Below are 72089 nucleotides of genomic sequence, written 5' to 3' on the forward strand. Positions count from 1 at the left end.
GCGGCCGGCAGTTAAGTAGTAAATCGGTCTATAACTGACTAGATACGTACGTTCGAAGGTCGAAAGAAGTCATCGATTAGCACCTCCAGTAATACCATATCCACTATAACACCTTGGTTTTAAGTCAGTATTAGGTTTGTTGACAGTTTTAATCTTTTTTTTTTCATTTTAATTGCACCAAACCGAGTTAAGCAATAGGTTTTGTAACCGTATTGTCACATGCTCATTTGCTTGTCCCGCATTAGCCAATCAAATCAGCAAGGTTAATTACAAGCAGAGGCATGTTTCTCCCAACCGGTGGTCACCGAGTGACTACGTGACGCCTCCAAAGAACGAACCGTACCGAGAGCCGAGTCACCAGCTGCAAATGAGCCAAAGGCGTTCGCTGCTCAGACAAGCCCACACGTATTGTCCCCGGACGTTTCGTTCTTTGTTATAGCTTCAGCTGTTACTTTCTAATGACGATGTCATCAGAGTTCAAGATAATGCCACAGATTTTCAACAACTTTACTACCTCAACGCCACCAAGAGGCTGGCATGTATAAACAGACTGCGAAACGATTTTGTATATGCAGTGGAGAAGAATATTAACAAAGCAAATGAGGTCATATTTCGGAGTTGATTGTCGCGCTACAAAATGTAGCAGGTTCAGTTCGATGCATGAATGACAGTCATTTTTATGAAAGACAGATGTATGGTATAATAAGATTAAGTGATTATAGAGCAGTGGCAGTCGAAAGTGAAAAGGGACTGCATTTTCTGCTGAATATAAAGGAACAGGTGCCATTTGTAGCTATGCTCATAAATTAGTAGAATGCGTCATAGGTTGATATGCTACAGGGCCAAATGTCAAAGCCACAAAAGAGAATCTTGAAGATACACACTGTGCCCCAGGAAGAACGTTCTATACCCGGGGATATGAACGGACCATTATTCGAAGCAAAAACGTGCAGTATACATGGGTTCTAAAATGCATACTTTAGGGGCTATGAGCACTTGTTCATCTTCACTACAGCGAAACACATCACCTCTACTTAGTCTGTGCTCATGGCTCTTAAGGCACGATCTTAGAGCCCTTGAATACTTGAAAGTTATTTCTTGTTTTGGTTCCTACTGTCTTCCTCAAAATATGGAAAGCAAAGAGCATTTAATACAAGAGCCGGCCGAAGTGACCTAGCGGTTCTAGGCGCTTCAGTCTGAAACCGCATGACCGCTACGGTCGCAGGTTCTAATCCTGCCTCGGGCATGGATGTGTGTGATGTCCTTAGGTTAGTTAGGTTTAAGTAGTTGTAAGTTCTAGGGGACTGATGACTTCAGATGTTAAGTCCCATAGTGCTCAGAGCCATTTGAGCCATTTAATACAATATATTTGTTTCGCAATATGGAAGACGAGTAAGTGCTCGTAGATCTGAAGGTATGCTTTTTAGGGCCCATGCATACTATACTTTTTAGCTGTGAATGATCGTTCATGTCGTGTCCCAGAACATTGACCATTCCTCCTGAGGCACCCAGTATGGGCTACACATTTTGGTACCTGGAAAGCAGAACTGGTAACATGATAGTTACACGCAGGGGATATAAGAAAGGACAATGCCAAAAGAGCGTCTATAAGGAGAAGTAACAGCTTATCTCCAAAAATGTAGAAACAGTGTCTAGTTTTGAATGTATTAAAATGGGTCTGAAATTCGCAAAGAAACTCGGGGAAACGAACTACAGTCGGTGCAAAGTTTCAGAAAGTAGGTTGTGTGTCAAGTACCAGTACATATACTCGTAATTAGTTCCTCGTTGAACTTAAAGAAAAACGGCTTTCAAATCCTTTCTCGTCTTCAAGGATTTTGAATTATACCATTATGACTCCTCTTCTATGAACTACATATACTAAATTGCACTGACATTTTACTATTCTATGTTGACGTCAACAGGGTATGGGATATTATTTTAATTACATTTTCCTTTTTGCATTAGGATAATCGCTGCCACGTATAGTGACTGAGAAATAGCGAAGCAAGAGCAATAAAAATAGGAACTTCTCTCCTTAAATCATGGAATTCTTCTATTGCTACATGCTAGCCTTTTGGAGCATTAACATCGCTTGAGCTGTACAAAAAGGTTATATTTACATTTTTTTGCTATGTAGATTTTTGCAACTGTTTGCCGTAGACTGCGACGTTACACGCATTTGAATACTCTGTGATGGGGGAAGGATATTGAGTTATTACTGTGATCTGCGTGAGTTTCTAATCAGATTTAATTCGAGCTGAACAAAAAACATATGGTGATACTTATATCCGTGCAGTTAGAGAATGAGATATGCTGACAGATTCATTAATAATACGAAGAATTTTTTCAAAAGAGGAGAGGATTTTACTACGGGGAATTTGTGGAAATTATTACGTGTATTCTTTGTCTTCTTATCTTAGCCACATAATTGAGTTAACTGACTGCAGCATATGCTGAAGATTTTAAACACTGACTTTATCCCTACTTTTCTCTCACCAGTTTTTCTCTCTTGCGGTGACAAAGGAACCTGCAGTAACATCTTAGTAACAAGTTAATTTAGAAAATAGCTCGGATAGAAGCACAGTCAATAGCATAATGAAATTAATGGGTTACCTTGACAAGCAGTGACGATTTTTATGTGGATTACAAAACGTGGCAAAACAGCAATTAAAGTAATTGAGTAAGACGTAACGCCACATAAGGAAGATTGAATTATACATTCTAATTCAGCGCAAAGTTCTGAAGTGGATGTGTGTAAGAAGTATTGCTCACTACAGTGCTCTCTTAAAAATAAATATAAATTCAGTAACTACTGAATAAAAACAGAATAATAGGTTCACGACGACAGACATTACGGAGCAAGTAACACACTGAAAGTAACATTTATTTCCCAAGAACTGGCCCCAACTGTTTTCAGTTATAATCACGTTTTCAACAATCAAAAGTAGCTATTTATGTACATAGAGCCCTATGACGTTCGTTCCTATCTACTGATTCTAATGAAAATTCTAATAACAAAGAAATACATATTTCCAGAAGGTACAGTGTTCACGGCATCAATTCCATTTAGATCTTATTTAACTAATTTAACTGAATATTGAACTCAGTCCTCGACAATCAACGTGTTAACCGCTTTGGTGAACGTTCTAGAGCATCAGTGGGTGTCGTATTTTAATTTTCCGTTCAAATTTTTTTTTTTTTTTTTTTTTTTTTTTTTTTTTTTTTTTTTTTTTTTTTTTTTGGAGAGCAGTGATAATTACCTGGATTGCGCAAACCTAGTTACGTCGATCTCTTTTACCTATTGTATGAGAAACAGTAGCAAATAGAAGCAGAAATCAACGACAAGGTTTCAAAATATTGTCTGACTGTATATTTTAAGCGAACGCCGCTAGCAGCAGCCGCGGAACTGTTTAATCGTAATGGCCTCCCTGGAGCCAGGAAGAGCAATTTGCATAATGGAATTCGCATCAACAACAGCAGTCGTTAAAACACCAAGTAACTTCCGGAAAACTTCCACAATTGCTTCTGCTCTTTAGATGCTACAGCTAAAATCAACAGCATGTTTCATTTCTTAAATGAGCCAGAGAAGACACGAGTAAAATACAAAAGAGGTTTGAAACAAAAACAAAGTTGGGTATTGCTGAAATCTAGACTTAGAAGCAGTCTGTCTACCAATAGATAGAAATTCGTCTAATATTTTAAACGGAAATGTTTTTTAATTTAACTAGACATTTTATGTCATTGTTTCTGTTTTAGGTAAAACGTCGTACAGTTATACAGCAGAAAATGGGTAGTGCGTGAACGATATACGTAGAAGGGTTGAACATAAATATGGAATCATTAAAAACACAACATATTACCATGTCTAATAGGTTATAGGAAACACGCTGGCCTCCAAAATAGCTTTCAGGCCTCTCCAAATGGATAAATACCGGGTGATTGAAAAGTCTGTATAAATTTGAAAACTTAATAAACCTCGGAATAATGTAGACAGAGAGGTAAAAATTGACACACATGCTTGGAATGACATGGGGTTTTATTAGAACAAAAAAAAAAAAACAACAAAGTATTGCTAGACTCGTGAAAGATCTCTTGCGCGCGTCGTTAGGTGATGATCGTGTGCTCAGCCGCCACTTTCGTCATGCTTGGCCTCCCAGGCCCCAAGATCTCAGTCCGTGCGATTATTGGCTTTGGGGTTACCTGAAGTCGCAAGTGTATCGTGGTCGACCGACATCTCTAGGGATGCTGAAAGACAACATCCGACGCCAATGTCACACCATAACTCCGGACTTGCTTTACAGTGCTGTTCACAACATTATTCCTTGACGTCAGCTATTGTTAAGGAATGATGGTGGACATATTGAGCATTTCCTGGAAAGAACATCAACTATGCTTTGTCTTACTTTGTTATGCAAATTATTGCTATTCTGATCAGATGAAGCGTCATCTGTCGGGCATTTTTTGAACGTTTGTATGTTTTTGGTTCTAATAAAACCCCATGTCATTCCAAGCATGTGTGTCAATTTGTACCTCTACATTATTCCGTGATTTACTTAGTTTTCGAATTTATACTGACTTTTTGACCATCCGGTACATACCCTGTGTGGTTCCAAGGGAGCATATACAATAATTTCACAGATATGTGAGTGACCCGAAGACTTCTTAAGTAACAGAACCCAGTATGTTGCCTTCGACGGCGAGAGTTAAACAGAGACAAGGATATCGTCATGAGTGCCCCAGAGAAGCGTGATAGGACCGCTAGTGTTCTCTATACACATAAATAATTTGGCGGACAGGGTGGGCAGCAATCTGCGGTTGGTTGCTAATGATGCTGTGGTGTGCAGTAAGGCCAAGAAGTTGAGTGACTGTAGGGAGTTACAAGAAGAGGTAGAGAAAATTTCCAGTTGGTGTGATGAATGCCAGCTAGCCCTAAATGAGGAAAAATTTAAGTTAATACGGATGATTAGGAATATCAAGCCTACAATGGTTGGACACAATATTATCAGTGTCCTGATTGATACAGTCAAGTTGTTTACATATTTGGGAATAACGTTGCAAAAGTAATATGAGGTGGAACGAGCATGTAAAACTGTGGTAGGGAAGGTCGACTTCGGTTTATTGAGAGAATTTTAGGAAAGAGTGGTGCACCTGTAAAGGAGACCGCATTTAGGATGCTAATGTGACCTGTTCTTGAGTACTGATAGAGTGTTTGGGATCCGTGACAGGTCGGGTTGGAAGACCTCGAAGCCATTCAGAGGCTGACTGCTAGATTTGTTACCGGTACGTTCAGGCAACACGTAAATGTTACGGAGATGCTTCGGCAACGCAAATGGGAATTCCTGGAGGGAACACGACTATTAGAGAACCGGCTTTTGAAGCTGACTGCCAAACGATTCTACTGCCGCTAACATACAAGGACCGCGAGAAACTAAGGGTCATTCGGAGGCACATAGTCAGTCGTTTGCCTTGCTGTATTTGCGAGTGGAACAGGAAAGGAAATGACAAGCAGTGGTACAGGGACCCACAACCACGCAAGTTACGGTGGCTTCCAGAGTATCTTTGTGGATGTAGCTGTAGATGTAGCTCTTAAACCATTCTTCCTGCAAAGTAGCGGCAGTTCAGCTAACAACGATGGAGACTGATACCGATCACGCACGCTTCTGTCCAAAGTCGATCACAAAGGGTCAATAATATTGAAATCTGGTGACTATTTTGGTCAGAGAAGATGCCACACTTCATCCTCGTGCTCACGAAACCAGTGCTGGGCGACGCGAACTATATGAACAGGGGGCCTGTCCTGTTGGAACACAATATGACCACTGAGGAACAAACGCTGCATCATCTGATGCACCCGACTAGCCTGATCATAATATACTCCTTCGGAGCAATGCGACCTTGCAGAAGAACCATGGGCTCACGAAACACCACGATACGACTGCTCACATCGGCACCGAACCTCGCCATATTTCACTCTTGGGATGTAAACTGGGCCAGAAGTTGGAAATAGTGTGAAATGGGACTCCTCCAACGAGATGAACGCTTTCCACTGCTCCGTCGCGTCGTCCAGGTGTTATGCCTTGGCACCAAGTTTTCCGATTAGACACATTTGTTTCACTGCTGAGTGGTTTTGCAATTCCAGCTCGCCCTACAATGCGTTCGTGTTTTTTGGTACTGACAGAGTTCGTGAGTGCGGCATTCACTTCCGTATTGACTTCTGCAGCTGTCATTCTCTTATTTTTCGTCATAATCCTCTTCAATGACCATCACGATCACTCAATACACACATTCGTCCGCGCTCTGTATGCAGTATGCGGTATAAATCTTCCCTGTATGCGGTATAAAACTTCGACGCGGAGTCTCTTGAAACACTTAAGACTTTGGTTCCCTGGTTACAGAATCACCCATCACAGGAGAAACAACAATTTGTGTACATTCTAAGTCACTGGGGCCAGACATAATGCGCTCGCAACGCTTCTGATCACGACTGACATGTGCTTTCCGTGGTCAAATCAAACTGCGCAATCTGCAATTTTCCCTAGATTCTGCATTTATGTTCAAGCATACGTTTCTAACGGTGTTTCCACATTTTTGCCCAGCCCCTCTATGCTGAAGCTCTGTAATATGATTTGCATTGCCTACGAGACTCTTGTGAAAGCAACAGTTGTAAATAGAAGGAAATTAGGCTGTATCGGAATAAATAAATGTTGCTGACTGGTGACTACCAAAGCTGCTTCACATACATAACACGTGTGACAGACCTATGGTGCGGATTATAGTAGTACCCTGGGAGCTGAACACAGTTTCTCCTGTTCCTAACACACGCTAAAATTCCCCCCCCCCCCCCCCCTCCCCACACACACACATAATTATTATAAGCCATATCGAGCAAGTCAGATTACTGAAATGTTGCATACGGACTGATTCAGCGACGATGAGTTTGATATCACGCATTGATACCACCCAACCGGTGTCTTAAAGTTTGCAGCGGAATTACAGGTTTCCATCAGGCGTGGGATCCGGCGGACCCAATGGTGCGCACCTGCTGCGCCACGCCTTCAGCGCTTCTGGACTACGAGCACCCTCTGCCGCCACAGTATAGGATGGCCTGCGGCAGCCACTCGCCTCACTTACTCTTGGTTCCTCTACGCTCTGTGATGCTATGCAGACGCTTCTGCCTGCTCGCGGCTCGACACCATCATTCACGCTTAGTTCAGAGAGCTTATCCTTCTAGACATTGAGAGCTTGGCTCCGTTTCTTGCTACATTATTTTAATGCGTCTTTGAACACGTGGAGATATACAAGTGAAGTAGATATTCTGTTTACAGTTTACTTGTTCGCTAACCATTTCTACTCCTGTACAACTTTTATGTGACGACAGTTGCCACATCATCTACAGCCCACCTCTCCTTACAACAGTGAGTTATACACCCTATACGTTTCGTGCCACTTAAGGCCGCTCCAGACAGATGCGCTTAGTTAAAGCTGTTACGGTTTTCAGTGGTTTATCATCAAGATGCAGTCAAAGACGAACAAGCCTTTTCGACTATTTATGCTCAATACTTTACGTACTTTTAGGCTGAGTATCAGATGTTAAATCCCGCTTTAGGTGTGGATGCTCCTACGGTCTAGTGTTCTCTGACATGCTAATGGTTCAAATGGCTCTGAGCACTATGGGACTCAACTGCTGAGGTCATTACTCCCCTAGAACTTAGAACTAGTTAAACCTAACTAACATAAGGACATCACAAACATCCATGCCCGAGGCAGGATTCGAACCTGCGACCGTAGCGGTCTTGCGGTTCCAGACTGCAGCGCCTTTAACCGCACGGCCACTTCGGCCGGCCTGACATGCTAACTTTTCCTACATTTTACAGAATCATTCGCAAACAGCTTCACCCATTACATCATTTGTATACAGCTCTGGTCATTAAAATTTAAGGCGTAATGCAAAAATCTTCAGATTGGTTTGACGTATGTACTACATAGCTGAATGTGTTAAGGATTAGTTTGTCAGGGAAACCATACGAAGTGAGCCGGATCAACGCCTTATATATCACATTTAAATGTTTATTGTTTGTCAGTAGAACGTGTTGTGCTTCGTATAAGGATGAGGACATCCTGCCAGCACGTGTCCCAGTTCGACAGTGGCAGCATCGTGGCCCGCCGGAACTCAAGTTTATCTTACCGCGATATATGTAATGATCGCACGCCTGTTTACATCTGCATCTGCATCTACATGGTTACTCAGCAATTCACACTTAAGTGCCTGGCAGAGGGTTCACCGAACCATTTTCATACTACTTCTCTACCGTTCCACTCTCGAATGGCGCGTGGGAAAAAGGAACGCCTAAACTTTCCGTTCGAGCTCTGATTTCTCTTATTTTATTATGATGATCATTTCTCCCTACGTAGGTGGGTGTCAACAAAATACTTTTGTATGGAGAAGAGAAAGTTGGTGACTGAAATTTCGTAAATAGATCTCGCTGCAAGAAAACCGACTTTGTTTCAGTCAATGCCACCCCAACTCGCGTATCATATCAGTGACACCCTCACCCCTATTGTGCGATAACACGAGACGTGCTGCCCTTTGCACTTTCTCGATGTCCTCCGTCAATACCACCTGGTAATAATCCCATATCGCGCAGCAATATTCCAGCAGGGGGTGGAAAAGTGTAATGTAGGCTTTCTCTTTAGTGGGTTTGTCGCATCTTCTAAGTGTTCTGCCATCAAAACTCAGTCTATGATTTGGCTTCCCCACAATACTACCTATGTGGCCTTTCCAATTTAAGTTGCTCATTATTGTAATTCCTAGGTATTTAGTCGAATTGACAGTGATTTGTGCGATTTATCGTATACCCGGAATTTATCGGATTTCCTTTACTAGTGTCCCGCGAATACGGAATCGATGGGTGTAGGAACACCATACTCAAATCCACGCACGACTTCAACGGTCCCGCTCGACTCCTGCCCTTTATGAGAGATACGTTGTTCACGTTGTCGTGTTGCATCGCACAGCCACATCGCGTGCTATGAATTTGGACCAACTGGCTTGATGTCAGCTTGAAAAAAAAAATGAATAAAAGAGTGAAGCAACCAGAAGCGGAGGAAGAAATGAAATGTAACTACATATGTTGAGACGGTGTGTGAAGTTATTTCATATATCACAGAACTGTCAAAGGACTTCTCGATATGAACCCACTTATCAGTATACATCTCTCTGCTCTGAATTCACGCACTGATTTGGTTGGGAAGGTTGTCATCATGCCGTTGTATTCTCTCCTGAGGTGAGCTGACCCACAACTGATGTAAGTGGTCCTTGACATCTAGGACAATGGCGCTGGTCCCACGTTCTGTCGGGGATATTTCTCGGGATCTTGCTGGCCACAAGAGTACCTCAGCGTCACGCAAATAGTTAATAGAGACAAGTGCCATGTGTGTTTGAGCATTTTAGTGTTGAAAAATGGTACCACGATATTGACGCATGAGAGGCAACACATGAAGACGCAGAATTCCAGTGGCGTAGGATTGTGTCATCAGAGCTACCCCAGTCGTGACATGAAATCATATCCGATGGGTCCCAACACCGTGATACCAGAAGTACCATAGCAGAGCCACTCCAAAACACTCGAAGAACAGGACCGATCCCCAAGTTAGGTGGTCATCTGAGGTACTGCAGAAATGTGATTGATCGCTGAACGCAGTGTGACGCCATTTATCTGCAGTCTATGCTTCCCCCTATGTCACCATTCTAACAGCAGCCGGTTGTGTTGTGATGTTAACAGCAGTCAACGCATGCGGCAGTAAGTCTGTAGTAAGGGTGCCCATGTTCTCCAAAAGATGGTGCGGAGTGACATCGCAAGGACTCCATTCAGGGTTGTCAGTTATCATGATTTAAGCGGGATTGTCCCGAATTTCCAGTTGGGAACACGACACCCGATTTAAGCCTCGTCTGGAAAGATAAAACTACTAATCACACAAATATGGACAATATTTCATGTAACTTTATGATCTCCACCTTATATGAAACCTGAGGGGCAATGTTGTAAATATCACTGAAATTTAAAATTCCGCTTTTAGTTCTTGTCAGAGAGCTAAGATGGCAAGCCTGACTCTACAGCTGTTGCTTCTGAGTACCAACTCAGAAGTCGATCATGGCATGCTTAGCCATTCTCTGCAAGAATAGCTAAATACTGTTGTGCAGTTTACTTCGTGAAACACCTTTGCAAATATGGATTCCTCATCTACAGTGAAACTAAAGGAGTGTGAGTTCCGAAAAATAAAGTTGAAGACGAAGTTCAAGTGTGAATGGTGTAAAGTTTACTCATGGCTTCCAAAAGGTTTAGATGATCATCATGCTCACTGAACTGTGTACCCCTCATATTTCAGTGTTTCCCATGGAAGCCAACACTACGTTAAAAACACGCAAACATTGCAACACGCGGAACTCCTATTCAACTATCGATTCCGAAAACGAGGATAGAAGTAAGTTGTTCTTTTTTCATCTCCCGTGGAAGAGTAGAACAAGAAAAACTAGATGGGTTATGTTACTGTGGACTGCTGCAGCATTTTGTTCCCGCAGTTGTTTTCAGATTCAAAAATATCTGAGAGATATTCACGTAGGCGTAGAAAGGCAACGAAAATGGTTTCCTCTGTCCTGGGTCCGTATTCAAAACAGCGTATAATTAAGAAACTATACAATTACGTTTATTATTCTGTTTCTTCGCATGCATTCAACAAATGACACATTAAAACCTCTAATAACACAACAAGACAAGCAACAAATTTATTTAGAATTAATGTAGAAGCCACTGTTATTAAAACATATAATGAATTCCGTCGGTCTACTAAAAGAGTCAGTGAAATAAAGAAATTTTGTGGTTAGATTGACACTGAGTGGCAGGAGATTTTAAAACGCATACCACCACACCGGCATCCCTCACTCCGACCGTAGGACGGTGAAAAACTTTGAACCGGTCAAATCGTATTTCCTCTCGCAGAAGTAATCACCAAAGATGTTCAAATACTTTTTCAAAGGTGATTGTCTTTGGGATATCTGGGTTTTATAATAAATATTGGTGGTTATTTTGTCTCATGAAATACAAAATTTAAGTCTGATGATGCTCTTGAAACAGATTTATTCGACCTTATGAATCAATTTAGAATGTCTCTGAAATAAAGGAATGAAGGAAAATTTGATACATTTCTATTTCGTCCGTCTCAGTTGCATAAATGTGCCATTTATTGCTGCAAAGGTTATCGGTTACGGGTAACTCGCCATTCATAAAACCTCATGCAGTATTGTTAAATGTAACTAGCTATGTGGTTCATGTGAAACAGTAGACACGTGGGCTGCCATATAAATGAGTGTATTTATCGCTCACAGTTTGAATTTCATGTGTGAAGCAGTTCGTGCCTTTTGGAACCAGTTTTGTAGCTAGTTATGGCTAATAACGAGGCGTGTGGCTTGAGAATAGGCGAGTCCACCCGAAACCGTGACCACTGCAACAATAAATTGTATATTCATCAAATTTTCATCATTATTGTACTGTTGCAGAGCTACCATTACGAAACAGCGTGCCTACAATCAGCAAAGAAAGGTAAAAAGTTTTCATGTCTCTGTGGCATCCTCGATTGTCTTTAAGGCAGTAAATGATGATCGTGTCCAATCAATCAATAGAGAAGCGGCGATTACTTGCAGTGTGGTATAATCTTGCCAAGCGATCTGAAGATAACATGTACATAGCTTTCAAAACATTTGCATTAACAGGGAAACAGTGCTCAGTTTTAGAATTCATGAAAGTGACTTCTCAATATGAACTCTGTGTGGGCGAGGATTTGATGTTCAAAGAATGTGTGCAATTACACACCTTTCTCAAGAACGAAGAAAATAATTTTTTTGATCTGAATTCTGACTTTAAACGGGTGAAATTTTTTCGTTGTTATGGAAACTGTGAAAGCATATTCAGATTTGTATGTTTCGTGTTTTCTGTACTTAATGCCAATGCTGCCCCAAAAGAAATTTATCCTAATGAGGAACACTTGGCGAGCTGTAAGAAGCCGTTTGTCAGTAGCTACATTAGAAGGCTCAATTAATGCTGAGGATGAATCACTCATTCATGTGCCTACAATTTCGTCGTTTCCTCGACGGGGAAGAAGAGAACATTTTACTAAGTACTTTGAACAGCAAGCAGAAATATCAAAAAGGTAAATGCAATGTTTCGTTATATATTGTATTTTGAATTTTAGGCTTATGTGTGTTTCGTCTAGGTTCCGTAAAAAACCCTGATTTTGTTCGGAAAAAAAGCTGACAACCCTGAGTCCATTAATTGCTCTCAGATGGCAGACGCAAATGTGAAGTGGTTCAATTGGCTTGGTCCACAACATGGCGATCCTCCCTTGCCATTGTCAGACGCGATCGACTCGCGACTTGATGACACGTATGCCTGCCCTCACGCTCTCATTCAGTCCATCGCTATCACATACGAATGCCCCACAAGTCTGGATACCCCTGGATTCGAGCAGTAGGAATGGAGGTTCACAATAAGGCTGTTGTGAGACTCTGCCAAGTGCTGATAACCCTGTCTCACACGATACACCGCATCTCCATGATTTTCACACTGATCTCTCAACATCTGACACTGTTTACAGTCCGTGTATACCGTACCAGGACTGATAACAATACTAAACACGAACAACACTACTATGTAGCCTGGTGGCCGTTCTATCACTGGCAATTAAGGTTCTGGTAATTTACACACACGTATACGTGTTCAACGTTACACTGACATTCGATTATGCCTTTTGGGTGCTTTATTTTTTTATTGGGCAGTATACACGTTACTGTGCCGAACTTAAGGACGAAAGTAATTTTCAAATGATGTGTACTGGCAAATAACATAGCTCGATGAAACTTGGAACCCACTCGGAATGAACTGCTATAGTATAGTATAGAAGGTTTTTATTCAAAGACAATTGTTACTCTGAAATCACCAAGATTCATGAGGGTCCCTGGATATTAAAGGTGGGGAGATAGTTCTGAGTAAAGTGTTTGACGATGTGCTGCTATGCTGCCCACAAGGTAGGTAAGGAGTTACTTTGGTAGGGTGTTCCATTCATTCACCACTGCGGTTGACAACTCCTGGACGGTCATTGTTGTATGTCGACAAGCTACAATACGCCAAAGCATTCCCACACGTCCTCGAGGACATTTAAATCGGGGCAGCGGTCAGGCCAGGCCAGTAGCCGAAAATCCTATCGTTCCAAGAGCTCTTTCCAAAAAATGGCTCTGAACACTATGGGACTTAACATCTATGGTCATCAGTCCCCTAGAACTTAAAACTACTTAAACCTAACTAACCTAAGGACATCACACACATCCATGCCCGAGGCAGGATTCGAACCTGATACCGTAGCGGTCACGCGGTTCCAGAATGAAGCGCCTAGAACCGTACGGCCACACCGGCCGGCAATGAGCTCTTTCACCTACACTTTTCGATGCGGTAGCGCACTGTCATCCATAGAAATGTAGTAAGCACTGAATGCACTCCTGCAAAGACGCCCATGCGGTGGTACTACAGTGCCAAAAAATTGTTGATTAGTGCGTGCACCTGGTTCAGACATTTCCAAACATTGTGCCTGGACCACTGAAAAGATCATGTTGGACAATGTTCGTGGGTGCCTCACGTGTTTCCATCTCTCGCAAAATGAGGGTACGTCCACCATTTTCGGACATAATCTTTTTGGTGGTCCAGTGTTATGGTGAGGTGAGTAACATAGTACAACCATACTGATAGCCAGGTCATTGAACACGGTTCACTGACTGGTCTACGGTATTGTGACGCTATTCTCAATCACCATCCACGTCTTTTCAGCAATGAATTCGGCCCTGACTTCATTTTTATGAATGGCAGCGCTCGACTACATCGAATAGTATCACTGGAGGAGCTCTTGCAACGAGATAATATTCTGCTAATAGACTGGTCTGACCATTCCCCCTACTTAAATCCCATCGATCTCATGTGGGGTGCATTCAGAAAACTTGTTAGAGCATGACCACAGGCACCAACGAGCAGGCAGTACAAGTTGTACAACTTTGCTTCCACCATTTTTTCCCCAACATCTCATGCTGTAATGAAAGAAATTGGTTACACATGTACCATTCAAAGTATTTTCCATGGCTGGCCACTACTTTCTCCTATATTTCGGGCAGTTTACGAATCCCGCCTCTAAAATATTGTTTTACTTTTGAAGCGATCCACGAATCGATCCAATTTGTGACTTCTTCATGACATCGGAAGTGTTGGCCAGTCACGCCATGAGCCATTGATCTAAACAGGCGATAGTCAGAGGGAGCAATGTCTGGAGAACACGGCGGGTGGGGTAGGACTTCCCATTTTAACGTTTCCAAGTACGTTTTGACCTCTTTTGCAACTTGGGGTCAAGCGTTGTCGTGCTGCACAATCACTTTATCGTACCTCTCGCTGTATTGCGGCCGTTTGCATTTTAATGCTCTGCTCAGAAGCATTTATTGCGTTCGATAACGAGCACCTGTGATTGTTTCATTTGGTTTTAACACACAACTCCGAGCTGGTCCCCTGAAATGCAGAGCATGATATTGGAGCCGTGAATATTCGGTTTGGCCGTCGACGTGGAAGCATGGCCGGGATATTCCCATGATTTTCTGCGTTCAGGTTTATCGTAATGAACCCATTTTTCGTCTCCGGTCACAATGCGATGCAGAAATCCTTTCCGTTTTTGCCTCTGAAGCAACTGTTCACAAACACACAAACGCCGTTCAACGTGTCTGGGTTTCAGCTCACACGAGACCCAAGTTCTTTCCTTATGAATGTTGCCCATAGCCTTGGGACGTTTTGAATTGCCTTTCTGTGTCACTCCCACCAATCGTGCCAATTCTTCTTGAGTGTGACGCGAGTCTTCACTCTGCAATGTCCCCAGTTCTTCATCATCGAAAACATTCCCTCTTCCGCCACTACGCCGGTCTACAACGTTAAAATCACCGTTCTCGAAGCGTTGAAACCACTCACGACACGTTCTTTCACTAATAGCGTCCTTACCGTACGTACTTGAGTGTATTCGATGAGACTCAGCCGCTGTTTTCTTCATACTGAAACAAAACAGTAACACCTCCCGTAAATAACGGGAATTTGTCTCATAAACTGACATTTCCAATCAGGGACAACTTTATGATGCAGACACAAATCGACTGATGTTTGTATGTGGTTATGTTGACCGAGGTCCAAGCTAACTGCCTGACGTCTGCGATTTGTTCCTTTCGACAGCTACTTACCGTTGTCTCCACCTATCGGCAAATGGCGGAAGCAAAGATGTACACCTTGCAGTTACCAACGGTGCTAGAGGGGGAGTGTAACGCCCTGCCATCAGAATTCCTAACCAGCCTTTCGGCACGCGTGGCAGAACGTTTCAGTGCATTCATTGCCATCCGTGGTTGTCACACACCCCTATTGAGAACCATGTCCCGTTTTTTGTAACTTTCATCTGGACACCTTGTATCGCTGTCAAGTTAGTGTATTTATTGTCCTTGAATAAAAGTCCTCTCAGTTCGTATTTCCTTTAGTTAACTTCCGTACTTGACTATAGCAGATCTTTCTGTGTATTGTCCAAGGCTCATCGAGTTATATTACTTCGCTTGACCTCTTGTCAAAGTTACGTTTGCGCACCAGCACGGGGTATCAGGCATAGGAATGGTCAGGCGCATCTTCTATGATGTTTCGGCAGATATTAGCAAATTCATTTTTGCAGTGTGTAGCTGGAGTCATCCCAAGCAAGTACTGCTCATCACGTTTCTCATGCGGTGCCCAGCGCCTACGAAAGCGTCGCTTTGTTTACAAACAATATGAATTTTAAAACGGAATTCTGATTGCCCATTCGATAGAGCGAGCTCAAATTAGTGTAAAGCGATGTTCTTTTTATCGATGTGTGTTAATACCAGCAGTAAAACTCGAAAAATAATCGAACATGCGGAAGCGATTGAGTAGCGCTGCTGCATGACGGTACGACGCAGCACAGAGTGGTATCCGTCTCTGTTGAGGTACTGGTTATTCAAGTTTTACTCTCCCTGATAATGCCTATCGGTAAATCGAATATCGCACTGAACTAATCTGAGACCGCAGTGTCGACTAGGCACTCGAAACTTCATTTTAAAACAGAGGTTCAAAATACCGCTTCAGTTACAAATTACTTTATTTTCACACGACCGGTTTCGGACTGTTATAAGCCCACTCTCAGAACAGACTCCTCTTCTGCGCTCATACGCAGCACATCGAGCCTGGTACACGCGTCGCTCGGGGACCACAGCACAACTACGACACCTGAGGATGGGCTTATAATAGTCCGAAACCCGTCGTTTGACAATAAAGTAATTTACAACCGAAGCGGTATTTTCAACCTCTGCTATAATGCTCAGTTGCGTATGTTCTCGCAACAGGATTGTTTGTTCGTTTTAAAAATCATTTCATTTGTGACGGCAAACAAACAGACTTTTCGTAGACGCTGGACGTCGGGTGAAACTAATGACGAGCAGTTTCTGTTTGGACTGACTCCATCTATGCACCGCAAACACGAAACTGCAAATATGTGCCGAAGTACCAAAGGAACCTCGCTTCACGACTCTTAGATTCAGGGGAACACACCGAATCTCTTCCGTTATGTCTTGGATGAATTCCAAACTCCCTACTGTATTTACCATCCATGGCCCCATCCACCATCGTGGAAGTTGTCATTGGCTGTCTTACCACATGGCTTATCATCTAGTCACTGCTATCGCCTTATCTGTATCCTCAGGTGTTCTCCTGAGAAGCTCCACATTTCTTACCTTATCAGTGCACTCGATCTTCAACATCCTTCTGTTGGTTGGTTGGTTGATTCGGGGGAGGGGAACAAACAGCGAGGTCATCGGTCCCATCGGATTAGGGAAGGACGGGGAAGAATGGCTGCCGTCCCCTTTAGCAGGAACCATCCCAGCGTTTGCTTGAAACGATTTAGGGAAAACCAAGGAAAACCTAAATCAGGATGGCCAGACGCGGGTTTGAACCGTCGTCCTCCCGAACGCGAATCTAGTGCGTTAACCACTGCACCACCTCGCTCGGTACATCCTTCCATAACACTAAATCTCAGACACTTCGATTCCCGTCACTTCTCCTTTTCCGAAATCCACGATTCACTTCGTGTCACATTTACATGTTGATCTAGGTGACGTATGACTCCACGGAAAGAACTTGCTCCAGTATGTTTTTTATTGCTGTCTTCTGTCATTATTCTATGTGTGGCCAAATTCCCGTTATCTTGTGGACTCGTCGAATGGTATTCCACTCTCAGAAAAACAGGCGTCCTAACTTTATCGCAGAGGATCATTGAGAACCCAACGTCCCACAGCCAATGGACGGCGCCGTGCGCGACACGCTATTGGGTTTGCCGGCGCGGCAACCAGAATGCGATCGCAGGAACGGGTCCTTCCGAGAGTTCTCCTTTCTTTACGGCAAATTACACTCACAGAAAGGGGTCGCATCCGGAAGAGCGATAAGGCAGTCCAAACTCGGCAAGTGCATCCGCTTGCGCCGCGAGTCAATTTAACTTTGCGTGAGGACGCTGCACCCCGGGCCAACGTGCTGCCCAGAGCAGTGCGTCGCAGCCGCCTCTGATGGCCTGCTCTGATAATGCTCGCGGAAAGCGGTCGAAACGTCGCGGAGACGTATAGTCCCGGGGTCGTGCAGGAAGCGTTTAAAATAATTGCCGCGCGATAAGACGTAGACTGAGTGCGTGCCCTACAGCGAAAACACGATAGCAGCTTCTACTAGCGCCCGTGAGGCAGTCTGCGTGTGGATATGTCGCATTTAAACACATCGTGTCTTGTGAGCGGTAACCTACTGGCATGGCAAAAAAAAATCTTACTGTCTTGTATTCAGGGGTAAAAGAGAAACTATAGTTGTTGCAAAATTTGCTTCAAGCAAATATCTTTCGTGGTTTTCTAGTTGTGTTGAAGCTCGACGATAGACGATTGAAATGACGTGGCTCGAGGAGATTCTCCACGCACTTGCCTGATTTCTACATTGACTGTCATTCCTTTGATCTTCAAGACATTGCTCTGGAATAAGAATGCGAGTTATGCTCAGTTAATGTCACAACTGGATCATTTAAATGCAATTATTTTGGTTTGATATCACAGAATAAAATGATTTTTCAGCAAATTCTGTGTCCGCATATAGGTGTGTTGGAGTGCAGTTTCGACTTTCACAAATGTTTATATACTTTCCACATGAATCCTGAAGGAAATTGTTGCGGAAACAGGATTTTGGTGCATTTGCACATCTATCAAACCTTGATATTATGTGAACAAAGAACTGTCAACGTAAGTTATTGGAGGTCATCAGGAAGAAAATAAGAATGCAGAGTAAGCAGAGAAAGAAGTACAAGGGACTGTCTGCTGCGAAGAACTGTGGACACTGCGTTAGCGCTGGGCGTTTTTATAAATACCTACGAACTTTGTATACTTTTCTTTTAAGGTGTTTCTTCCACAAGTCACTTTTCTGCTTTTTCTCAAAACCTACTTATGAGAGTTCGTTGTAATTTTCAACTCAACTCGCACCTGTCATCTAACTAACGAGTTTTATAATATTATAAATTCTACTACATAAGTAAAGGGATAATGTAACGTAATTCTAAATTGAAAAATACTCAAGGTTCAGTCCAAAAGTAATACACAATGTTGGTTGAAAATTCAATTTATTTTCCATATTCTTGATATTATTACAGTCTTCTGATACATGTTTGAGGTACAGAACGGCTTTTTTCAGCATATTCTCTTCTGAAAATTATTGGATGGTCATTCTAAAAGAAATACAATATGTTGTTTTAAACATTCAATTTATTTCCCATATCTTTGATTTTATTACAGCATGTAGATATATTTTTGAGGGACTGAATGCCATTTTTCCACATAATCTTTGTCAGTTTCAACTGCCCGACGCCACCGTGAAACTAAGGCTTGTATATCTGCATCGTCCAATACCTCTAAGTCACTGTTTAACAGCCTTCGCAAGAGAGTCAATATCTTCAATCCTCATTCGTAAGGATTCCTTCAGTTTATCTCTGAAGTGTTAATAACATGGCGCCAGAGAGGGCTACATGGTGGGTGTTACATTGTTTTCCATCCGCCCTTTATCATCTGGGCTGTAGTTTCACCACAGAGATGTGGCAGGGCGTTACCGTGCAAGATCAAAACATCGCGTTTCTGCGGGTATTGAAGAACGCCACACATTCGAGCACAAAGTATTTTAAAACTAGCCACATACGTGTCATGGTTAATAGTGATTCCGTGTGGAATTATGTCCACAAACGAGAGACTTATGAATCAACAGCTGTAGTAGCCACAATTTTACTTGCGAAAGGCAGAGATCAGAATTTCTTCTTCGGCGACGTCGCAACGATGGCATTCTATCGATTGCCGTTTCGTCTCCGGTTCAAAATGATGACGCCAAGTTTCATATCCCGCCACAATTCTTGCAAGAAAATCAACTTTATTGTTGCGAAACTTCGCTGCACACTGCCTTCCGTGTTTCTTTGTGGACGTCCGTCAACATACTCCGAACCCACCAGGCACAATCCTTCTTCATCTTCAACTTTCACAACAGTATTCTGCACACCCTCGCCAGTACAACTCGGATCGAGAGTTCGTTCGTGTTAAACGTTTCTGGGCCACTATGGGACTGAATACGCTGCAAATTGTCAGAAGTTTGTTGAGTGCTCGGTCTGCCGATGCGCAAAAGATCCTGAGTTCCGGCGTGCTCACTTTCACCAGTGCTATGCTTGCATAGCGGCTAACTGTGCTACAAATCAAAGTGTCGACCGCATACGCCATCTCGAATCTCCTGTCAGTGTTTGTCCCTATCTCCTACCCTCAAAACACGACTTAGTAACACCACTTGCTTCAGACGAGCACGTGTAGCAGCCATTTTGTGGTAGTGCTAAGACAGTACGACTTGCGGGAACATGTCGAATTAAATTTCAGTACAATCTAGAACAATGTTCGTATGAACAGTAAGGATGTAAAACAAAAGTGAATTAGGAAAAAATGTTGTGTGACCCTATTAAATTAAATAAAAAAATTGTAAAATAAGAACATTAAAGCTATTGGAACGACGACAGCTTTGTTTCATTTATATGTGTTATAGGTAATTTTCTGACTGAATCATTACCTTCACTTCTCCTTTTAGTACTATCTCAGAAGTGCTTTTACAATAAGGGAACCACAGCAGGCATACCGATAACATTTAGAAGCTTTTACACTACCGGCCATTAAAATTGCTACACCAAGAAGAAGTGCAGATGATAAACGGGTATTCATTGGACAAATATATTGTACTAGAACTGACATGTGATAACATTTTCAAACAATTTGGGTGCATAGATCCTGAGAAATCAATACCCAGAACAACCACCTCTGGCCGTAGTAACGGCCTTGATACGCCTGGACATTGAGTCAAACAGAGCTTGTATAGCGTGTACAGGTACAGTTGCCCATGCAGCTTCAATACGATACCACAGTTCATCAAGAGTAGTGACTGGCGTATTGTGACGAGCCAGTTGCTCGGCCACCATTGACCAGACGTTTTCAATTGGTGAGAGTTCTGGAGAATGTGCTGGCCAGGGCAGCAGTCGAACATTTTCTGTATCCAGAAAGGCCCGTACAGGACCTCCAACATGCGGTCGTTAATTATCCTGCTAAAATGTAGGGTTTCGCAGGGATCGAATGAAGGGTATAGCCACGGGTCGTAACACATATGAAATGTAACGTCCACTGTTCAAAGTACCACCAGTGCGACAAAAGATGACCGAGACGTGTAACCAATTGTTGTAACCGCAGGAACAAGCCAAGTCTAAAAAGCAGTACCTTAAAAATAGTACGTGGGACGAAGTTAAAGTTGTAGCGCTGGACGCCAGGCGTGGCCGAGGGGTCAGCCGAGGCGGCACTCGAGCTGCAGGGCAGCTGGGTGTGTTGATAAGAAAGTAAACAGCCGGTAGATACAAACGAGGGTCTGTGCAGGGACTCATGAAAGGCATTCAATTAAGAATATCAACAGTAAGCATTCCTGGCTAGAGAGAGAGGTCTGGGAGTGGAGAGAGAAAGAAAGAGGGCCCCTGGTGGGGACCGCACTACGTCATGAGGAGCCAATGAAGGGCTCAGGACGCAGTGCGTGACCATATAGGGAGAGGCGCCTCTGCCCCTCCACTCAGCCTCTGAAGAACAATAGCAACAACAATGTTTTAACGAGACCAAATAAGGGTAAGTTGCCTTCGACGCTACGTCACGCCAAGCGCTGGCGGGGTCGAAGGGGAAACGCTAACAAAACCCGAGAGCACGCCGCTCTGGGGAGCTAAGTTTTGTCGTGTCTGGTGAGGGCGAAGAGTTAGATAGCAGCAGCCGACTTGGGCTGGGGAACGGGCTGTAGGCAGGCAGCCGGAGATAGTCGCTGGAGTGCGTCAGGGCGTAGCCGCGGGAATTTAACGTAGGGTGTTAGGAAGCTTGACAGAACTTCTAGTAGTCAGTCGGAACGGTGGAGTCAGTCACCGTCTCTGTGTTAGACTTGGCTTTCCTGTGAGTGCAACCACCGTCAGATAGGGCGAGCTGTACTCATATGGAATAAACCGTAAATTGTTAAAGTTATCACGACTTTAATTTCTATCACCTTCCTAGCCTTGTGAAAACCAGGGATTATTACATCTTAGCCAGATCAAAAGTCTCCCTCTCACTACGGTCAACCGGCTAAAATCCCATCCACGAACCGTGTCGCTCAATCCCTCGCAATACCCACGCTTGGGACGCGACATAAATAAAAACTTTTTGGTGCCAGGTGTGGGGTTATCACAACGGCGCATAAGCTTCTACCTACAGAAGACGTTAGATTTTGCTACAGCGACTGTGGCAATTGGCAGGAAGTTGTGGCGACTCGCAACTTTCAGCATTAGTAGCACCAGTACGTTAGAGTCCAGAAAGGTAGTCCTCGCGGGTGCAGGGCAACGCAGGACAGCGGCAGCGCGACACGGAGCGACGAGGCACAGAGGTGCCTAAGCAGCCAGCGATCGAGTCCGGGGGTCCGGGCCGAGCAGCAGCAGAAGCGGCAGCAGCCGTAGCAGCGGCAGCCGAGGAGAGCGACGGGGTCGGCACAGCCCAGCAGAGCGGCGGCCGGCGCATCGCAGCAGCGCGGGACAGTGCGGGCGCAGAGACAGCGCGGAGCAGTGCGGAACAGCGCGGGACAGCGCGGGCACAAAGAGAGCGCGGAGCAGCGCGGGACAGCGCGGGCACAAGGAGAGCGCGAAGCAGCGCAGGACGACGCGAGCCAACAGAGCAGACGGCGCACCACAAAAGAAGCGGTAATTGTAAAACTGTATTAAGAATATTGTATTTTGTTGTGTAAAGTGTTAACTTAGTTAAGATGCCCCTAAATAGTGAAGTTGCGTCATCCTCCACTAGTGGTAAGATGTCAGTGAAAGAGGCCCTATGTATTGTGTCGAAAGTTTTCGAAGGGAACAAGAAGGATTTAAGAGAATTTATCGAAAATGTAGATGCAGCTTTTGAATTAGTAAAGCCTGAGGAACACGAAACGTTATTGAAGTTCGTGAAAGCAAAGATAACCGGTGAAGCTAGGTCGAGATTGCAGGTGCGTGAACGCACAGGTACGTGGCAAGAGGTGAAACGCGTTTTGGAAGAGAATTATGCCAGTAAGCGTACTATAGACTATTACGCTTGTAAAATTTTTCAAGCCAGACAAGGACAAGGGGAACCAATAGCAATGTGGGCAAGCAGAATTGATGAAATGCAGAGAGACTTTCGAGAAGCAGTAAATAGAGTTACGGCCCGAGAAAACTTGAAAGGTGCAATAGAACTAGTTGACTCCCTAGGAAGAGCGTGTTTTATACAGGGTTTAAGTAATGACAGAATACAGACAATAGTGAGAAGCAGAGGCGACGAAATCACGTTGGCAGCAGCAGTGGAATTGGCACTGCAGGAAGAGAGTGCGATATTGTCTATGAGAGAGCGGGGACTAGCCCCGAGGGTCACGTACACTCGAAATAAGGAAGCTGTAAAAAGCGCGAGAGAAGGTAAAGAGTTGAAATGTTTTAATTGTGGGCTGAGAGGTCACATAGCGAGCAAGTGTAGAAAAAACAGGCCAGAGCATAGAGTACGAACCATGACAGGTAGAGAATTTACAAATTTTTGCTATGGGTGTGACAAGCCGGGACACACAGACATGGAATGCAGGGTACGGTTAAGGAAAGTTCACCCGATAGATGTAAGGGAATTCAGAGGGAATCATAGAGAAACCGATGGAGGGTTACGAGAGTGGAGATGTCCACAGTGTAATTTACCAGGGAACTGCGGAGTTCCGTGCACAAGAGTAAAAGATGTTGCGTGCTTTAAGTGTAAGCGGCAGGGCCACTACGCGAAAGACTGCCACGAAGGGCCCTGGCACGCCTGGAGAAAAGGCAGGGTGCCAGTATCGAGCAAAACAGGAAAGGTAGTACAGGGAAACTAAGAGGCGGCAAGGCCGCGCAGTCGGGCCTTGTTGCAATAGGTAAGCCCACAGTGAGGGTAATCGACTGTGCAACAGAAAACGACGTGGTCGTATTGTACTGTGTAGAACTAAAGAAGTATTTAAAGTTATTAATAGATACAGGAGCACAATTGTGTTTGCTAAAGCGGACGAGTATTCCGGTAAAGAGTATGCTTGGGATCAATGAAACAGAAAAACTTCGGTTAAAGGGTGTAACGAGTGAAGCCGTTAGCACTATAGGCACGGTACAAATAAACTTAAGTATAGACGGATCTGAAAAGGTGAGACAGAAATTTCACGTGTACGGTAGAGGGCTAGACATTCCGTACGACGGATTGATAGGGAGAAATTTCTTGACACAGCATAGAGTCAAGCTAGACTATGCGGGTAAAGTGATAAGACTAAAAGGGCGAGATATACCCTTAGTAGTAGAGGAAGAACCAAAGGGACACGAGAAAGAAGCAGATCCAGAAATAGGAGGGGAGATAGGGCCCCGGGAAGAAAGAATAATGTTGTTGAAAGTGGACGGAAAGGTACCACGGGGAATCGAACGAGAAATGGTCATACCAAGGCAGGAGATTGCACAAGGGGTGCATGTACCTGAGTCCTTAGTAAAGGTGCGAAATGGGAAATGCATAGTAAGTGCATTGAACGTGTCAGAGGACAGAGTTCGATTAGGAAGTGTAAGACTAATAACGGAAGAAGTAGAAAGAATAGCGAAAGTTCGCGAAGTAAAATGTAGCACTGAGGCAGTAGGTAAGACGGAAAGTCGTGCTAGCGTGTTGCGAAGGCAGCTCAGAATGGATCATTTGAACGGCGAAGAAAAGAGCGCTCTAGCAGAGGTCTGCACGGAGTACGGAGATGTATTTCATCTGCCGGGGGACAAATTGTCCTATACTTCTGCAGTGAAACATAGAATACCGATTGCGCCGGAACACGCGGGGAAAGTAGTGAACGCTAGACCGTACAGGATCCCTGAAGCGCAAAAGGAAGTGCTAAAAGAGCAAATAGAACAAATGCTGAAGGATGACATAATTGTCGAAAGCAAGAGCGCATGGAACGCACCGTTACTGTTAGTTCCAAAGAAGTTAGATGCCAGCGGCAAGCAGAAATGGAGAATAGTAGTGGACTACCGACAATTAAATGACATCACGGTAGGCGATGCATTTCCACTGCCGAATATCTCCGATATCCTGGATCAATTAGGGCAAGCCAAGTACTTCTCGACGCTTGACCTTGCAAGCGGGTACCATCAAATATTGACGGACGAGAAGGACAGAGAGAAAACGGCATTCAGCTCAAACTATCAACATTACGAATACAAAAGAATGCCGATGGGACTGAAGGGAGCCCCAGGATGTTTCCAGAGACTGATGAACACAGTACTGGCAGGTTTACAGGGTGTTAAATGTTTTGTCTATTTGGACGACATAGTATGTTATGGGAGAAACCTGCAGGAGCATAACGAAAAGCTCCGGGAAATATTTGACAGGTTGCGCGAGCATAATCTGAAGTTGCAACCAGACAAGTGTGAATTTCTGAGGAAGGAGGTAATATTCCTAGGTCATTGTATCACGGACAAGGGAATATCACCGGATATGGCAAAGGTGGAGAAGGTGAAGTTCTTCCCACAGCCGAGAACAACAAAAGAACTAAAAGGGTTTCTGGGATTGATAGGGTACTATCGACGTTTCATTGCCAATTTCAGCAAAATTGCGAAACCTCTCCATGAGCTCCTAAAGAAAGGAGTAGAGTACCAATGGGGAGAACGACAGAAGAATGCGTTCGAGGAACTGAAAGAGAAATTAGTGAATCCTCCGTTACTTCAGTATCCTGACTTCACGAAACCGTTTATAATCACAACGGATGCGAGTAACGCAGCGTTGGGAGCCGTGTTATCGCAAGGGAAAAAGATTGGCGAAGACTTGCCGATTGCATATGCATCCAGAGCACTGAACAAAGCAGAACTGAACTATAGTACAACGGAAAAAGAGTTGTTGGCTATAGTGTACGCGGTAAAACAGTTTAGACCATACGTGTATGGACGAAAATTCACAGTGGTGACAGACCATAAGCCACTAACATGGATTTTCAGTGTAAAGGATCCGAGTTCGAGGCTCTTGAAGTGGAGACTGAAGCTCGAGGAGTACGACTACGAGGTAGTATATAAGCCAGGAAGGCTAAACAGTAATGCAGACGCGTTAAGCCGGATACAGCAGGAAGAAAAGGAAGAGAGAATGTCAAAGCGAAATGTGGAGGCGGAAAGAACCTCCGTAGCACAAGCAAAGGCGGAACAGAGTTCCGTAAATGTGCGGCAAGCGCAAGTGTCAGGTGAAATAAAGCAGGAAACAAATGGTAGCGAGGAAATTAGCCCCGAAGAAAAGGAAAGCATATTAAAGGAGATGCATGATAATCCCTTGGGAGGGCACCAGGGAATGCATAGGACATTCGAGAGGATAAAAGCGTACAAGCAGTGGCGCGGAATGAAGCGAGACATTGAAAATTATATTAGAAAGTGTCCATCATGTCAAAAGAACAAAAACACACAAATGAAAACAAGGATGCCTTTAGAAATTACAGACACAGCTGAGACAATATTTGAAAAATGTGCAATGGATATAGTGGGTCCACTAGATGTATCTAGTACAGGGAAAAGATACATGCTAACGTTCCAAGACGATCTGAGTAAATTCACAGTAGCAGTCCCGATTGATAAGCAAGACGCGGAAACTGTAGCAGAAGCGTTTGTGGAAAATATAGTGCTAAGATATGGGATTCCATCAGTTTTGTTAACTGATCAAGGATCGAATTTTCTGAGTGATGTGTTTAAAAGTGTATGTAAATTGTTGAAGGTAAAACGTATAAATACCACAGCGTACCACCCTGAGTCAAATGGTGCTCTAGAAAGGAGCCATAGAACAATTGTAGAATATCTCAGACATTTTGTAACAGGAGATCAAAGTTCATGGGACAAATGGGTACCGTATGCAATTTTTGTATTCAACACTACACCACACAGCAGCACAGGTTATACACCATTTGAGTTAATGTACGGAAGAAAGGTTAACATACCAGGAGTACTGCAGCAAGAAACACCGCAGGTAAGTTACGATTATGATTCGTATGTAAATAAGCTAAGAGCAAGAATGCAGGAAGCCCATAGAGTGGCTAGGGATTCTATTATAAAAAGTAAGGTAATCAGTAAAGGACAGTATGATTTGAAACAGAACCCAAAAGAATTTAATGTAGGGGACAAGGTATTATTACACGACGAATCAGTGAGACGTGGTAGATCTCGGAAACTAGATTCGCAATGGAGAGGTCCATTTGAAGTATTAAAAGTGGAAGGTCCTAACGTAGTCATAAGAGTTAAAAGAAATAAAGAAACAAAAGTACATGCCAACAGGCTGAAACAGTTCTTTTAAATTTCAGGTATGGCACTCAAGTGGCAAGTGATGCAACTCATCATAGTGATAGCAACATACAACTTCGTTGCATCAGAATACGAAACGAACGATTTTAAAGTGACCTCAATACCAAGCTCATCAGGACTATATTACGATCATGTAGGACAAATAGAGATATACAGTACCACATGGAGGATAGTTACATATGTTAATTTAGATGTAATAACAGAAAGATTCCAAAAAGCCGAGAGGTATGGTAAGGCGGCGGTGCAGCGGTGCCGTGACACATTGAAACAATTAAACATTGGATTAATAGAATGTAGGGTATTAGATCAGCAAGTCACACATCACGTTGAAAAGATTACAGGGCTACAGCAACTCGTACAGCAACTCACAAAACACGAAACCAGAAGGAAGAGAGGAGTGTTCAACTTCGTCGGACAGGTAAGTAAAATACTGTTCGGAACATTGGACGAAGCAGACGCAGCATATTATAAGGAAAGAATAGATGCTATGGAAAAGAATTCGGAAGGGTTGCTGAGGTTAACTAAGGAACAGGTGGCAGTGGTAAGGGCCACGTTAGCAGGAGTAAACAGAACAGTGTATACACTAGAATCAAACGAACACATTTTAAGAACAGGCATGCAGAGACTCGAAAGGTTTATGAAAGAATACGTGAAGGAGACAGATATAGGTTTCAAACGAGTAGCAACTTTTGCCACCGTAACGGAACAAGTATTACAGTTAGCGGCAGTGTTTGGCCAAATCGAGGAAGAGTATGAGCAAATGATAAATGCCATTGTAAATGCTCAAAAGGGAATACTTCAGCCTCACATAATTAACCCAGTGCAAATTGTGAAGTATCTAAGTTTAATCCGAGACGAATTAAAGGACGTGAAGTTTCCTGTTCCTCTCGCGGAGTCATCAGGCTACCTCTTGTTAAGAATAATTGACTTAGATGTGTTCATTTCCGGTAGCATACTAGGGTATGTAATTAATATCCCCCTAATAGATAATAATAATTTCAATATGTACAGAGTTCTCCCATTACCAAAGGAGATCCCAAATATGAAAGGAAGGTACATATACATACAGCCAGAGAAAGAATTTCTACTGATAGATGAATCCAAAAGGCAGTACGCGAAACTTTCCGCGGATGATTTAAAATGTAAAGAATTGAGTAAGAGCAGAAGACTGTGCAGACAGTCATTTGCATTGCTATCGACATTCGACCATGAGGAATGCGAAGCCAAATTATTACAACCGGTAAGAGAAATTCCGGAAGATTGTGTGCGAAAAATAGTCGCACTAAATCAGAGCCTTTGGACCCATCTAAACAGTAATGAGTGGCTATATGTAGCTCCGAAGGAAGAAGGACTAACAGTATTATGTGGAAAAGAACCCCCGAAGGATTTATTAATGAAAGGGGTAGGAAAGATAAGTTTTTATAGCAAATGTAAAGGGTATGGAACGAGAGTGTTCATACAAACAGATAGAGTAATTCATAGTAACGTAACAAAGAAGGATATAATACCTCAAATTAATTTAGAATTTGACTGTTGTGTAGTAAACGAAGAAAAGAAGAATGTATCAATGTTAACGTTAGATTTACCACTAGAACAGGTAGTAACACAATTAGACGACTTGAAAGTCGCTGGGAAAAGGTTGGACGATGTCCAGCGGATGGTCGAAAGGCAGGAGGAGGAACTAAAATACTCCAGATACTTTACCCATTACTCAGTAACTACATACATAGCTATAGCAATAGTCATTGTTATTATAATAACATGTTGTTGTAAAAATTGTAAATGCTGTAAGGAACGCTTCAAAAGTTTATGGAAGTACTTTGACGATAATAACTGTTGTGGAAAAGTATGTATAAGAAACACTATAGTAAATCAATATCCAGAGACTAGCTTAAGCAGAAGGCAAGCTAATAAAGACACTGAAGAGGTAGTAATATACGAAAGATGTGGGAAAAACCACGAAGATTCAGTTCTGTTCAGAAACAGGCGTTAAGTCAAATCAAAAGGTAAAATATATTAGAGGTGTCTTATGAAAAGGTGTAATCAATTTTAGTGTTTTGTCCATTTTGGAAACTATGTATTTGTTGAATGAAAATGGTATTTTGTATCAATGTTTAAAAATGTACCTTGATTGTAATTGTATCAATGAATGGAAAAAAAAAGAGAGAAGAAAAGTGTACCTTGATAAATGTATGTTTGATAAATAATTGTTGTAGCAATGAATTGAAAAAAAAAGAGAGAGAAGAAAAGTGTACCTTGATAAATGTATGTTTGATAAATAATTGTTGTAGCAATGAATTGAAAAAAAAAAAAGAGAGAAGAAAAGTGTATCTTGATAAATGTATGTATAAAATGATTGTGTCTCACAAAGAACTTAATGGAATTAAGTGTATACGAAAGATAAAGAAACATATGAAGTGTTGATGTAACAAAGAAAATGTAATCAAATAAAATGAGAGAATCACAATTGACGGTACTCTGAGGAGTAACGCCAATTTCCCTGGCGGGGGAGGTGTTGTAACCGCAGGAACAAGCCAAGTCTAAAAAGCAGTACCTTAAAAATAGTACGTGGGACGAAGTTAAAGTTGTAGCGCTGGACGCCAGGCGTGGCCGAGGGGTCAGCCGAGGCGGCACTCGAGCTGCAGGGCAGCTGGGTGTGTTGATAAGAAAGTAAACAGCCGGTAGATACAAACGAGGGTCTGTGCAGGGACTCATGAAAGGCATTCAATTAAGAATATCAACAGTAAGCATTCCTGGCTAGAGAGAGAGGTCTGGGAGTGGAGAGAGAAAGAAAGAGGGCCCCTGGTGGGGACCGCACTACGTCATGAGGAGCCAATGAAGGGCTCAGGACGCAGTGCGTGACCATATAGGGAGAGGCGCCTCTGCCCCTCCACTCAGCCTCTGAAGAACAATAGCAACAACAATGTTTTAACGAGACCAAATAAGGGTAAGTTGCCTTCGACGCTACGTCACGCCAAGCGCTGGCGGGGTCGAAGGGGAAACGCTAACAAAACCCGAGAGCACGCCGCTCTGGGGAGCTAAGTTTTGTCGTGTCTGGTGAGGGCGAAGAGTTAGATAGCAGCAGCCGACTTGGGCTGGGGAACGGGCTGTAGGCAGGCAGCCGGAGATAGTCGCTGGAGTGCGTCAGGGCGTAGCCGCGGGAATTTAACGTAGGGTGTTAGGAAGCTTGACAGAACTTCTAGTAGTCAGTCGGAACGGTGGAGTCAGTCACCGTCTCTGTGTTAGACTTGGCTTTCCTGTGAGTGCAACCACCGTCAGATAGGGCGAGCTGTACTCATATGGAATAAACCGTAAATTGTTAAAGTTATCACGACTTTAATTTCTATCACCTTCCTAGCCTTGTGAAAACCAGGGATTATTACATCTTAGCCAGATCAAAAGTCTCCCTCTCACTACGGTCAACCGGCTAAAATCCCATCCACGAACCGTGTCGCTCAATCCCTCGCAATACCCACGCTTGGGACGCGACATAAATAAAAACTTTTTGGTGCCAGGTGTGGGGTTATCACAACGGCGCATAAGCTTCTACCTACAGAAGACGTTAGATTTTGCTACAGCGACTGTGGCAATTGGCAGGAAGTTGTGGCGACTCGCAACTTTCAGCATTAGTAGCACCAGTACGTTAGAGTCCAGAAAGGTAGTCCTCGCGGGTGCAGGGCAACGCAGGACAGCGGCAGCGCGACACGGAGCGACGAGGCACAGAGGTGCCTAAGCAGCCAGCGATCGAGTCCGGGGGTCCGGGCCGAGCAGCAGCAGAAGCGGCAGCAGCCGTAGCAGCGGCAGCCGAGGAGAGCGACGGGGTCGGCACAGCCCAGCAGAGCGGCGGCCGGCGCATCGCAGCAGCGCGGGACAGTGCGGGCGCAGAGACAGCGCGGAGCAGTGCGGAACAGCGCGGGACAGCGCGGGCACAAAGAGAGCGCGGAGCAGCGCGGGACAGCGCGGGACAGCGCGGGCACAAAGAGAGCGCGGAGCAGCGCGGGACAGCGCGGGCACAAGGAGAGCGCGAAGCAGCGCAGGACGACGCGAGCCAACAGAGCAGACGGCGCACCACAAAAGAAGCGGTAATTGTAAAACTGTATTAAGAATATTGTATTTTGTTGTGTAAAGTGTTAACTTAGTTAAGATGCCCCTAAATAGTGAAGTTGCGTCATCCTCCACTAGTGGTAAGATGTCAGTGAAAGAGGCCCTATGTATTGTGTCGAAAGTTTTCGAAGGGAACAAGAAGGATTTAAGAGAATTTATCGAAAATGTAGATGCAGCTTTTGAATTAGTAAAGCCTGAGGAACACGAAACGTTATTGAAGTTCGTGAAAGCAAAGATAACCGGTGAAGCTAGGTCGAGATTGCAGGTGCGTGAACGCACAGGTACGTGGCAAGAGGTGAAACGCGTTTTGGAAGAGAATTATGCCAGTAAGCGTACTATAGACTATTACGCTTGTAAAATTTTTCAAGCCAGACAAGGACAAGGGGAACCAATAGCAATGTGGGCAAGCAGAATTGATGAAATGCAGAGAGACTTTCGAGAAGCAGTAAATAGAGTTACGGCCCGAGAAAACTTGAAAGGTGCAATAGAACTAGTTGACTCCCTAGGAAGAGCGTGTTTTATACAGGGTTTAAGTAATGACAGAATACAGACAATAGTGAGAAGCAGAGGCGACGAAATCACGTTGGCAGCAGCAGTGGAATTGGCACTGCAGGAAGAGAGTGCGATATTGTCTATGAGAGAGCGGGGACTAGCCCCGAGGGTCACGTACACTCGAAATAAGGAAGCTGTAAAAAGCGCGAGAGAAGGTAAAGAGTTGAAATGTTTTAATTGTGGGCTGAGAGGTCACATAGCGAGCAAGTGTAGAAAAAACAGGCCAGAGCATAGAGTACGAACCATGACAGGTAGAGAATTTACAAATTTTTGCTATGGGTGTGACAAGCCGGGACACACAGACATGGAATGCAGGGTACGGTTAAGGAAAGTTCACCCGATAGATGTAAGGGAATTCAGAGGGAATCATAGAGAAACCGATGGAGGGTTACGAGAGTGGAGATGTCCACAGTGTAATTTACCAGGGAACTGCGGAGTTCCGTGCACAAGAGTAAAAGATGTTGCGTGCTTTAAGTGTAAGCGGCAGGGCCACTACGCGAAAGACTGCCACGAAGGGCCCTGGCACGCCTGGAGAAAAGGCAGGGTGCCAGTATCGAGCAAAACAGGAAAGGTAGTACAGGGAAACTAAGAGGCGGCAAGGCCGCGCAGTCGGGCCTTGTTGCAATAGGTAAGCCCACAGTGAGGGTAATCGACTGTGCAACAGAAAACGACGTGGTCGTATTGTACTGTGTAGAACTAAAGAAGTATTTAAAGTTATTAATAGATACAGGAGCACAATTGTGTTTGCTAAAGCGGACGAGTATTCCGGTAAAGAGTATGCTTGGGATCAATGAAACAGAAAAACTTCGGTTAAAGGGTGTAACGAGTGAAGCCGTTAGCACTATAGGCACGGTACAAATAAACTTAAGTATAGACGGATCTGAAAAGGTGAGACAGAAATTTCACGTGTACGGTAGAGGGCTAGACATTCCGTACGACGGATTGATAGGGAGAAATTTCTTGACACAGCATAGAGTCAAGCTAGACTATGCGGGTAAAGTGATAAGACTAAAAGGGCGAGATATACCCTTAGTAGTAGAGGAAGAACCAAAGGGACACGAGAAAGAAGCAGATCCAGAAATAGGAGGGGAGATAGGGCCCCGGGAAGAAAGAATAATGTTGTTGAAAGTGGACGGAAAGGTACCACGGGGAATCGAACGAGAAATGGTCATACCAAGGCAGGAGATTGCACAAGGGGTGCATGTACCTGAGTCCTTAGTAAAAGTGCGAAATGGGAAATGCATAGTAAGTGCATTGAACGTGTCAGAGGACAGAGTTCGATTAGGAAGTGTAAGACTAATAACGGAAGAAGTAGAAAGAATAGCGAAAGTTCGCGAAGTAAAATGTAGCACTGAGGCAGTAGGTAAGACGGAAAGTCGTGCTAGCGTGTTGCGAAGGCAGCTCAGAATGGATCATTTGAACGGCGAAGAAAAGAGCGCTCTAGCAGAGGTCTGCACGGAGTACGGAGATGTATTTCATCTGCCGGGGGACAAATTGTCCTATACTTCTGCAGTGAAACATAGAATACCGATTGCGCCGGAACACGCGGGGAAAGTAGTGAACGCTAGACCGTACAGGATCCCTGAAGCGCAAAAGGAAGTGCTAAAAGAGCAAATAGAACAAATGCTGAAGGATGACATAATTGTCGAAAGCAAGAGCGCATGGAACGCACCGTTACTGTTAGTTCCAAAGAAGTTAGATGCCAGCGGCAAGCAGAAATGGAGAATAGTAGTGGACTACCGACAATTAAATGACATCACGGTAGGCGATGCATTTCCACTGCCGAATATCTCCGATATCCTGGATCAATTAGGGCAAGCCAAGTACTTCTCGACGCTTGACCTTGCAAGCGGGTACCATCAAATATTGACGGACGAGAAGGACAGAGAGAAAACGGCATTCAGCTCAAACTATCAACATTACGAATACAAAAGAATGCCGATGGGACTGAAGGGAGCCCCAGGATGTTTCCAGAGACTGATGAACACAGTACTGGCAGGTTTACAGGGTGTTAAATGTTTTGTCTATTTGGACGACATAGTATGTTATGGGAGAAACCTGCAGGAGCATAACGAAAAGCTCCGGGAAATATTTGACAGGTTGCGCGAGCATAATCTGAAGTTGCAACCAGACAAGTGTGAATTTCTGAGGAAGGAGGTAATATTCCTAGGTCATTGTATCACGGACAAGGGAATATCACCGGATATGGCAAAGGTGGAGAAGGTGAAGTTCTTCCCACAGCCGAGAACAACAAAAGAACTAAAAGGGTTTCTGGGATTGATAGGGTACTATCGACGTTTCATTGCCAATTTCAGCAAAATTGCGAAACCTCTCCATGAGCTCCTAAAGAAAGGAGTAGAGTACCAATGGGGAGAACGACAGAAGAATGCGTTCGAGGAACTGAAAGAGAAATTAGTGAATCCTCCGTTACTTCAGTATCCTGACTTCACGAAACCGTTTATAATCACAACGGATGCGAGTAACGCAGCGTTGGGAGCCGTGTTATCGCAAGGGAAAAAGATTGGCGAAGACTTGCCGATTGCATATGCATCCAGAGCACTGAACAAAGCAGAACTGAACTACAGTACAACGGAAAAAGAGTTGTTGGCTATAGTGTACGCGGTAAAACAGTTTAGACCATACGTGTATGGACGAAAATTCACAGTGGTGACAGACCATAAGCCACTAACATGGATTTTCAGTGTAAAGGATCCGAGTTCGAGGCTCTTGAAGTGGAGACTGAAGCTCGAGGAGTACGACTACGAGGTAGTATATAAGCCAGGAAGGCTAAACAGTAATGCAGACGCGTTAAGCCGGATACAGCAGGAAGAAAAGGAAGAGAGAATGTCAAAGCGAAATGTGGAGGCGGAAAGAACCTCCGTAGCACAAGCAAAGGCGGAACAGAGTTCCGTAAATGTGCGGCAAGCGCAAGTGTCAGGTGAAATAAAGCAGGAAACAAATGGTAGCGAGGAAATTAGCCCCGAAGAAAAGGAAAGCATATTAAAGGAGATGCATGATAATCCCTTGGGAGGGCACCAGGGAATGCATAGGACATTCGAGAGGATAAAAGCGTACAAGCAGTGGCGCGGAATGAAGCGAGACATTGAAAATTATATTAGAAAGTGTCCATCATGTCAAAAGAACAAAAACACACAAATGAAAACAAGGATGCCTTTAGAAATTACAGACACAGCTGAGACAATATTTGAAAAATGTGCAATGGATATAGTGGGTCCACTAGATGTATCTAGTACAGGGAAAAGATACATGCTAACGTTCCAAGACGATCTGAGTAAATTCACAGTAGCAGTCCCGATTGATAAGCAAGACGCGGAAACTGTAGCAGAAGCGTTTGTGGAAAATATAGTGCTAAGATATGGGATTCCATCAGTTTTGTTAACTGATCAAGGATCGAATTTTCTGAGTGATGTGTTTAAAAGTGTATGTAAATTGTTGAAGGTAAAACGTATAAATACCACAGCGTACCACCCTGAGTCAAATGGTGCTCTAGAAAGGAGCCATAGAACAATTGTAGAATATCTCAGACATTTTGTAACAGGAGATCAAAGTTCATGGGACAAATGGGTACCGTATGCAATTTTTGTATTCAACACTACACCACACAGCAGCACAGGTTATACACCATTTGAGTTAATGTACGGAAGAAAGGTTAACATACCAGGAGTACTGCAGCAAGAAACACCGCAGGTAAGTTACGATTATGATTCGTATGTAAATAAGCTAAGAGCAAGAATGCAGGAAGCCCATAGAGTGGCTAGGGATTCTATTATAAAAAGTAAGGTAATCAGTAAAGGACAGTATGATTTGAAACAGAACCCAAAAGAATTTAATGTAGGGGACAAGGTATTATTACACGACGAATCAGTGAGACGTGGTAGATCTCGGAAACTAGATTCGCAATGGAGAGGTCCATTTGAAGTATTAAAAGTGGAAGGTCCTAACGTAGTCATAAGAGTTAAAAGAAATAAAGAAACAAAAGTACATGCCAACAGGCTGAAACAGTTCTTTTAAATTTCAGGTATGGCACTCAAGTGGCAAGTGATGCAACTCATCATAGTGATAGCAACATACAACTTCGTTGCATCAGAATACGAAACGAACGATTTTAAAGTGACCTCAATACCAAGCTCATCAGGACTATATTACGATCATGTAGGACAAATAGAGATATACAGTACCACATGGAGGATAGTTACATATGTTAATTTAGATGTAATAACAGAAAGATTCCAAAAAGCCGAGAGGTATGGTAAGGCGGCGGTGCAGCGGTGCCGTGACACATTGAAACAATTAAACATTGGATTAATAGAATGTAGGGTATTAGATCAGCAAGTCACACATCACGTTGAAAAGATTACAGGGCTACAGCAACTCGTACAGCAACTCACAAAACACGAAATCAGAAGGAAGAGAGGAGTGTTCAACTTCGTCGGACAGGTAAGTAAAATACTGTTCGGAACATTGGACGAAGCAGACGCAGCATATTATAAGGAAAGAATAGATGCTATGGAAAAGAATTCGGAAGGGTTGCTGAGGTTAACTAAGGAACAGGTGGCAGTGGTAAGGGCCACGTTAGCAGGAGTAAACAGAACAGTGTATACACTAGAATCAAACGAACACATTTTAAGAACAGGCATGCAGAGACTCGAAAGGTTTATGAAAGAATACGTGAAGGAGACAGATATAGGTTTCAAACGAGTAGCAACTTTTGCCACCGTAACGGAACAAGTATTACAGTTAGCGGCAGTGTTTGGCCAAATCGAGGAAGAGTATGAGCAAATGATAAATGCCATTGTAAATGCTCAAAAGGGAATACTTCAGCCTCACATAATTAACCCAGTGCAAATTGTGAAGTATCTAAGTTTAATCCGAGACGAATTAAAGGACGTGAAGTTTCCTGTTCCTCTCGCGGAGTCATCAGGCTACCTCTTGTTAAGAATAATTGACTTAGATGTGTTCATTTCCGGTAGCATACTAGGGTATGTAATTAATATCCCCCTAATAGATAATAATAATTTCAATATGTACAGAGTTCTCCCATTACCAAAGGAGATCCCAAATATGAAAGGAAGGTACATATACATACAGCCAGAGAAAGAATTTCTACTGATAGATGAATCCAAAAGGCAGTACGCGAAACTTTCCGCGGATGATTTAAAATGTAAAGAATTGAGTAAGAGCAGAAGACTGTGCAGACAGTCATTTGCATTGCTATCGACATTCGACCATGAGGAATGCGAAGCCAAATTATTACAACCGGTAAGAGAAATTCCGGAAGATTGTGTGCGAAAAATAGTCGCACTAAATCAGAGCCTTTGGACCCATCTAAACAGTAATGAGTGGCTATATGTAGCTCCGAAGGAAGAAGGACTAACAGTATTATGTGGAAAAGAACCCCCGAAGGATTTATTAATGAAAGGGGTAGGAAAGATAAGTTTTTATAGCAAATGTAAAGGGTATGGAACGAGAGTGTTCATACAAACAGATAGAGTAATTCATAGTAACGTAACAAAGAAGGATATAATACCTCAAATTAATTTAGAATTTGACTGTTGTGTAGTAAACGAAGAAAAGAAGAATGTATCAATGTTAACGTTAGATTTACCACTAGAACAGGTAGTAACACAATTAGACGACTTGAAAGTCGCTGGGAAAAGGTTGGACGATGTCCAGCGGATGGTCGAAAGGCAGGAGGAGGAACGAAAATACTCCAGATACTTTACCCATTACTCAGTAACTACATACATAGCTATAGCAATAGTCATTGTTATTATAATAACATGTTGTTGTAAAAATTGTAAATGCTGTAAGGAACGCTTCAAAAGTTTATGGAAGTACTTTGACGATAATAACTGTTGTGGAAAAGTATGTATAAGAAACACTATAGTAAATCAATATCCAGAGACTAGCTTAAGCAGAAGGCAAGCTAATAAAGACACTGAAGAGGTAGTAATATACGAAAGATGTGGGAAAAACCACGAAGATTCAGTTCTGTTCAGAAACAGGCGTTAAGTCAAATCAAAAGGTAAAATATATTAGAGGTGTCTTATGAAAAGGTGTAATCAATTTTAGTGTTTTGTCCATTTTGGAAACTATGTATTTGTTGAATGAAAATGGTATTTTGTATCAATGTTTAAAAATGTACCTTGATTGTAATTGTATCAATGAATGGAAAAAAAAAGAGAGAAGAAAAGTGTACCTTGATAAATGTATGTTTGATAAATAATTGTTGTAGCAATGAATTGAAAAAAAAAGAGAGAGAAGAAAAGTGTACCTTGATAAATGTATGTTTGATAAATAATTGTTGTAGCAATGAATTGAAAAAAAAAAAAGAGAGAAGAAAAGTGTATCTTGATAAATGTATGTATAAAATGATTGTGTCTCACAAAGAACTTAATGGAATTAAGTGTATACGAAAGATAAAGAAACATATGAAGTGTTGATGTAACAAAGAAAATGTAATCAAATAAAATGAGAGAATCACAATTGACGGTACTCTGAGGAGTAACGCCAATTTCCCTGGCGGGGGAGGTGTTGTAACCGCAGGAACAAGCCAAGTCTAAAAAGCAGTACCTTAAAAATAGTACGTGGGACGAAGTTAAAGTTGTAGCGCTGGACGCCAGGCGTGGCCGAGGGGTCAGCCGAGGCGGCACTCGAGCTGCAGGGCAGCTGGGTGTGTTGATAAGAAAGTAAACAGCCGGTAGATACAAACGAGGGTCTGTGCAGGGACTCATGAAAGGCATTCAATTAAGAATATCAACAGTAAGCATTCCTGGCTAGAGAGAGAGGTCTGGGAGTGGAGAGAGAAAGAAAGAGGGCCCCTGGTGGGGACCGCACTACGTCATGAGGAGCCAATGAAGGGCTCAGGACGCAGTGCGTGACCATATAGGGAGAGGCGCCTCTGCCCCTCCACTCAGCCTCTGAAGAACAATAGCAACAACAATGTTTTAACGAGACCAAATAAGGGTAAGTTGCCTTCGACGCTACGTCACGCCAAGCGCTGGCGGGGTCGAAGGGGAAACGCTAACAAAACCCGAGAGCACGCCGCTCTGGGGAGCTAAGTTTTGTCGTGTCTGGTGAGGGCGAAGAGTTAGATAGCAGCAGCCGACTTGGGCTGGGGAACGGGCTGTAGGCAGGCAGCCGGAGATAGTCGCTGGAGTGCGTCAGGGCGTAGCCGCGGGAATTTAACGTAGGGTGTTAGGAAGCTTGACAGAACTTCTAGTGGTCAGTCGGAACGGTGGAGTCAGTCACCGTCTCTGTGTTAGACTTGGCTTTCCTGTGAGTGCAACCACCGTCAGATAGGGCGAGCTGTACTCATATGGAATAAACCGTAAATTGTTAAAGTTATCACGACTTTAATTTCTATCACCTTCCTAGCCTTGTGAAAACCAGGGATTATTACATCTTAGCCAGATCAAAAGTCTCCCTCTCACTACGGTCAACCGGCTAAAATCCCATCCACGAACCGTGTCGCTCAATCCCTCGCAATACCCACGCTTGGGACGCGACACAATGGCACCCCATACCATCACGCCAGGTGCTACGCCAGTATGGCGATGACGAATACACGCTTCCAATGTACGTTCGCCGCGATGTCGCCAAACACGGATTCGACCATCATGATGCTGTAAACAGAACCTGGATTCATCCGAAAAAATGACGTTTTGCCATTCGTGAACCCAGGTTCGTCGTTGAGTACACCATCGGAGGAGCTCCTGTCTGTGATGCAGCGTCAATGGTAACCGCAGCCATGGCCTGCTGAAAGTCCATGCTGCTGCAAACGTCGTCGAACTGTTCGTTCAGATGGTTGTTGTCTTGCAAACGTCCCAATCTGTTGACTCAGGGATCGAGACGTGGCTGCACAATCCGTTACAGCCATGCGGATAAGATGTCTGTCATCTCGACTGCTAGTGATACGAGGCCGTTGGGAACCAGCACGGCGTTCCTTGTTACCCTCCTGAACCCACCGATTCCATATTCTGCTAACAGTCATTGGATCTCGACCAACGCGAGCAGCAATATCGCGATACGATAAACCGCAATCGCGATAGGCTACAATCCGAACTTTATCTAAGTCGGAAACGTGATGGTACGCATTTCTCCTCCTTACACGAGGCATTACAACAATGTTTCGACAGGCAACGCCGGTCAAGTGCTGTTTGTGTATGTGAAATCGACTGGAAACTTTCCTCATGTCAGCACGCTGTAGGTGTCGCCACCGGCGCCAATCCTGTGTGAATTCTCTGAAAAGCTAATAATTTGCATATCAAAGCACCTTCTTCCTGTCGGTTAAATTTCGCGTTTGTAGCACATCTTCGTAGTGTAGCAATTTTAATGGGCAGTAATGTAGTTGATAACATTGCAATATTACGGACAGAATGATACATGGTCCAGTCACATTGACGTGACCACCGTCTATGTTTAACGTCGGCGTGGAACTGTCACTCACACATATCAGGTGGCAAATTTTTTCTTCTGGTTCGTTGGTTGAAATTAGGAAGTTTTCATCTTTTTCCTTTGCTTTTGACTCTTACAAAATTATATAATCAAATGTTGTGCAGTTTGCTACATGCGACAATTAATATTATATGTATAATATTAATATGTGATAATATAAAAGAAATTATTCAGATAGCTAAGAGACTGGAATTCGATAGCAGGAAAAGGAAGAGAAGAAAAAGTATTAGATGAATACGGACTGGGGGTAAGGAATGAGCGAGGAAGCCACCTGGTAGAATTTTGGACAGAACATAACTTAACACTTGGTTTAAATTTATGAAAGAAGTTTTTATACGTGGAAGAGGTCTGGAGATACTGAAATGTTTCAAATAGATTACATAATCGTAAGTCAGAGATATAGGAAACAGGTGCTAAATTGTAAGACATTTCCAGAGTCAGACGTGGACTCTGACCACAATATGTTGGTTATGAACTGTAGATTAAAACTGAAGAAACGGCGAACGGGGAAAAATTTAAGTAGTTGGAACTTGGATAAAGTGAAACAACCATATGCTGTAGAGAGTTTCAGAGAAAGCACTTGGAAACTATGGACAAGAACAGGGGAAAGAAATGCAGTACAAGAAGAATGGGTAGCTTTGAGATATGAAATAGTGAAGTTAGCAGAGTATCAGGTAGGTAAAATGACGAATGCTAGTAGAAATCCTTGGGTAACAGAAGAGATACTGAATTTAATTCATGAAAGGAGAAAATATAAAAATGTATTAAATGAATCATGCGAATAGGAATACAAACGTCTCAAAAATGAGATTGTGTTGAATGCAAAATGGCTAAGCAGGGATGACTAGAGGACATATCTAGGGAGGTAGAAGCATATATCACTAGGTGTAGGACTGATACTGGCTACAGGAAAATTAATTAGACTTTTGGAGAAAATAGAACGACCTCTCTGAATATCAAGAGCTCAGATGAAAAACCAGTTCTAAGCAACGAAAGGGAAGCAGAAAGGTGGTAGGAGTACATAGACGGTCTTGGCAAGGGTGATGTACTGCAGGACAGTGGAAGAGGACATAGATGAAGACGAAGTGGGAGACACGATACTGCGTGAAGAATATGGCACAGCACTGAAAGTCCTAAGTAGAAACAAGGCCCCAGGAGTAGACAACATGCTACTATAACCATTGATAGCCTTGGCAGAGCCAGCCATTACAAAATTCTTCCATCTGGTGAGCAAGATGTACGACACAGATGAAATACCCTCAGACTTCAAGAAAAATACAATACTTCCAATCCAGAAGAAATCAGGTGTCGACAGGTGTGAAAATTACCGAACTATCAGTTTAATAAGTCACAGTTGGAAAATACTGACACGAATTCTTTAGAATGGATGCTGATGGGACGCCTCAACCATTCCCATAGGATTGCATGCAGCTCACGCATAATAACTATGCACATTGATAATGGCAGTTCTGCTAAAGGCTGCGTTGTCGGTAAAGAGGACTGATGATAGAAAACCCATAACTATGAGGCTCTGGCACAGAACCACTGACAATATCCTTCCCATAAAGGGAAACCTGCTGCTGATAATCCTTGCACTTGGTTGAGGTGAGAGGATTAGTAGTGGCTGTCATGCACAACACATATAATCGTATTTTGGCTTACACCACATCCACCGGCAACCTGGAGGTTCAGGCGATTTTCTGGCAGGGTGTTCTTTCGTTAAATTGGTTGTCTTTCTAGACGTGAAAGACCAGTTTTCCCTTTTAAAGGTTGCAACTTCAGCTAGATTGACCGAGCTGAGGTCCATCTTCTCCGCCTACGTTGACACTGTGGTTTTCACCCGTATCTCAGGACAAGATGAATTCGTTATACCACGCAATAATGGGTCCTTACCAGAACTTTGCAACCGGCTATTTCGTCGGTCCCACATGGCTTCCTTTAAGGAGTTTCTGGTTTCCCTAGTTGGTTTAGCATTTGCGTATGAAACCACAAGCAAAAGCACGCTGCATATATCTTTCCCATACTCATGCATGCTCCTATAGCCTTGTATGTGTCCTCTAGCCATTCCTTCTTTGACATTTGCACTCACTGTATTACGAGGTCCGACTTTAGCAGGCGAAAATGGAGGTCAGGTTCCAACCTCCCACCTCAGCACTGTCATGAAGGACGAGTTGGAACTGTTTAAAAAAATGTAATAACTGCGACTGTGGATGCTGTTATAACACTTGCCGATACCGATGTGAATAGGGGACTTGTATTTGCGTTGCTGGCGAGGGTAGCACTTCCCTAATTTGGGCTCATGTAGACGTGTAAACGCACGTGATTTGACATTCCAGCTTCGTTGCTATTTAACGCATGAGATGCTTCCTTCACTCGAAACCCTACCTAGGCTTTCAAGTTTCGGCACACAGAGTGGCACTGCAGTCGGCGGAAACCGTCCTTGAACGGCCGCGCTTCAACGCTGCTGTCGGAGGCGGTCATTAATTCAGCCGAGCGGCGCCGACGTGCCCGGGGTGGAGCGCGTTTCGCTGTCTGTGTCAGCGGAGCAGGGCAGAGCAGCCTCCAGCCGCGCGTTCCAGAGCTTTCAGCAGCTGGCGCGGGCCGCCAGCTGACGCCCGCTCTCCAGTTCCTGTTCCCCCGCCCCCTCCACCTGCCGACCAGTCGGCTCCATAAATCAGGACCAGTCACAACAGGTTGTCACTGAATCACTCCACGACCAGTGTGCCAGCCTTTACAACAGAGCGGCGAGTGTTTGCCACAAATGAAGGTGAAGCCGCGAATCCTCTAAGTATATGTCTTAGTACCGTTTCCATTAAATAGTTCATTTTCGATACGTATTACGGATGTCTCAGAGGCTAAGCGACAATTTTGAATCGCTTATTATTCGCTCACGGTCTTCGGTCAGAGTAACTGTGTCATCGCTCCTTGTCAGCGAGGAGCGAGTTCTATCAGTACAGTGAGACAGACGCCGAGTAGGGAACTCGTGGCAATGTAAGTGTAAAGTTAAGTGCATTTGTTTTTAAGTAAAAATGATTTGTACTTCAATATTATCAAACAGAGGAGAAGGATTTGATTAGTGATTTAGAATGAAAAGAGTATGAATTTAGAATCATTGTTGAATAAGAAATACATATCATGGAAGTTTAGATTTCTCATTAAAGACTGTGTAATTTTTACTGTAAGGTATTTTTTTATGTTTATAAATTATTTAATTTTTTAATAATTAACAGCCTCAGTTGCACTGTTTGCCTGGAATTTTCCTAGGTTTCAGTCGGGACAACCCAACCTTCTTCAGAATAACAGTAACTACCGTCTTACCGTACTGGACATCGTCAAGCTAAAACTACAAATCCATAAATTATCGTCAGACTATAAAACTTATCGGGAACCGCCTCGGCCCCACTTCGCGACCGCGATGCGGCAGCCAAGAGTGCTGTACTGAAACTGACCGCAGCGTCATGAGGCCCGCCTAGGCGGACACAATACCTTGCGCCTGCACATAAACTGTATGATAGTTACTTGTTGGGACAAGACGGGAACTTAACTCCTGGCCTTGAATTTACTAGTAAAGTGAAATAAAAGGTATAGCTGAGGAAAAGGGCATATACGAGGGGCGTTCAGAAAGTAAGCTCCGATCGGTCGCGAAATGGAAACGACTATGAAAATCCGATAAAGCTTTGCACAGATGTGTTGGGTAGTGTCTCTAGTATAACCCCAGTTAGCATCACGTCGCTCTTCTCATTTCTGAGCTCGCAGTGAGTGCGTAAAGATGTCTAGAAAAAAGTGTCTGCCGCCAAGTACGAGGGCCTGGTGAGAAATTTCGCCTGAAGCTATGCAGCTAACATTACATAACTGTCGTGCTGTTTCTTCTTCAAGACAATTCTCAGCCGCATTCTGCAGGGGCAATGAAGATGCTCCTGCATCGCTTTCAAATGGAAATATGAGATTACCCACAATACAGTCCGCAATTGTCTCCCCCTGAGTTTCATCTCTGGTCACATGAACCGCTGTCTTTGAAGACAACATTTTGACACAGACAACGAGGTGTAGGCGAGCGTGGAGAATTGGCGGAAAGCACTGGCGGCTGCCTTCTATGATGAGGCTATTGAAAAGTTGGTACAACGCTATGACAAAAGTCTAAGTCAGAACGGCGACTACGTAGAGAAGTAGCTGAAAGGTGTAGCTAATTGTTACAAGTAAAACATTTCTGATGTTCACTGTGGTTTCAATTTGGAAATCAATCGGAGCTTACTTTCTGAACAGGCCTCGTATGTTAACCTGTGCAGAAGGTAATTAGATCGACTGTCTTAACATTTATGAAGTATTCATTGGTCATGATATGAGGTAGACATGTGCTTGCAAGGTATGGTCTATCTAGGAAAATTTTTGTGCTTAAGCGCGAAGTTTCATCACCTAAGAAGAACTTAGGAGTGGGAATAATAATATAAAGCAAACATCGACTAGGTCTAGAAGTTTTTAAAACGTAATTGTTAAGCACTTGCTTAGCTATGGTTACAACGCATGAACATCTTATTGACTTAGCACACAAATGGTCATGATTGAACTAAGAACAATTCTATATCTAATATGTAACATCCGGCATTGCGGGCCATATAAAATAGATGGTCACTATTCCAGATTAGTATATTTGACGTGAAATGGTCTAGAATCAAGTCAAAAACTAATGCACGTGCCTGATTGAGTTTCTTGACGAATTTATGGTTATGAGTTGCGGAAAACACTAAAGTAGAGGAAATGTGGCGGCAATGGGGTACTCAGTTTGCCTCCTCGGAGGTGATCCGCACACATACTGTAAAAACTATATGTGGACCACTGCCATCATAATTCTGTCCTGGTGACCACTGTCATTGAACTTAGGGAATGACAGCGGAAATATGCTTAAAGCTAAAGTGTGACTTGGCGGACATCGTTCCAGTCAACACACTTAAAAACTATTGACCGACATAGATCAATTATGCTTAAAGCTAAAGTGTGACTTGGCGAACATCGCTCCGGTCAACACACTTAAAATGATTGACCGACATAGGTCAATATGTACTTGAAGAACTAGTCTAAATTATGGGAGGATGACGGGAAATTGTTAAATTATGTGATTTGGCGAACAACGCTCCTAGGACACGTTTAAACGTACCTTCTCGTGATGCTTGTATTTATATGACTGCCATTAATTAAGTAAATAAAAAGTTGTGTATAACTAGGTGATGGCATCACTGCTGTCGTATACGCATGGTATTGACCGCAATCGGTCATATTGAAGGATTGTGTGGTAGCACCCACATTCTGTAGAGGGGTAGTGACCTGGAGATCATTATTCCGGTTACTAAACGTACATGCTACTGACCAATGAAGTTATTATCCACTAATTATTAAATCAAGTGCTGAAACCGTTCTTAACTCTAGAACTTGCATACCGAATATCGGTAGACCATCTGTGTGCATATTCAAGGTGTTCAATACGCCAAATATTAACCATTTACGCTGTTACCCTAAATAATAATGAAATATTAAGTAGGTAACTGAATATTCCCATATAACTAATAGACATCTTCATAGATGAGTCCAAAAAATTTTACGGTGTCAAAGTAACATACCAAAGCTATACATCCTACGGGAGTACAGACATATGTTGGCAATGGTAAAACATACCCCGCATTAACATTACAGTAGATGAAATAATGGTTGTAACGACCAGCTGCAGTTGACTGAAGTAAACTGAAGAGATCAAGCAAATCGAAAGACGACTTGTGAAATGTTGCTCGCCAGGTACAGAAGAAAGTCGTTTCTCCATCGAATAGTAACAGGTGATGAAAAATGGGTATATTTTGAGAATCCTAAGCGTCGTAAGTCATGGGTGAATCCAGGCAGACCATCGACATCCACTGCAAGAGTAAATCGCTCTGGAAAGAAGACAATGCTCTGTGTTTGGTGGGATCAGAAGGGTATCATGAGCTGCTAAAACCTGGTGAAAGCGTTAACACTGATCAGTGCCAACAGTAAATGATCGATTTAAATCGAACATTACGTGAAAAACTACAGGGATATGGAAAAAGGCAACACAAAGTCATATTGCTCAATGATAACGTTTTATCACACACAGCTAACGATCATGGTGTTCAGCTGGGAAACACTAGGGCATGCGGCTTATTCTCCAGACTTTGCTCCGTTCGATTATCACCTGTTTGCAACACTGGTAAACTCTCTCGCTGAACAACGCTTCAATTTATATGCAAATGTACGGAAATGGCTCACTGACTGATTCGCTTCAAAAGAAGAACTCTTTTTTGACGTGGCATTCATAGCCTGCCGGAGAGGTGGGAGAAATGTGTAAGCAGCAATGTAGATTATTTTGAATAAAATATTGTTTATCAGTTTCAAATAACAGACGTGTAATTATTGCAGTCAAATTCCAGTTTCATATTTCAGTACCTGGTATTCGTGAAAACACGTTTAATATTGTGAAAAAGGCTGTCTGGTAGACGCGGAGAGCTGTTAAGTTATGAGCAGACGTCTAGTTCTGTAAGTCTTACGATTATTTGCTTCTAGGAGTACCGCAGTTCTATAAATGTTGTCACTGAACCTGTAGTGTAGCCAAAATTCGCATACAGCAGTAAACCAAGCTGCTAGACCAAGGGAAATACTGAAGTATCTTGAGTTTAGGCTGTTGTAAGGTATGAATTTTTGTCGTCTGTCATTCATGAAGCCAATGCTTGAGCTCTTGCTGTCATTTGTGTCCCTCGGCAATACTGTTTGCGACAAATCGAAATTCACGAAATTTCACCTTAAACGTTCGTATGCTAACGTGTAAACAGAACTTGTATAGTACAGTATCTCTACAATAAAGAAATATGTTTGACATGCGACAAGGGTGAACATCTTCATTTCGTCTATTCTTACCTCATACGAAGCAGACTCGGTGTGAGATAATCCCGGACGGTTTCTGTACGCTGGGTGCAGCTGCTTATCGTGTCTACAACGCGGCTTCGCAAACGTTTCTATGGCAACGCTTTTTCAACGTTTTATAGCCGGCTATTGTTTTCATCTATAGCCGACCACGCTTCGCATTTCAAAGCTGTCAAACTCACTGCCAGCTGTCAGGGAACTCGACTGTGGGTGTGTCTTAGTACTAAAGAATACGAGTATTGAAACTTCATGTGGCATTTTTCCACATATTTCAGTGTTTATGGCGTCATCTCTCCTGGACTATATGTTGTGCTGTGATACAATTTTTTAGAAGCATTTAGCGGCATATGCGAATACTGGCTCCAACAGAGATAGTAGCACAGAAGAAATAAATACAGGGTGGTCGATTGATAGTGACCGGGCCAAATATCTCACGAAATAAGCATCAAACGAAAAAACTCCATAGAACGAAACTCGTCTAGCTTGAAAGGGGAAACCAGATGACACTATCGTTGCCCCGCTAGATGGCGCTACTATAGGTCAAACGGATATCAACTGCATTTTTTTAAACAGGAACCTCCATTTTTTATTAAATATTCTTGTAGTACGGGCATGTGCTATGTATGCTGCTCGGTATCCTGGACGACATCATCCAAGTGTCCAGACCGTTCGCCGGATAGTTACGTTATTTAAGGAAACAGGAGGTGTTCAGCCACATGTGAAACGTCAACCACGACCTGCAACAAATGATGATGCCAAAGTATGTGTTTTATTCTCCATGATGATCACCCCTTCCCTGACACCCTTAGTAAGGCCAATCACTTTGCCTCTTACCTCTCCGATGTCTTTTCCATCCCCGATGATCCCCAGTTCGATTACTTCCTCTTCCCAGCTGTCCGCGATCGAACTGACACCTCTGTCCCTCCCCTCGCTCCTGGTTTCCAGTACTTGGACAACATTGCACACACGGAACTCAATGCCCCTATCACTACTCAGGATCTCATTGCTACACTCCGCACGAAACGCAACACCGCTCCTGGTCACGATCGTGTCACCTACCGTCACCTTCGTGAAGCTCCTGTCTCTTTCCTCTCCACCCTGGCCAGGCTCTACAATGTAGTCCTGTCCACCGGTTACTACCCCGCCCTGTGGAAAACCTCCCATATGTTCCTTAAACCTGGTAAACCGCCGTCCGCCGTCTTCTCCTACCGTCCCATCAGCCTTACCTCGGTCTTCAGCAAAGTCCTGGAATCTATCCTCACCCGTCGCATCCACCAGCATCTCCGCCAGCACCGCCTCCTTCCCGTTTCCCAGTGTAGCTTTCGGCCGTCCTTCTCTTCCGACGACCTTCTCCTTTACCTCACTCATCTCCTTTCCGAACAGCTTAATTCCCGTCGCTCCGCAATCTTCCTCTTCCTGGACCTTGAACGTACTTATGACCGCGTATGGCATTCTGGTCTCCTCTTCAAGCTCCAAACCTTCGCCCTTCCCATTAGCTACGTCCGTCTGATCGGCTCCTTTCTCTCCCACCGTCCTTCCTACGTCACCATCCAAAACACGGATTCCTACACCTTTTCTCCCCCCACCGGTGTGCCCCAAGGCTCTGTCCTCTCTCCCCTCCTGTACCTTTTATATACAGCGGACATGCCGCCGCCATCCCCGGTCCACCTTCTCCAGTTTGCCGATGACACCGCCTTCCTTGCCCTTGCCCCACCCTGCAGCGCTCCCAACACCTTCTCCAATCCCATCTTGACCAGTTCACCGCTTGCTGTAACCAGTGGTTGCTCAAGGTCAATCCCTCCAAAACCCAGGCGATCATTGTAGGCAAAACCACCCCTTCCTTCCGCCTCCTTGATTTCTATCTCACCATCTATGGCTGTCCTGTCGTCCTCACCCCCACCCTTAAGTACCTTGGCGTCACCCTCGACCGTCGACTCTCCTGGACCCCCCATCTCCGGACAATACAAGCCAAGGCACGCTCCCGACTTCGTCCCCTCAAGCTCCTTTCCGGCTGTACGTGGGGTCTGGACCCCTCCACCATACTCCACACATACGAGGCCTGTTTAGAAAGTAAGCTCCGATTGATTGCCAAATTGAAACCACAGTGAACATCAGAAATGTTTTATTTGTAACAATTAGCTACACCTTTCAGCTACTTCTCTACATAGTCGCCGTTCTGACTTAGGCTTTTGTCATAGCGTTGTACCAACTTTTCAATAGCCTCATCATAGAAGGCAGCCGCCAGTGCTTTCCGCCAATTCTCCACGCAGGCCTACACCTCGTTGTCTGTGTCAAAATGTTGTCTTCAAAGACAGCGGTTCATGTGACCAGAGATGAAACTCAGGGGGAGATAATTGCGGACTGTATTGTGAGTAATCTAACATTTCCATTTGAAAACGATGCAGGAGCATCTTCATTGCCCCTGCAGAATGCGGCTGAGAATTGTCGTGAAGACGAAACAGCACGACAGTTATGTAATGTTAGCTGCATAGCTTCAGGCGAAATTTCTCACCAGGCCCTCGTACTTGGTAGCAGACCCTATTTTCTAGACATCTTTACGCACTCACTGCGAGCTCAGAAATGAGAAGAGCGACGTGATGCTAACTGGGGTTATACTAGAGACACTACCCAACACATCTGTGCAAAGCTTTATCGGATTTTCATAGTCGTTTCCATTTCGCGACCGATCGGAGCTTACTTTCTGAACGCCCCTCGTATAAATCCCTCATCCGCCCTATCCTTTGTTACGCCCATCTGGCCTGGATCTCCGCCCCCCCCCCCCCCAACTTTTATAAATCCCTTCAAATCCATGAACGCCATGCTCTCCGCCTCGCCTATCGCATCTGTCCCCCCTCCCCCACATGGATCCTGTACGATCTCATTCCGTTCCCCCACCTCCTCCTTTTCCTTGAAAGGATATTGATCCTATACACCTCCCACAAACTCGATCCTCCTCACCCGCTTGTATCGCCCATCCTCTCCCGCCCCCACCCACTGCCGCGTCTGTATTCCCACGTCCCACCCGGACTCCATCCCTCCATCCTCCGTACCCTCTCACAAGGTGGCTTCCGCCAGCTCCCTCTCCCTGATGATGCCCTCCTCCCCTCCATCAACCCCTCCTACCAACGTTGATCCTCCCTTCCTCTTCCTGTGTTTGCTCCTTTGGGCACACTCCCACCCTTCTCTCCCTCTTCCCTCCCTCCTCCATTTCTCCTCGATCCACCCCCGGGCTTCCCCTCCCCTGTCCCTCTCCTCCTCCCCCATCTCCCCAGCCATTGGCATTGGCATCCTTGTTCTCCCCTCTCCCCCACCTCCCGCTTCTTCACCCCTCTTGGCAGGTCCCCGGACTCGCACACGCTAAGTGGACATTGGTGCGCCGGAGATCATCTCCATCAGTGTCTCGTGTGTGCCGTCGTGTTTAGTGTTCAGTGTTCACCCTCACACTCCATCTTTCACCAGTGCCATCGACATCTTCAGTGTTTGTGCTTCGTGTCAACAGTTTGTAGTGTGGATTGTCATCGAGTGTGAACGGTTTTATGTTTTTTGTGTCCGTGTGTCGACTGCTTTTCCCCGCCGTTTTGTTCCAACTCATGTGTCTTCTCTGTTTTATCATTGTACTATCTTTGGCTGAAGAGCGGCGTATTGTGCTGCTGCCAGCCTACCTGTTATACTGGTATTAAAATCACAATAAAGAAAAAAAACAAAAAAAGTATATGTTTTAGCTACTGTCGCGGCTAATTCGCACATCAGTAAGACAAACTGCGCGAGAATCGGGAATCTCAAAAACGTCGGTGTTGAGAATGCTACATCAACGTCGATTGCACCCGTACCACATTTCTATGCACCAGGAATTGCATGGCGACGACTTTGAACGTCGTGTACAGTTCTGCCACTGGGCACAAGAGAAATTACGGCATGATGACAGATTTTTTTCACGCGTTCTATTTAGCGACAAAGAGAGAAATTACGGGACGATGACAGATTTTTTTTCACGCGTTCTATTTAGCGACGAAGCGTCATTCGTCAATAGCGCTAACGTAAATCGGCGTAATATGGACTATTGTTCAACGGAAAATCCACGATGGCTGCGACAAGTGGAACATCAGCGACTTTGGCGGGTTAATGTATGGTGCGGCATTATGGGAGGAACGATAATTGGCTCCCATTTTATCGATGGCAATCTAAATGGTGCAATATATGCCGATTTCCTACGTAATGGTTCAAATGGTTCAAATGGCTCTGAGCACTATGGGACTCAACTGCTGAGGTCATTAGTCCCCTAGAACTTAGAACTAGTTAAACCTAACTAACCTAAGGACATCACACACATCCATGCCCGAGGCAGGATTCGAACCTGCGACCGTAGCGGTCTTGCGGTTCCAGACTGTAGCGCCTTTAACCGCACGGCCACTTCGGCCGGCTCCTACGTAATGTTCTACCGATGTTACTACAAGATGTTTCGCTGCACGACAGAATGGCAGTGTACTTCCAACATGATGGATGTCCGACACACAGTTCGCGTGCGGTTGCAGCGGTACTGAATAGGATATTTCATGACCGGTGGATTAGTCGCCGAAGCACCATACCATGGCCCGCACGTTCACCGGATCTGACGTCCCCGGATTTCTTTCTGTGGGGAAAGTTGAAGGATATTTGTTATCGTGATCCTTCGACAACGCCTGACAACATGCATCAGCTCAGTGTCAATGCATGTGCGAACATTGCGGAAGGCGAACTACTCGCTGTTAAGAGCAATGTCGTTACACGTATTGCCAAATGCACTGAGGTTGACGGACATCATTTTGAGCATTTATTGCATTAATGTGGTATTTACAGGTATCACGCTGTAACAGCATCCGTTCACAGAAAAGATAAGTTTTCGAACGTAGATGTATCATATTGGAACAACCGGAATAAAATATTCAAACGTACCTACGTTCCGTATTCTAATTTAAAAAAACCTACCTGTTACCAACCGTTCGTCTAAAATTGTGAGCCACATGCTTGTGACTATTACAGCGCCATCTATCACAAAGCGAAAAATGTGGTCCAACTAAAACATTCGTATTTCTTTACGTACTATGCGAATGTGTAATAAAAATGAGGGTTCCTATTTTAAAAAAACGCAGTTGATATCCGTTTGACCTATTGCTGCGCAATCTAGCGGGCCAACCATAGTGCCATCTGGTATCCCCCTTCAAGCTAGACAAGTTTCGTTCCTTTTAGTTTTTTCGTTTGACGCTTATTTCGTGAGATATTTGGCCCGGTCACCATTAATGAACCATCCTGTATAAACGTAAGCATGATGCGGCAGTTTTTGACGCATCTCATGGTTCATGCCGTCATATCCCCTGTACTATGATAGGTAGGTGGTTCTTTCCCCACATCGATTGTTGCCTGACAGTAAGGGGTATGTGTGCCAACTTTGGCTGAAATTAGTCCACTGGTTTAGGAGGAGACGTGGAGCATACACAAATCTATGCATCCATTTTTATAAGATATGACAATTACATTCAGTTAACAGGTTCTTAAGTCGCTTCACAATTATAATTGAATAGCAGAATATGACGAAAATTTTGCATGCACATGTGCATGCGAACTGCGCAAGCTACCGTATGGTGCAGGGCAGAGAGTCTTTTGTGCCACTACTAGTTACTTCTTTCCTGTTCCAGTCGAAAATAGAGCAAGGATAAAACAACTGTGTAATGCCTCCATACGACCGATAATGTCTCTTATTTAGTCTTTGTGGTCGTTACGCGGAATATACGTTGCCGGCAGCAGAATCATTCTGCAGTCATCTTCAAATGCTGGTTCTTTACATTTTCTCAGTAGCGTTCCTCGAGGAATAAAAAATAAAAAATAAATTAAAATGAAAACACCGCCTTCCCTCGAGTGATTCGGATTTGAGGTTTGAGTTCACGAGGCATTTCCATAACACTCGCATGTTGATGTAACCGCCCGGTACCAAGTCCAGCCTCACGCCTATGAACTGGGTAATGTCTTCCTTCAATTCGGCCTGGTGGGGATTAAAACACTATAGGAACACTCAAAGATGAGTCCCATTATTAATGTATACGCGGCCTCCATTATAGATGAATTACACTTTCCTAAAATTCTTCCCATAAACCGAAGTCGACCATTCACCTCCCATAACACTGACATTACGAGCTCTTTCCATTTCATATCGCTTTGCAACGTTAAGCCAAGGTATTTAATCGACATGACTATCAAACAACACACCACAACACTGAATTCTAACATTGCAGAGTTGTTTATCCAACTCATGCATTAACTTACGTATTTCTAAATTTAAAACACGCTACAGTTCATCGCACCAAATATATCAGTAAAATCCGTCTAAGTGATCCTGCAACATTCTACAGCCACTCAACAACGATACTTTTCCGTACAACGTTAGCGACAAGCAGTCGGAGATTGCTGCTCAGCAAATCGGTGGTGTCATTTATGTACACTACGTGATCAAAAGTATCCGGACACCATAAAAACATAGGTTTTTGATGGTTCAAATGGCTCTGAGCACTATGGGACTTAACATCCGAGGTAATCAGTCCCCTAGAGCTTAGAACTACTTAAACCTAACTAACCTAAGGACATCACACACATCCATGCCCGAGGCAGGATTCGAACCTGCGACCGTAGCGGTCACGTGGTTCCCGACTGAAGTGCCTAGAACCGCACGGCCTAGGTTTTTGATATTAGGTATATTGTGTTGCCAACTACTGCAAGGTACTCCATACCAGTGACCTCAGTAGTCATTAGACATCGTGAGAGAGCAGAATGGGGAGCTCCGCGGAACTCACGGACTTCGAACCTTTTTTAGGTGATTCGGTGTCACTTGTGTCGTACATCTGTGCGCGAGATTCCACACTCCTAAACATCCGTAGGTTCACTTTCTCCGATATGATACTGAAGTGGAAACGTGAAGGGACTCGTACACCACAAAAGCGTACAGACTGACCTCGCCTGTTCACTGACAGAGACCGCCGACAGTTGAAGTGGATCGTAATGTGTAATAAACAGATATCTATCCAGACCATAACACAGGAATTCCAAACTGCATCAGAATCCACTGCAAGCACTATGACAGTTAGACGGGAGGTGAGAAAATTTGGATTTTATGGTCGAGCGGCTGCTCATAAGCCACGCATGCGCTGTTAAATGCCAAACGACGCCTCGCTTGGTGTAAGGAGCGTAAACATTTGACGATTGAACAGTGGAAAAACGTTGTGTGGAGCGACAAATTATGGTACACCATGTGGCGATACGATGGAAGGATGTAGTTATGGCGAATGCCAGGTGAACGTCATCTGTCAGCGTGAGTAGTGCCAACAGTAAAATTCGGTTGCGGTGGTGTTATGGTGTGGTCGTGTTTCTCATGGAGAGGGTCTTGCACCCCTTGTTGTTCTGCGTGGCACTATCACAGCACAGGAGTACATTAATCTTTGCTTCCCACTGTTGAAGAGCAATTCGGGGATGGCGATTGCATCTTTCAACACGATCAAGCACCTGTTCATAATGCACGATCTGTGGCGGAGTGGGTAAATGACAATAACACCCCTGTAATGGACTGGCCTACACTGAGTCCTGACCTGAATCCTACAGAACACCTCTGGGATGTTCTGGAACGCCGACTTCGTCCCAGGTCTAACCGACCAATATCGATATCTCTCCTCAGTGCAGCACTCTGTGAAGAATGGGCTTCCGTTCCTCAATAAACCTTCCAACATTACCGATGGAGGGCGCCACGAACTTGTAAGTCATGTTCAGCCAGGTGTCCGGATACTTTTGATCACGTAGTTTATCTCTGAACCTATTCCTTGTTAACTACAAACTGAGAAAAAGGTACAAACAAGCGACGCCCCCTAAACCCGCAGGGCAGAACAGGTGACAAGGATTGTGGAAAGGGGCAAATAAGGTGTCGGTCAGGTTCACACAAAATTGTAATTTACTATAATTTAATAACACCTTTAAGCAAAAACGGCACATAGCCGAACCTTAAGAACTACGAGTTTCAAACAGGCAATTATTTCATGGCTGAGGGCCCCCAAACAAGAAATCTTAAAAGTCAACAAAAAATGCAGTTAAAATGGCAATAAAATAATTAAAATACATATGCTATCACAGCAAGGCTGGAAAGCCTGAAGGCAAAAGTCGATAAAACAAACATATGCAAGGTGCAATACAAGCGGCTCAGGGCCAAAATTAAATTTGAAAATTTTAAAATATATTACCATAATCTTTAAGGCAGGAGGCCACAGTGTTTTTGGTTCAAGGGCAATTTCCAGAATTTTAAGCGGCTTAAGGCCCACAATTGATTTTCCAAAATTCGAAAATACATAAAGTCTAGTAAAACAAGAATTTTTAAATCATTGGCTATGATAGATTATAAACAGACAATTAAAAACTAGTGAGAAGGACAATAAAGAAAACGGCACACAGAAGCCTCCAGGGAGGTCGGTGTCGCATCGTTCACTTAGGTGAGACAAGTAGTGATCCCCACTACACTTTATCCGTCGGAACCCTACCAGGGGACAGCCACGGACCGACCGACACAACGACTTGCTTGCCACCAATCAGTACATGAGAACTCAAACACAAAAGGTTACGAACGTGGTTATCCACAATGAAATATGTATTAACTGTCAAAACTACACACCATGTTGGACAGCGACAACAGGTGAGGAAAGGGCACTGCCTGAATTTACGTCAGTGGTCAGGGCAGGTAACCAGAACACTAACGGCCACAAGGCATAAACTTCCTCTGGTGCACTCGAATCGTAGTCAACCAATATAGCTAACCGCACCAAATAGTGGCTAAATATCAGCAATAGAAACACTCGGTGTTGCTCACAGGAAAACCTCCCCAACAGCGAACCACCGAAACGAACCACACAACATGAGTGGACATGGCTTGAGTATTTGAAACAACTACTCAACTTGGGTCGGTGAACCATAAAGCTCGTAGCGATCGGACAGCTCGACACACGCTCTGACACTGCACAGGCACTGCCAGCAGACCCAGCCGACTGCACCGCACGGAGATAACTTCTCTGGTCCGCAGCAACCGACCGACTCACTTCAGATGTCCTATCCGGAAACTACCAAAGATGATACACGGTGCAAATATCGATACACATCGCTGCTGCCACACGTGGAAGGAAGAAGAACCACGACGCAATCGCAACAAGGGCGGGAAACCTAACACAGATAGAAAGCGAAGTTCACCAAAACGCATAGTTGGGAGTGAGCACGGCTCAAAACACATACAGTATTAAACAGTAAATACATATATATAGGGAACAAACCATAAAAACTTAACACTAAACCTCGAAAATAATGTGCGTATGTGTGTGTGTGTGTGTGACGTGTGTGAGATCGTGTCAAATTTGTTTACGGAAAAATGAGGCGGAAAGGAGGAAGATAGTAATAGGAAAGAATAACACCCAACAGAAGAGAGGATGAATGCATGATAAAACACTTAATTTGATTAACAACCACCATAAAATAAAATTAATACAAAACAAGAATTCTGAAGAAAAGTTTGAAGTATTACATGTGGAAGCTAACGCAGTGAAACGTCCCCTTTGAACAATTATACATGACTGTGCTTAAACTGACACACAATATTTTGTTAGCGCAACGCAATCTGACTTTCAAAATTCCCTACAAAAGAATGGCCCTGACTAACCTTAAACTATACCTTTCACAAATCACTTACCTCACAAAAATCTTCGCTGCTCAAGCTACTGCAATACAGCGAGCGCCACTACTGCCAGCTACATAAAAGATTCAAACTATGGAAGGCACTAACTACTGATAGGGATAGTTAGCAAATGAAAGATATTAATAGAGAACAAGCAATGTATTTACCTTGATATCATCATATATAAATATAGCAGTTCATGACAAATTTCAAAACTCCGCCATCTCTCTCCCCACATCCACCACTGCTGGCGGCTCACCTCCAACTGCGCAACGCTACGCGCTGTTCACAGCCAGCTGCCTAACACTACAATGGCGAGTATTACAACAATGCAAAGCAGCCACAGACTGCACACAGCACAGCCAGTGATTTTCATACAGAGGTGGCGTTACCAACAAAAAAACCTAAACAGCCTACTTACAGCAGAAACAGAGAAATTTTATTTTATTGTGTTGGTTAACCTTCCTTACTGACACAAATTACTTACAGAATTGATAGAAGACTGCCTCGTGGAGGATCAGTTTGAGTTCTGGAGAGACATAGGAACACACGTGGCAGTACTGACTGTACTACTTATCTCAGAAGATAGCCTAAAAAGAGATAAACCTACCTTTATAGCAGTAGTAGATTCAGAGAAACCATATGACAATGTTGACTAGAACACACTCTTTGAAATTCTGGAGCTAGCAAGGCTAAAATCAGGAGCGAAAGGGTATATGAAACTTGTACAGAAACCGAACGGTAGTTACAAGAGTCGAAGAACATGAAAGGGAAGCAGTGGTTAAGAAGTGAGCGAGACAGAGTTGTAGTCTTTCGCCGATCTTATTCAGCTGCACGTTTAGTAAGCAGTAATTGAAACCAAGGAGAATTCTGTGAAGGGAATTAAAGTTCAAGGAGAAGAAATTAAAAGCTTGAGGTTGCTGATGACAATGTATCTCTGTGAGAGACAGTGCATGGGGGCTTAATTAAATATGATTGAAAATACTTTTTAAATTTTTCGTAGCTGTATGTCCGATTACGCTGTGTCTCGTAATCGGTTGGCCCTGACTAGTATTATTACGCTATCTGACTGCAAAGAACAACAAGAAGAATGAAATGAAATTTTTCGTTAACACAATTAATTAATTAAGTCCCCAGCAACTATAAAACCTACAAAACCCAAGCAAAAGTGTAATTGTTCTGTGTGTGGGAGTGTGACTCAACGTACACATCTGGCACGGTTCTTCTTCAACAAGACAAGAAATTTCAAATACCATTCATACTGACGTGATAAAAGAAAATTACAAATACTATAACTGCGTAAGGAAAGCAGAATTAAACTCTAATACCAGAACACACGCCAGATGCTTTGTTGACTGAACCTGTAATGACGCATTATTTAGGATACTGAAATTAAAAACAAACGGAGTTAGTTACCTCATTTATATTGATGAAAATCGCTCTAATCCTTACATTATATCTCAACCAGAACTCTCCAATATCAAATCTCAGCAAGCACTGCCTAATAGCACATCTCAACAAACACTCTCTGCTACAACATCTCAGCACAGACTACCACGAGACCTCGACAGGCACTGACTACTACGAGCTCTCTCCAAGTATTGACTACTACAAGCTCTCGACAAGCACTGACTACTACGAGTTCTTAACAGGCACTGACTTCTACGAGCTCTCGACAAGCACTGTGGAGGCGGCTTAATAATACTCTTTGGCGCAATCTCTGGCGCAGTGGCTCAGTGTAGCCACCTTTCATATGCCCCTCCTCCACAGGCCAGAATTTGATGGTATTTTTGCCAGCATTGGTGGTGAAAATACCACCAAATTCGTCCAGAAAAATACGGACAAAAATAAAAGATAATATTAATACGTAAATATCACATAATTAGTTAAAATTTTGGCTTTGCACTGACCTTTCAATAACCTAATATATAAAATACAGTAGGCAATACAAATTCTTTTCATACATGTGGCTTTACATAATAGTTTGCACAATACACAAAAAATCAGTTTATACAAATGTTCATATAAAATACTTTTAATTGTTCAAAAAAAACAAATAGTTGATAATTCCAGCCCAGCAATGGTCAACAGGTGCAAACACCAACAAGTGACATCATTTCAGCAGAAACAGTCCATCAGTTGCACCCAGCAATGTTGAGAGCAGGTGCAGACACCAACATGTGACATCATTTCAGTAGAAGCAGTCCATCAGTTGCACCCAGCAATGTTGAGCAGGTGCAGACACCAACAAGTGACATCATTTCAGTAGAAGCAGTCCCATCTGTGGCACTCAGTAAAGTTGAAGAGGTACACACAGCAACAAGTCACATTAGTTCAGTAGAAGCAATCCATCAGCGGCACCCAGCAATGTTGAGCAGGTGCAGACACCAAAAAGTTACATCATTTCAGTAGAAGCAGTTCCATCTGTGGCACCCAGTAATGTTGAGCAGGTGCAGACAGCAACAAGTGACATTATTTCAGTAGAAACAGTCCATCAGTTGCACCCAGCAATGTTGAGCAGGTGCAGACACCGATAAGTGACATCATTTCAGTAGAAGCAGTCCATCAGTTGCACCCAGCAATGTTGAGCAGGTGCAGACACCAACAAGTGACATCATTTCAGTAGAAGCAGTTCCACCCAGTAATGTTGAGCAGGTGAAGACAGCAACAAGTGACATTATTTCAGTAGAAACAGTTCTAACAGTGGCACCCAGCAATGTTGAGTAGGTGCAGACAGCAACAAGTGACTTCATTTCCATACAAGTAGTCCATCAGTTGCACCTAGCAATGATGAGCAGGTCCAGAGAGCAGTCCATAATATTCACTATCCCTGATCACACTGTTCATCAGCAGAAATTAAACATGTCCGAGTGGCACCAATCATGTAGAAAAATTACAAGTAACAGTCCATAATATTCACTATCACTAATCAGACAGTTCAGGCATGAACAATAGTTTGAATGCACATACAAATGCTTTTACACTAAACATACAAATCATAACAAACACACAAATGATATCAGATAATTTTCATATTAACTATTACAAATACTCAAATATCAGTAAACCTATAATATTTATGGGTGTCAGTGCAAGCCACTACAAACAAATAAAATAATATTTACGAGATAGGTGGGTAGGATTAGGAAAGGAAAACACGCAAAACACACTCATTCATCTTTCATCCACATTAAGTACTACTGTGTAATTGAATGGTGTTAACTGTGTAAATGTAATTCTGTCAAAATCTGATGTTCATCATGTGTATCAAGTAGTAGTGGCAGCAATGTATAACAGTCAATAATAGTTAGGTCAACGTCATAGTCATCATGTCAAGACCAATGTTTGCCAAGCCAGATCAAATGTACTGTTGTTGAACAACTGTCAGTGAGCCAAGATATGCAAATACTTCCTCTCTTCAAAAAAAAGTATATACTGCATAGTGATTTAACAAAGTGTGTGTATAGACTATCTTCCTTCTACTTTAGTGTTCTAGTCTGCTATCTTCATCCTCCTTGTTCCATAAGACCAACAAAAAAAATATGCATCTCACTTACTTTACCTCTTATCCACCAAAACTCCAATAATCATCAACTTCACACAATCTCAATAATACCTCAATAATACCTCTTCAATACATCGATACATATAAACCTTATTGCCAATATATGCTCCTCACTTACTTTACCTCTTATCCTCCTAAACTCCAATAATCATCAACTTCACACCATCTCAATAATACCTCAATAATACCTCTTCAATGCGTCGATACATATAGACCTTATTACCAATATCATTTCACTTCCATAACAACTCTTTCCTCTAGTCAGTCTCCTCGAACAAGTACACATAAAATCCTAATGCAAACTTCTGTTCATCATCCCATACAATCTGAAGACACATTGCCAACACACAACCTCTGTGTAATCCATCTGACCCAAATCTTCGGCTCATTATGAATTATAAACAAAGAAATGCATACATGACCTCTAACAGACTTAGTTCGAATAACTCTCAGTAATTAAGTACAATTACGGAGTGTGAATGATCATAATGTTTCACAATGTGTACACCACTTCAAGAATTATGGCAGAAGCAAACATGTGGAGTATTTCTTGTGTCAAGTGTCACTTCCTATTTCAATTGCTCACGAAAAATGCAGTGTAATGACTGTCAATGGTCTAAACCTAGTAATGGTATGTCGTGTCGTTAGCTTCCTTCCTATTAGCATAAAGTTATACAGTTTCCATAAAACCTCCAGCTCATGTGACTTCTATGAAGTTTCTTGTACTAATGTCGTTCGTCGAATTATAGCAGTTCATTTTCTTATCTTAAAAATATAAGGCACTGAGCGTAAGCAAAACAAGCACTAGTGAGTAAATATACCAGTAGAGAACACAATGTCAAAAAGTGGATGCAGCACCATCCTTACAACGAGGCTCTGCCAAGCGAACAATCTGTAGTGTGACCTAAACTCTACGTTCATACACAGTATATCAGCATTTCTATATACCAAATTAAAGAGTAGTTATGACAACAAAACAGAAATGTATAAATATGCAATCGATACGCATAGCAGCAAACATATGTTATCTAACAGAATAAACAGGTCATTAGCATCATATCAGCATAAGCAAATAAATATTCATATGTCATCTTAATAAGTAAACATGAAGGCGTAAGCAGATAAATCACAAAGTATAACTTACATACATAATCACAGTCAGCACAATTAATCAGGTGACAATTATAATTTAAATAAATAAGCACAGCAGGCACATAATTATAAGATATGACATCAGTGAAAAAGCAGTGCAGCCAAGCGATGCATAATATACACAAGTTACAACCCAGTTCATTAATAATCATTGTCAAATTCAGTTAGCGTACGCAAGCACGTCGCTTCATACGTAAATTCATAGAACATGAAATTAGCACAAAGTATGAATCACGTAATCGCGAGCAGCAAATTACGTCTAAAGTACGTACCTAAGTGGAAATATGTTACCTGAAAAATAAACTCAATTAATAGTTACCCTTTTTAGTTTATTAGTTTCTTCTTCGAAATTACATTCTTCCTGAAAATTTCTCGATAGCAAGTCGTCTTAACGTCGGACACGCACAGAATTTACCTGAAGTTCTTAAATATTTTATAGAACCGTATCCTGAAAAATACTGAATGTTAATAACATAATTCATCAAGTCACTATAGCTTTATACTGAATTTAGTCGGAGAAATTAGACTGTGTATTTGTTTACGGCTGTCAGTGCATTCGCACTGAGCGCTCGATCAGCTGTAGGCGCGTGACGTAGGAAGCAATTGTTCGCGGTCAACGACTGCCTTGTGCGGCCCGCAGACTTGACTGTTGCTTTGAGTATGTGCCGCCGCCAAAACACAGCGCGGTATCCTTGTACTCTCCGCATGTTTACATGTAGCTGTGAGTTTCTCTAAAGTATGTCATTCCACAAAAATTTTTACGTTGGATATATGATGTATTCCTTTAGAGCGTCGAGATTTAAGAGTTTCTACTTCGACAGTGTTACCATGAATAATTTTGCGAATTCTATATGGACCGTTATAAAGCAGAAAAAATTTGCGACACAAGCCTTTTCCTTTGTGAGACAAACGGTGGGACTTAATTAACACTTTTTGACCAACTGACAAGATTTTTGAACGACCAGGACGTTTAGCTGATCTCTCTCTTCTAGCAGCCGCAGATGCAATATTTCGTAGAGCCAGGTTGACAACTTCAGAATGCCGCAGTTTCCGTGAAGGCGGAAAAGGAACTATTTCAGAAATGCGATTTGTCGGTGCTTTGTTTTTTAATATCAATATAGGCGGTAAAGAAGTTGAATCATTAGGGAGTTCATTCAGAATGTTTTGAAAAATATAAAGATACTGATCCCGCGTTCTGTGATTCTGATGACAATAAAGACGACACAATTTATTGATTTCCTTCTTCCACCTCTCTGAAGCGTTAGATTGAGGGTGAAAAAGTGAAATGAAAATTGGTTTAATTTTACGACGCTGTAGAGTACGAAGCCAAATTTTAGAACGAAACTGTGATCCATTATCTGATATAACCTTATCAACATGACCAACTTCTTTAAGAAAATGTTTGATGAAAGCGTTAGATACTGAACGAGCTGTTGCTTTGCGTAACGGTGTAAAACACACATATTTTGACGTCAACTCCACTGCTACGAAAATGTACGCAAAACCATTAGTAGATCGAACCACTGGACCGAACAAATCAACTGCAGCCATCTCCTTTAATTTCGCTGGAATGATAGGAAACAACGGTGCTCTGTGAGAAACTGTTGGCGGCTTAGCCTTTTGACATAATTTGCATTTGGCCAGAACAGATCGAATACGTTTTTCCATATTACTGAAGTAGCAATTTTCTCGTAATTTATGAAAACATTTTCTGGGACCAAAGTGTGCATAACTGAAATGCGTATACCAAATCAGCTTATTAACCCACTCATCAGGAATACAAACTAACGAAACAGAGTTGTCGACCGATTTTCGTTTAAAAAGAATGTCATTGCGAACTGAATAGCATCTAATTTCTCTGGATCAGGAAGAATACCTTCTGTAGAAGTAATGTGACCGAGAAATTTCACCTGAGAACGACCAAATTCAGATTTTTCTAAGTTCACTGGAATGCCAACTCTTGCAAAGATACGTAACAATGAATCCAAAATTTTGTTGTGCTCACTCCAAGAATGTTTAGCAATAAGAATATCGTCAACATATGAAGTAATGTTGTCACGAAGATAAACAGGTAAAATTTCGTTTAAACTAGGAATGAATGCTGATGAAGATACATTAAGTCCAAACGGTAATTTCCGAAGTCACTTTCGGGTAAATTAGTCATATCAGGTTATTGTTTACTTACTCTCTAGATAGACTGATAGTCGAAGAGTTGGTTTGACAGATGCAAAGAATAGTAAAAGAGTAGGCAGCGGTACAGAAAACTAAAAGGGAAATAGCACCACTACAGCTCGGGGCCCTATGCTCGCTGCGGCACATATTCACTTAGAGTAGTGAATCCCCTGAGGACTTTAATAGCCGCACATAATTTCCAGTTTGTGACTTAGTGGCAAATTTGGTGGAAGTGCGTACATAAATTGATCTAACCATGCACGTGGATGTATGTCATTCTTAGAGTTGCGGAAGATCTTAAATTTCCGAACAGTCAAAAAGTGTTTATAGTCAAAGTTTTCGCCTCGTGGCGACAAAGACCTACCGCGTCTGTCCCAGTCCGAATGTCGATTATTGTAAAGTTCGCGCGCCTGGCGCTCTCTTGTTGCATCCCGTAAATGAAACAAATTATTTTCTTCAAACCCTTCTGCTAAACTAACACTTGTCAATTTATCTGAGATCTCAACTCTTTCCGCTAAATCACCTATTTGTCCTTTCTGTTTATTTACGTCTTCCGTAAGTGTCGCGACTCGGGTTTCAGTATTAACACATTTAGTAGTTAACTGTTCATACTGTTGTGTTAGGTTATTTAATCTGTCATTTGGTACGGATTCCTCGATTCTCTCAAATATTTCTTCCTTATCTTTTGCACGTTGTAAATTTAACTCTGAAAATTTCTGTACTATCACGCGATCTCTTTCTTCCTGTTCTCTATCCTGTTCCCTTTGTCTGATCTCTACTGCAACTAATCTATTATTGTGAGCATTCAGAATCGGTTGTACTTCTTCTCTACTTTCTTTATTTGATTCATCTTTCATGTTTTTGAAACATGTCCCTGTTCGTGAGCCTAACTGTGTTTCCATTGTTTCCATCTCGGTTTTACTTGTTCCTATTTGTGAGCCTAACCGTGTTGTCATTGCTTTCATCTTGGTTTCAATTGTTCCTATTTTTGAGCTTAACCGTGTTGTCATTGCTTCTATCCGTGATCCGAAATTTAATATTACATTCATTAACTGCTCCATATGTTCTGTCGTTAATCTCGTATTCTGTGAATTTTCTGATTGAGAAAAATTTTGAAATGGTTCCGGACTGTCTTCCCGACTTATTAAATTGTTTTCCACTTCATTATTCATGACACTGTTTTCCTCTGTCGGCGAGTTCGCCATGTTAACAATTTCGTTATTCTCACTATCCATCATTTTTGCCTTTTTCATCGACCGCGTAATCATTTACAAAACATAAAAAACTCGTCACTGTACGAAAATTACACACAATGCCTCCTTATCTCCAACAATACCATTTACATGAAATGTCTCCCTCAAACACGATCAATCGAACAATTTAAATAATTGCACTAAATTGTCAAACGCATATACAAGACAACAAATCAAATTCTGAGAAAAAATACCATTAGAAGAATGACAATTACCAAATCTACACATGCAAAATAGACTACAATTACTAAACTACAGATTACTACAACAATACTACTGTTTACTATTTTTACAATCAGAAGCATTCCAAGGGACGATCCGAAGCAGCGGTCGCCACGTGCATGGGGGCTTAATTAAATATGATGAAAATACTTTTTAAATTTTTCGTAGCTGTATGTCCGATTACGCTGTGTCTCGTAATCGGTTGGCCCTGACTAGTATTATTACGCTATCTGACTGCAAAGAACAACAACAAGAATGAAATGAAATTTTTCGTTAACACAATTAATTAATTAAGTCCCCAGCAACTATAAAACCTACAAAACCCAAGCACAAATGTAATTGTTCTGTGTGTGGGAGTGTGACTCAACGTACACATCTGGCACGGTTCTTCTTCAACAAGACAAGAAATTTCAAATACCATTTATACTGACGCGATAAAAGAAAATTACAAATACTATAATTGCGTAAGGAAAGCAGAATTAAACTCTAATACCAGAACACACGCCAGATGCTTTGTTGACTGAACCTTTAATGACGCATTATTTAGGATACTGAAATTAAAAACAAACGGAGTTAGTTACCTCATTTATATTGATGAAAATCGCTCTAATCCTTACATTATATCTCAACCAGAACTCTCCAATATCACATCTCAGCAAGCACTGCCTAATAGCACATCTCAACAAACACTCTCTGCTACAACATCTCAGCACAGACTACCACGAGACCTCGACAGGCACTGACTACTACGAGCTCTCTCCAAGCACTGACTACTACGAGTTCTTAACAGGCACTGACTTCTACGAGCTCTCGACAAGCACTGTGGAGGCGGCTTAATAATACTCTTTGGCGCAATCTCTGGCGCAGTGGCTCAGTGTAGCCACCTTTCAACAGCAATGGACTTGGAAAGCAGTTGAACGGAGTATACAGCGTCTTGAAAGGAGGCAAAGGCAAACAAGGGTAATTGAATGTAGTTAAATTAAGTTACGCAATGCTGAGGATGACTCACTAAAGTAGCAGGTGAGTTTTACTATTTTGGCGGTAAAGTAACTGATGACGGTTGAAGTAGATATAAAATGTAGACTGGCAATGACAAGAAAAGCGTTTCTGAATATGAAAACTTTGCTGTCACCGAATATAAATGTAAGTATAAGGAAGTCATTTCTGAAGATATTTCTCTCGTTGCCTCGTAACGCGGGTGACAAATAGTTAAGACAAGAAGTGAACAGAAACCTTTGAAATGTGGTGACACAGAAGATTAGATGGATGGATTGCGTAACTAATGAGGAAGTGCCGAATAGAAGTGGCGAAAAAAATATTTATGTAATGAAGGCTTTCACGACCGGATGTTTCAGCTGCCGAGAATTCTTCCGGTTTGTATGGCCGTGGTCCATGGAACTCTTCTATCCCTGACTTTTTGTCCAAAGCTACGTTGGACATCTTCGGATGTGCTCCTGGTTGTGCTGAGTGTTACAGAGACGGCAGGAGCACCTACGAAGATGTCCAACGTAGCTTTGGACGAAACGTCAGGAATAGAAGAGTTCCATGGACCACGGCCTTTCAACCCGGAAGAATTTTCAGCAACTGAAAAAAATATTTGTTGCATAATATGACTAAAAGAAATAATCGGTGAACAGGACACATTCTGAGACATCAAGAGACCACCAATTTTTGTATTGGAGTAAAGTGTGAGGGAAAAATTATAGAGGGAGACCATGAGATGAATACAGTAAGCAGATTCAGAACAATGTAGGTTGCAGTAGTTATTCGGAGATGAAGAGGCCTGCGCGGGTAGAGTAGCGTGGAGAGCTGCATAAATTCAATTCGTCGTACTGAAGACAACCACATAGCCTCTCTTCTGCTCACTGTAATCACCGTCGACGTGTAACATGGTGTTTATTGTTGTTTATCAACATAGTACGCTCTTTGACAACAGGACTCCGTTAAAATCTGATGATGGCCTTATAAGGCTCAGATCGGTTCACGAAATAAATTAAAGCCACAGAAAATCCACAATAATGTAGTTTTAATTTATAGACATTTAAACTGCGTTGCAAGTCAATGTCAGCTAATTAAACAATTCGTGCAGATTATAGTCTTAGTATAAACAGAAAGTGTGAAAATATGAGCAAGTCAGGTGTTTGGCAAAAATAAGTAGCTGTAAAAACATAATTAAAAATTACTGTTATTGTAGGTGCATTACGTTACATATGTAAAAGAATGGGTCTAATGAGAAATAGATAATTAATAAAATCCTAATCTAAATGTACAGTAGTTTAACGTAGAAACACAACATTAAATTTAGTGCCTCGGGGCAGTACCAGTAAGTCATTTCCTGGATATGACGGTAATATACACTCCTGGACGATGTGCTGTATCGTCTGTTGTGTCTGTAAGACAGGTAGATCAATTTTTCCGTTCGAAAAAAAAAGTTCTAGCATTCTCCACAGTTAGTACGGATTCTACTTGGTGCCTATTACATACATCGAGGTAAATCGACAACTGCCGGTTTACTGAGGGTATTGTGTCGATTTTTACTCCGAGTGTTGCATCTTGGATCGATATTCGATCCCAGTTACAATGTATGTCAAATACTTCATCAAGACGTTCTACGGCAAATTTTATTGCTGACTATCTGGAATTTAAGCCGTGAGGTGTAGCGCTTGATACAATAGCTGACAGCCCGGCGGTGACGTTTGGAGTACGAGTGTCCTTTCGAAGACTGTCTAACAGTCTTAAGTATGACGAAGTCTGAAGCTGTTAACACAGAGGGAATAATGCAATATCTTTCAGAACTCGTACTTAATTCCAGAATTTTACTTAGGGAATGAAGATCAGGCTAAACGAACAGCAATAAATATTGAATGTGATATTGTAAGGGTAATTTACCGTCGACACTACGAAAGTGTAGCGTATTAACCAACTGATTCAAGAGATATATCTGTTCACAACATCAATAAATGATGACATCCGTGTTTTATCAATCAGAGTACGAGAAAAGAAATGTAATATGCCGTTGTTAATCAACAGCTACTTATTCAGAAGCACACTGAGCGACGTGAACTTTCAAAAATCCTGTAGTGTTTTCTTTTTTCGTATTTAAGACAAGAGTTGGCTTCATTATTTAGTCTGTTATACCGTTGCGACCGATGAAAATTTTACTGCGAGAGAAAAAAAGATAAAGCAGAAGGGAAAAGTAAAGAAAAGGAGAGGGGGTGGCCATTGTGCTGAAGACGTCATCCTTTGAGTGGAGAGCTCTCGGAACTCCCGTATCACAAATGCCCTGTTAAGTAAGAGAGGCCACCACCGCACCACTCCCCCTCCTTGCCATCCTATCTGCCTTATTATTCCGCGCTATTTACCTCACTTTCCATTTTCCGCTCGCGCGCACGCCGATTCTGTGACAATAAAATATTACAGATAGCACGTCTGTCCCCCGTTTCATCAGATAGCACGCAGCAGGCACGGTACCACCACACTCCACCCCAAACCGAACCCCCAGCCTCCCTTTTGATTCTGAGTGTGTGTACACAATTACGCTTATCTCGCAACCGAGGGGTATTAAATTAGTACGGTTGAGATGTCATACCGAGAAAGAGCAGGGTGTAGATCGCTGGGTCTGTCCGCTAAGAAGGAAGCAGAGAGCCCCCCCACACACACACACACCGCGCCGTCCATCCCTTCCCACTCCACCCCCCCCCCCCCCCCCCGTGTGTAATTTTCTGTTTAAGAGATAAAGGAACGGCGCCGCCTCTAACCGCTCACAATCCTTTCAGCAAACGCCGCCAGGATGCTAACGCGATCGTGGACGCAACTGCGCAGCTGCTCCGTCTTACTTAATAAAGCACTCGCTACTGTTCGCGCAGTGGTTTGTGAAAACCCTTCCGGACTCTATTCTTACCAAATCCCATTCGCAGGCCGGCTATCGCGCCAGCGGATCTGGTTTGCAACCGTCTGCAGGAGTCGGGTCCACGCAGTCGTTTATCTGAATGAAGATCTGCCGGTAGTTATTTGCTACCGGGCGACTTCTTCATTTTCGAAACGGGTCCACTGAGAGGTGTACAGCCAAGGAGCGTAGTGAGCTCGTACCTCTTAGAAATTCTTCGAGACTTTTTTTATTCTTCCTACGTTATTCATCTTCTCTCAAGGAGTAGGCGGTCGCCTGTCCCAGTCACAGAGAAATCGCTTGCCAATATTTCCTTGGTTTTCCCATGTCCTTTTCACAGATACACTGACGTGATAAAAGTCATGCGATGGCGATATGCACATACGGGGAGGTCTATTGATAGTGACCGGGCCAAATATCTCACGAAATAAGTGTCAAACGAGAAAACTACAAAGAACGAAACTCGTCTAGCTTGAAGGGGGAATCCAGATGGCGCTATGGCTGGCCCGTTAGATGGCGCTGCCATAGGTCAAACAGATATTAACTGCGTTTTTTGTAAATAGGAACCCCCGTTTTTTATTACATATTCGTCTAGTATGTAAAGAAATAAGAATGTTTTAGTTGGACCACTCTTTTCGCTTTGTGATAGATGGCGCTCTAATAGTCACAAACGTATAAGTACGTGGTATCACGTAACATTCCGCCATTGCGGACAGTATTTGCTTCGTGATACATTACCCTTGTTCAAATGGACCGTTTACCAATTGCGGAGAAGGTCGATATAGCGTTGATGTATGGCTGTTGTGATCAAAATGCCCAACGGGCGTGTGCTATGTATGCTGCTCGGTATCCTGGACGACATCATCCAAGTGTCCGGACCGTTCGCCGAGTAGTTACGTTATTTAAGGAAACAGGAAGGGTTCTGCCATATGAAACGTCAACCACGACATGCAACAAATGATGATGCCCAAGTAGGTGTCTTAGCTGCTGTCGCGGCTAATCCGCACATCAGTAGCAGACTAATTGCGCGACAATCGGGAATCTCAAAAACGTCGGCGTTGAGAATGCTACATCAACATCGATTGCACCCGTACCACATTTCTGTGCACCAGAAATTGCATGGCACGACTTTGAACGTCGTGTTCAGTTCTGCCACTGGGCACAAGAGAAATTACGGAACGATGACAGATTTTTTGCACGACGAGGAGTCATTCACCAACAGCGGTAACGTAAACTGGCATAAAATGCACTATTGGGCAACGGAAAATCCACGATGGCTGCGACAAGTGGAACATCAGCGACCTTGGCGGGTTAACGTATGATGCGGCATTATGGGAGGAAGAATAATTGGCCCCCCATTTCATCGATTGCACTCTAAATGCTGCAATGTATGCTGATTTCCTACGTAATGTTATACCGATGTTGCTACAAGATGTTTCACTGCATGACAGAGTGGCGATGTACTTCCAACATGATGGATGTCCGGCACATAGCTTGCATGGCGGTATTGAATACCATATTTCATGACAGGTGGACTGGTCGTCGAAGCACCATACCATGGCCCGCACGTTCACCGGCTCTGACGTCCTCGGATTTCATTCTGTGGGGAAAGTTGAAGGATATTTCCTATCGTGATCCACCGACAACGCCTGACAACATGCGTCAGCGCATTGTCAATGCATGTGCGAACATTACGGAGGGCGAACTATTCGCTGTTGAGAGGAATTTCGTTACACGTATTGCCAAATGCATTGAGGTTGATGGACATCATTCTGAGCATTTATTGCATTAATGTGGTATTTACAGGTAATCACGCTGTAACAGCAAGCGTTCTCAGAAATGTTTTAAGTTCACAAAGGTACATGTATCACATAGGAACAACCGAAATGAAATGTTGAACCGTACCTACGTTCTGTATTTTAATTTACTGTTCGTCTAAAATTGTGAGCCATATGTTTGTGACTATTACAGCGCCATCTATCACAAAGCGAAAAAAGTGGTCCAACTAAAATACTCATATTTCTTTACGTACAACATGAATATGTAATAAAAATGGGATACCTATTTAAAAAAAAGACCTGAGTTGATATCCGTTTGACCTATGGCAGCGTCATCTATCGTGCCAACCATCTGGTTTCCCCCTTCAAGCTAGACAAGTTTCGTTCTTTGTAGTTTTTTCGTGTGACGCTTATTTCGTGAGATATTTGGCCCGGTCACGTTCAATAGACCACCCTGTATACAGATTGCGGTAGTATAGCGTACACTAGGTATAAAAGGGCAGTGCATTGGCGTACCTGTCATTTGTACTGAGATGATTCGTATGAAAAGGTGTTCTATGTGTTTATGGCCGCATTAAGAGATTTTGACCGCGGAATGATAAATTCGCATGGGACATTCCTTTCCGAAAATCATCACGGAATTAGGTATTCTGTGATCCACAGTGTCAAGAATGTGCAGAGAATACCAGCTTTCAGGCATTACAGCTCACCACGAACAATGCAGTGGCCGACGGCCTTCCCTTAACAATCGAGAGGTAGCGGCGTTTGCTTAGAGTTGTCAGTAATAAAGCACAAGCAACACTACTTGAAATAGCCTAAGATATCAACGTGCGACCTATGACAAATTTATACGTTAGGAAAGTGCGTCGAAATTTGGCGTTAATGGGCTACGGCAGCAGACGACCGACGCGAGTTCCTTCGCTAGCAGCACGACATAGGCTGCAGTACCTCTCCTGAGCTTGTGACCATATCGGATGCACCCTGGACGACTGAAGAACCGCGCCCTGGTCAGATGAGACTCGATTTTAGTAAGAACAGATGGTAAGATTCGAGGGTGGCGCAGGCCCCACGAAGTCGTTGGCCCCAGGTTGTCAACAAGGCACTGTGCAAGCTGATGGTGCCTCCATAATGGTGTGAGTTGTGTTTACATAGAATGGGTTGGGTCCTCTGGTCAAGCTGAACCGATCATTGACTAGAAATTGTTGAGTTCTACTTCGAGACCGTTTGCAGCCATTCATGGACTTCCTGTTCGCAAACCGCA

At 43.1% G+C, this 72089-nt stretch overlaps 2 protein-coding genes across 2 annotated transcripts; both read left to right on the forward strand.

The window, feature by feature from the left end:
* Positions 1 to 22514: 22514 nt before the first annotated feature.
* On the forward strand, positions 22515 to 31107 carry LOC126457987 (uncharacterized). Its single transcript, XM_050094793.1, has 2 exons — positions 22515 to 23117; positions 30883 to 31107. Exons 1-2 carry the CDS (start codon positions 22515 to 22517, stop codon positions 31105 to 31107), a joined length of 828 nt encoding a protein of 275 aa, XP_049950750.1.
* Positions 31108 to 31210: 103 nt separating this feature from the next.
* On the forward strand, positions 31211 to 42767 carry LOC126458066 (uncharacterized). Its single transcript, XM_050094908.1, has 2 exons — positions 31211 to 31813; positions 42645 to 42767. The coding sequence occupies exons 1-2, from the start codon at positions 31211 to 31213 to the stop codon at positions 42765 to 42767; spliced, it is 726 nt and encodes a 241-aa protein (XP_049950865.1).
* The last annotated feature ends 29322 nt before the right edge of the window (positions 42768 to 72089 follow it).

This window comes from Schistocerca serialis, chromosome 1 (genome assembly GCF_023864345.2).
Source record: "Schistocerca serialis cubense isolate TAMUIC-IGC-003099 chromosome 1, iqSchSeri2.2, whole genome shotgun sequence".
In the NCBI taxonomy this organism is placed as follows: domain Eukaryota; kingdom Metazoa; phylum Arthropoda; class Insecta; order Orthoptera; family Acrididae; genus Schistocerca; species Schistocerca serialis.

What these genes read in the sequence shown, in the direction of transcription:
- LOC126457987 (XM_050094793.1), top strand. Translation starts at nt 22,515, where the DNA reads ATGTCAGTGAAAGAGGCCCTATGTATTGTGTCGAAAGTTTTCGAAGGG. An exon ending in ACACTCGAAATAAGGAAGCT is followed by an intron (nt 23,118 to 30,882) that starts GTAAAAAGCGCG and finishes GGCGCATCGCAG; the next exon opens with CAGCGCGGGACAGTGCGGGC.
- LOC126458066 (XM_050094908.1), top strand. Translation starts at nt 31,211, where the DNA reads ATGTCAGTGAAAGAGGCCCTATGTATTGTGTCGAAAGTTTTCGAAGGG. An exon ending in ACACTCGAAATAAGGAAGCT is followed by an intron (nt 31,814 to 42,644) that starts GTAAAAAGCGCG and finishes TCATTAATTCAG; the next exon opens with CCGAGCGGCGCCGACGTGCC.